The sequence below is a fragment of the Peromyscus leucopus genome, chromosome 4 (genome assembly GCF_004664715.2).
Source record: "Peromyscus leucopus breed LL Stock chromosome 4, UCI_PerLeu_2.1, whole genome shotgun sequence".
In the NCBI taxonomy this organism is placed as follows: Eukaryota; Metazoa; Chordata; class Mammalia; order Rodentia; family Cricetidae; genus Peromyscus; species Peromyscus leucopus.
This window is the reverse complement of record NC_051066.1, coordinates 141,986,452-142,047,399: the sequence shown is the minus strand read 5'-3', so window position 1 is coordinate 142,047,399 and position 60,948 is coordinate 141,986,452. Positions and strand designations below refer to the sequence as shown.

Sequence of the window (60,948 nt, the reverse complement as noted above, 5' to 3'; positions counted from 1 at the left end):
ATTTCATGCTCACTTGGTAGGCAGTTAGTTAGTCAGTGATCTGCCAGTGCCTAGCTAGGATTCAGAAAGCTGCGGCCCTTAGATACCTGTCATTAACCAAGGGATCTGAAGATCACATGGAGTACTCACAATAGTCATGCCCTCAGTTTTGAGAAAACCATGTAGAAGCTTTTGATGGGCTTGGTGAGAGATAGCACCTCAGAACTAGAGGCCTGAGTCCTTCACATACTCACCTTGCAACCTTTGGTAGGAAAAAAAAGTCCCTAACATTTAATTCCTGTGGGTTGAATGGATATGCTTATGAAATGGGTTGCTGTAGTGTTTTTATTGCCCAGAACTGTTGCAAAGCATTAATATGACTAGACAGAATACTTTTAAAAAGCAAAATGTAATTAGAACATGTCTCCATCATCATCACTGGCCACTAATGATGTTGAGAGCATTGAGGTTTCCCCTACCCTTTTCAAGTCAGGAAGGGACATATAGGTAGGAGATGGTCCCAATTCTCTATGCTTCATACCATCTTTTCATGATAAATCGTATGAGCAAGTTGAAAATAAAATTACCCATTTAGGAAAAAAAATGTTTTTGAGAGAAATAGAAATTTCTTAAAGGGCCTCTGCAAAACATGTATGTTACTGGGAGGCAGAGAAAGGCAAAAAAAAAAAAAAAAAAAAAAAAGTAAAAATTTGGGGGGGGGCAATAAACTATGCCCTTCCCACGGCAAACAGTTCAGTGGAAGCATACTGAATTTAGAAAAAAAAGGCTGCATTAAAAAAAAAAGCATTTCACATGCTGAGATGCAGTGCAGTATTCTACCACTTGGCAGCCAAATAAATTATTATACAATTAATTGTGATTCACTATATAAATAAAGTATCACTACAGAGTGATTATATTATGTATAGTGTTTACCTACACAATTGTAATAAAGGCAGGAGATACTAAAAATTTCTCATCCAGTAGCCCCATTGCAACTCAAGGAATAATAACTAAATGAGGTTTTAAAAAGAAAGAAAAAAGGTCTAACCTACAAAATTATTTTAAACTAACAGAAACATGGAAACAGTTTGTGATTAGGTTACATTTTTAAAAAACTCAGCTCTCTAGACATTATAGAATTTTTATTAAATTACTTTTATTTTTCTATCTATCTATCTTTAAAAAATAATTCTAGCAATATGATGTTTGGGCAATAAAAACAAAACATGCACACAGAAAAGCACTTTTTTTTTCTTTTCTTTTTTTTTTAAGCAACAGATGAACCTACGTGTGACAGGTGAAGAGGCATGCTTTAGGATGGTCATTTGATCTGCAGTTTCAGGGGCTGCAAGGCACGGATGCCTTATTTAACACGGTGGAGCTAGAGAGTTAGTAAAAGGTCTTGTAAATGTGAATAAATCCTTCCCTTCTATTTCTCCCCTTCCCCAATCAGTAACAGGGACCAGGATACAATCCCTGTCTTGTCACTTTAGCAAAGTGACACCAGCCTTGAGGGAACGCAGCCTGCTTTGACACATAGAACTGCTGCAGTCTCCCGAAGCAGGGAGCGATGGCCATCTTAGTTCAGACTCAGACGAGGCCTAGGCCAACGCTGAGCAGCCTGGCCAGCTCTGGATGATGTTGCATCCAAAAAGTATATAATGGCTGACACCCACAAAGCGCAGGCAGGGCAGTACCGAGGTACCCCAACAAATGTGCTTCTGTTTGGTTTAATTATCCCCTCTAGAAAAAAAAAAAATCTAGGGGAAGCAAAGGAAGCTTCTACTATTTTGAAAAAACCTAGCCCCAGACATGGGGTTTGGTGCAGAGAACTGCATTAATGGATAGTATAAGCCTCCATCCCTTCTCCCTGCATGGGGTGGGGGCTAGACAGAAGACCCACACCCTGGTGCTGGAGGGCACTTTAATGAACATTTCCTAGAGGAAAGCTTTGTTTCTCAAACGAGGCAACGGAGGCCCCAGGATGTTAAGGCATACTGTATTCAGAAGTGCACAGCCCTCTATCTGCAGACATTTGTGCCCCGGTCCCCCAAATCACAGGTCAGCTTCCTAAAGTATGGAAATGAGCCTTCAATGAGACCAGAACTTTGTCATGTAAGGTACTATACTTTTCATGTAACAGGGACATTTGAAATTGAAACCTACTTCCCCTTTTGTGTGTTGGACTGAATGATACCAGTATTTCCCCGGGTAGGCATAAACAAAATGACCATCCCATCTAAAATCATGATTCGTGGGAGGCATATCACAACATCACAGTCACATCATCAATGTCTTTAATAAACACGGTCACAGATTATCAAATATTTAATAGACAAATGTAGCACAGCCTCAGAAACTGTGATCCTGAGATCCCTTGACAGGTCTTAGAGAATAAAATAAAATAATCATAGAGATTCACTCGTGAAGATTTTATTTAAGCCACAGATCCAGACCATTGTTAATTGCTGTTCTGATTAATCTGGCAAGAAGAATGAATGCCTCAGGTTGGAGATGAGAAGTCTGGAGGGAGGAGGGACTCTGGCTGTGGAATGAGGGGAGGGGTCTTGGCGAGAGGAGGGGACATGGAGAGCTGGGTAGCGAGTTGAACAGATGAGTGGGGGGAGATGAGGGCTTCCAAAGGCACCCATCTGGCTGGCATAACGTTTGTTTAATCTTCATCCTAAAATCTTTATTTTTTTTTTTACCCCAAACTGATTTAGAGAAGATCTTACCTTCCATCCTCTTTCCCTCAGCTAAAGCTGCTTGAAAAAGATTCACATGCGAACATTTACACAGTTCACAAGTAATATTTCCAGGTTCCCATGCATTGTCCACACATTTAGTATGCACTCAAATTATTTATTTTGTTTATTTTAATTGCAATTAAAATACAAAGGCAAGATTGCACTCCCAACACAACTCCCAACCTTTTAAAACCAGGCCCCTCCTACCATAGGCTATAAAAATGTAAGTGATTGGCTTACCTCGGGCTCTTCGCTAAGAAGAAAATTATTTCATATATTTTTTAAACCCAGCCACGCCCACCCCCTTGAAATCAACCCTGTGTGTTTACAATGTGGCCTTGCCAACAGGGCTAAAGTGTCCCCCTCCCTCCTCCTCCCCCCTGTACCTCCCCCCAGGTGGGCCCAGTGTGTGTGTGTGTGTGTGTGTGTACAGAATACAAAATACAGATATTATGAATAACCCCAAAGCCCCAGATACCTGAGTGTCTGGTTTTTCAACCGTTAAGGCGGGAGGGTTTGACGTACGTATTGAGAAGTGAGGAAATGCTTAGCGCAAAGGGAAAAAGAGAGAGAAACATACAGGGGAAAAAGGTTATGGAGGCCCGCGGCTGCGGCCCCACTCCCCCGGGCCAGCGGCCCAGCAGATTACCCAGGATGCCCCACCACCTTTCCCTGCGCGTTTTTCCCTCTGCTAGATGCAGAGAGTCTACGCACAGGTATCACTGAGTGTGCCAACACGGAAAGTTTTGCTCGCGCCATGGCGCAAATCACAAGACAGCCCATTTCAGAGTACAAATACACAATCGGCGGGTACATTGAAGGTGCCAGGGATGGAAACTGGGACACACTGAGCATGTCATGCACAGGCGGACACAGAAAATGGACACCAACACACACTAACAACAAGCTGTCTGAGTCGAAGCAGCCGTGCCAGGCGAGGCGGGGGCGCGCACCCCGATGGCCCTAGCCCACCGCGGTCACGAACAATCGAGCCGGGGGAGCCCCGAAGGGCCCTCCCCAGCAGTTCCTGGCTCACCTCACGCCCCCGCCTGTCCAGCCTACGACCGCTGGCGCTGGCGCTGGCCTCCGGCCGGTAACGACCCTCAGTGTGGCTCGGCACCACTTTTCTCCCTGGAGGGCATATACTTCGGCCACCCGAACCCTCCAAAAATCCCCTCTTCCCCCCCCCCCGGGCAGAGTTGGGGTCCCTCCCTGGAACTTCTAACAGGGTTTCCGGACCCCTCCTCCCATGGTCAAGGCCCAAGCCCCACCGGAAGGCCCTGCCACCCCCTCCCCGGGTGCCCGGGGCGGCCCTACTGCCCAGTGGCAGAAGCTGCCGCATTACCTAGAAGCAGCAGGCGGTGCGTACACATGTAGTCCATCTTCTCCTCCTCCAGTTGCTTGTCGATGGCCTTGCTGCGTTTCTTGTCTGCGCGCATCCGCTCTCGCATCTCAATGGCTTCTTTGCGCATCTGTTTGCGCCTCTCCTCGAAAGGATCCTTGACCTTCCCGGGGCTGAGGGAACGGGATCTCTCGGATAGACCGAAGCAGCTTCCGAAGGTTCGGATGAAGAAGTTGCGGACTGGGTTGCACCCGACCGAGTGGCGCCGGAGCTGGCCGGGGCGGCGGTTTCGCCGCAGAAGCCACTGGAAGCAGCCGTTGGCCCCTTCTTCCGACTCATCACTAGAGGAGTCGATCTCACAGATGACGGACGATGCCTCCTCGTACCTGAAGCCGCTTCGGCCACGCTCATACTTGTCGGGCCAGGCAGCCGCCCTCGGACCAGGCCGCGGAGTAGGCGGGTCAGCCACCTGGATCTCGGGGCTGGGGGGTCTAAGATGGGCTCTGCTTGGGGCAGGAGGGAATCCCCGGATAGACATGGCCCGGGCTTCAGCGATTGAGTGGCCGGCAGCGACTGCCCGGGCAGCGGAGGCTGCCCGGGCGGCGGCAGCTGCGCGGGCAGGGAGGCATGCCCGGGCCGCGGGAGTAGCCGAGAGTGACCTGGCTCCCCAGACCAGAGGACCTGCATAGGCTGCCCTAGCGGCAGCTGCCCTAGCGGAGGCTGACATCGCTGGGGCGCCAGGGACTGCCCCCGCAGCTGGGTGAGCTCTAGCAGTGGGGATTGGCCGGGGAGCGGGCTCCGGAGGGGTAACGGGGGCTGCCCGGGCGGCAGGCTCCGCCGAGGTGGCAGAGACTGCCGCGACCGCGGGCTCCACCTGGGTGTCGGGGGCTGCCCCAGAGGCAGACTCGGCCTTGGCGGCAGGGACTGCCTCGGAGACTGGCTCGCCTGCTGGCTCCACGGCTGGCTCCACGGCTGGCTCCACGGCTGGCTCCACGGCTGGCTCCGCGGCTGGCTCTCCGCCGCCTTCAGACTCGGCAGGGGTGGTTGGGGCGACCGGGGCTGCCCCTCCGTCAGGATCTGCGCGGACTGCAGGGGCTTCTCCGAGTTCTTCAGGATCGGCTTGGAGATCCGCGGGTGTTGCTGTGGCCGGAGGAGATCCGCCGGTGGCTGCGTCAGGTTCGGTGACGACGGCTCGGGCATCAGGTACTGGGCTGGGATCCATGGCTTCTGGCTGGGTGAAGGATCCGTCTCTTCTCTCCGGAGAAGGGACTTTTCCTTCCACCGCAGCTGCGGTGGTAGGGCTTCCTTCCATCTCGGCTGCTTCTCGCTCAACTGGGGGTCTCTCTGCGCGCTTGCTCTTATCTGGGGCTCCGGAGACTTCGATGGGCGGGCCATCACTTGCGATTGGGGGGCCGTCCATATTGACAGTGGTGTCGTCGTCGACCCCAGCGGAGGCTCTGCCAATCTCAAGCAGGGGTCTGGAGATCTCCATCGGGGGGGTGTCGCATGCGAAGTTGGGAGGAGATCTGATAGCCTCGCTGAACGGTCTGTCAATGGCGCTGTGGACCCAGAGGGGAGGCGCGTTCTCGCCGGGAGCGAGGCTGAGCGCACTCGGGACCGCGACTGACGGGAACTCGCCGCCAATGCCGATTTGTCGCATGACTCGGGGGAGCCCTGGGGGTGGGCTATCGCCCCCAAATTCATCTCGATCGAGCCCAAATGGCACGGACTCTTCAGGTGGAGGGCCGTAGTCATCTCGGAAGCCAGCATTTGCAAATCTGAAGTTCCCGGGCTCCGCGGGAAGCGCTCTGAGGACCTCTGCTTCCGGACCTCCTGGAGGAAGGATCGGGACTTGCAAGGGCGACTGGCTACCAACTTCCTGGGCAGGTTCGTTGAACTCAAATGGCATAGATTCTTCTGGTGGGGGGCTGTAGGTTCCCAGGCCTGGGTTCGCACCACTGGGGGTCCCGGGCTCCAAAAGCGCTGGGTTGAAGGTTTTGAGGCCTGCTTGGGTCCCAGATGTTCCAGACTGCTCCAGAACGGGCCAGAAACCTCCGAGGTCGGGCTGTGTGGTCTCAAATGGCATGGCTTCCTCCGGAGGTGGGCTGTAGTCTCCACCCACTCGGACTTCCTCGAAGGCCTGGCGGAGGCCCTGGACATCAGATCTGGAGACTTCAGGGGGTCCACAGACCTCAACCGCAGTCTCGTCGGGGATGGGCTCATTGTCAGTCGGTTCGGTCTCCATTTCTTCGGCTGGGCCAGGCCCAGGACCGGGGGCAGCTGCCCCTGGGGCCTCCAAAGGTTCTTGCTCGGGCTGCTCCCCGACTTCAGCGGGGATATTTGGTTGTCCTGGCATATTGTTGCCGTGGAGGCAGTTGCGCATGCCCATAACACGGTGGCGGTTTTTCAAAATAAATTTGGGGCCCCGTAAGACGGAGCACCCAGCCAAACTAGGGTGAAAAAAAATTTTTTTTTAAAATATGCAAGTATAGGCTGGAAAGTTCTGCAGCCTCAGTTTCCAACCGTTGTAAGGACGAATGCTCAGCGGCTAAAGCGCAAAACCATGGCTGAAGTAACTCATTTCTTGCTGATAAGAGTCTGAAGCCTTCCTAGTCACCCTTACGCATTCAGGCTGTGGTCGGCCAGTCACGCGAAGAACTTTTCTCTTTCTTCTTCGTACTTTTTTATAGTTTAGCCCCGCCTTCTTGGCAATTAGGAGCGTGCCGATTCGTCTCGAAAATCGTAAGCAAAACTGTTTCTCTGCCGCCAGAGGACGCCGGTCTCAGTGCTGAGCCGGCTCCGGGAGCGGGCTCCCCGTGCCGGCCATTCCCGACTTTGGGTAAGGGGGCTGATGAGCGCAGGCCTCGTAGGGACGCTCAGCTCCTTCCTCCTTCCTCTCCTCTCCCGGACTGATTCTGAGTCTCTCTTGCTCGCTTTTCTCTTGGCCAGAGCGAGCGCGCGCGCCCGTGCGCGTTGCTGGGACACGTGACGTAAGACGTGGGCATTGGTCTGTCAGAGTACAGGAGCAGAAACCCTCCCGCCCCATCTGATTCTTCGCGAGGGGAGGAGGGACTGCAGGAGGGCTCCATCACCCCAGATTACCCCAGTATGCGGCAAACTCCTTATTTGAAGACCCCAGACTCGGGCAATTACCCATATTCAGTTCCAAGTCAGGAAAAGGAGCCTTTAAGATACATGTGAAGGGGTAGAGGCGCGTGCATACAAATGCGACAGGTGGTCGTGAGCCCACCGGAAGGGCGGCGAGGTGGCGAAGGATGAGAGGCTCCCAAATGCGAACAAAAAAAATGTTTTTAAATGCTCCGGGGCAGTTTTATTCATTTATTTATTTATTTATTTATTTTGTTTGCTGTTTGTGGAGGATAGCTCTGGTAAATCCCTTCAACGTCCCCCTTCCCCATTACACTTCGGGACGGGGGTTCTCAGTAGTGATTTAATAAGACGCAGTCAAGGCTCGTTTTGTTTATGTGGATGGTGACGCAGTAGAAATAAGGGTCTCGGCGGTGCACTGCGGAAAAAATCAAGCGAAGACCCCTACGCGGTACTGTGGATGCCGCTGCAGCGGCCGCGCAGATAGGGGAGGGGGTGTAGGGCTTACCGGAAGACCCCCTACCTAGAGCAGGCCTCGGACTTCTGCCTTCTGGGGAAGGGTAAAAGGCGATTTGGGATGTGGTTCATGGCTGATTTAGAGTGGTCTTAAAGACTAGACAATCCGATTCGCACTGACCCACCAGCCAACCGTGCCGCGGCAGTAACAGCCACCGAGACTCGCGGCTTCCGGCCGCCGGAACCTGCTGCCGATTCAGTGTTCAGTTCATCTAGCCCCTCTCCAACTCCTTGTCAGCCCCCCTGCCAGTCTCTCCCCTTCTGGTGTGAGCACCGTACAGCAGATGATGCCCTTTGAATTGCAACAGTCCACCCAAGCGGCATTAAGCACAGGCTGCACGCCCCTTGCGGTGCCGTGGTGGGCTCAGAGCCGCAAGAGGTAAACAGCCGCATTGCCCGGTGGACTCAGTGAATTAAACATAAAATGCCATAGGGATGGGGTCTACAAAAGAATTCAAGGCAGAGGCAGGTTCATTTTGCTGTTGTTGTTTTGGAATTTTTTTTTTTTTTTCCGGCTTAGATCTGAGCCCGTAAACGCGGCACGCGCACCGCGGTCATGGCGCCAGGCATAGTCTTTTGTTGCAGTGCATCTAGGCAGTGGGCAGGTGTTTGTCTGGCCTGCAGGACCCTGGGGGAAGAGACAGCGTGTGGAGTGGTACACGGGGTGGATTACTGCAATCACGCACCATGTAGATGGCTGTATTGCAAGACACACGCGGGTGCACCGCGGCAAGCTCTAATTCTCCGAAGTCTAACATGTCCCTCTTCTCACTGCAGGCTCAGCACACTACAGACTCCTGCCTACATCATCCACGTGGTCGCCCCGAGTATAGGAAAGCAGACAAAGTGGACCCCTAGAAATTCCTGCAACCTCCCGAAGGCGTGTTATCTCAGCTCCACGGTTCGACACGGTTCGACACACTTCATGCCGAACACTTTGAACTTTGGTCCAAAGTTCGGTCAACTACCCCTACGCAAAATGGCGAAACAATTTGAACACACACTGAATGGTCCAACTGGGTCTCAGCCACCAACCCACTCCCCTCCGACCCCAGCGCCAGGTCAGCTATTGGGTTGGGGTCACGCCAATCACGGATTCTTGGCGAATGAGCAGGGGGCTTCGGACCGGAAACCGGATATGGGTGGGAGGTCCAAAAGGGGGCGCCGCGTTGGAACGCCCAAAGAGGTTGTGCTTGCTGGGTTGGTGGGAAGCGGTTGGCGGGCGGGCGTATGGCGGCCAGGCCTAGAAGGCCACGATCGCCGTGAGTGCCTTGAGGGTTAATCTTTTCGATGCCCTCCATCGCCAAGGCCCAGTGGGAAGGTCGGGGTCTCCCATGGACCATCCCTTGGGCTCATGATGGCGGTGGGCTAACACTCTTCACAGAGCACGCTAACGCTGAGGCACCGTGGAGAGGCGTTTCCAGGGCCTGAAGGTGGTGATCCAGGCCCCTGGAGAGAGAGAGACGAGCAGGACAAGATGGACAGAGTTCACTTCCCAAGGATGCTGAACCCTGCACAAGGTGGAAGGTCAGTAGACGCTGGGGTTGGAGACCCAAGGAGACCGCCACGCGGATTTCTTGTGCTCCTAGGCCTCTCACGCCCAACCCCAAAGCACCATTCATCGAAAAATGGGTTCAGGTTCTCTTTGTTCAGACATTCTTAGGGTCTGTGGGAATCCTTTGTTCCACGTTCTTTCTTATATCATGCTTCTCTGACTGGGAGAAAGATCCAGATCATGCCAATCTCCTTGCGAAGGAGCAAAACGGCATGAAAATGGAAAGAGAAGACCTCCAGTAGGAGGGGGTGGGAAGACCGAATGGAGAAAATGGCGCCTCGAATGGTTCTCCATAGAAAGATGTCTTGACTATGAACAGTAGGGGCGGGGCGGGGCGGGCACACCTTCACCTATCTGGAACAAAGAGTCCAACAAAAGGAAATGTGGGGCCTAGTTGCGTAAACGATCGGATACCTTTGCTCCTGTAGAAGCAGTGAGAAAAAGGGGGGGGGAGTGGATGGGCTTTCTTTGGAGTCCATGGAGCATCCGGGCTATTTTGGCAGGAAGTGAAGAGGAGGAAATGGATTAGATGGTAAAAGGTGTGTTTTCCGCCCCGATGCAGATGAGGATTTGAGTCAAGTATTGGGAAAGGCAGAATCAACATGGAGGCTGGTTCCGATGAAGGGAACAAAGGAGGGGGGGTGCACAAAGGGCTGCAACTGCGGAAGTCCCTTAAGGAGAGACTCAGACACAATGACAAAGAGAGGCAGGAGGGGTTCCCGGGTCCTCCTGGAAGCTCCTGTGTCAGATGGGTCACAAAAGGCGGAAGAGTCAAAGACTAGGACCTTGTTGTGGACACTGGGAACTGCACAGGGAGTCAGGGAGGAGCTGGTGTGGAGGCTGTCTGTTTGATTTCAATATGGCAGATGTGAACGGAAGATGGACGGTTTGAGGGAGATTTTTACAACCTATTTCTGGGAAGGAAAGGTTTAGGAGAAGGGTAGCAAGTATAAATTCAAATTGGCAATCAACCTTTACTAGGATTTGAGATCATCGTCGAATCAGATAAAAATTCTCCAGGGAAGGGATATGTTTGATGTGAGAAGAACAGTTGGAGAGAGCAGGGGGCAGAGGCTCCAGGGGGCAAACTGGGGAGCAGCTCCTGCCAGCACCCTGGCTCCCCAGCCTCTGCACTAGAGACGTGGGTTGGGGTAATTCTCTGCTATGGTGAATGCTCTATGCGTGGCAGGATATTAAATGACTTCCGTAGTCTGTTCCTACTAGATAGCACTAGCATCTCCTTAGTAGCCATAATAAAAATGTCCTCGTATTTTGTCCAAATATCTTCTGGGGTGCAAAATCACCCCTAGTTGAAAAAAAAAAACTGAGAAAGAATCCTTACACTTGATTAAAAACCACTTTAATTTAAAGGTAAATTTATACTAGGAAAAACAGCTCAGTGCTTAATTCTAATCGCCCCCCACCCTGCTCTCATTTTCCTGTAGTGACTGAGCAGTGCGAGTCAGTTGGATCAATGGAACTAAGGGCTATGGCTCTGTTGTATCCGTGGCTCAAGAAGGCCCTGCGGGGGAGCCGGGCATTTGAGACGCTGAGCAGCACAAAAGATAACTGGATGGTCTGGCCAAAGGACTTGGGGAACCCAGAGTGGTAAGAGCTGGAGGTGATCAGCATGCAGGTTGACTGGGGGTCACCTCGCTGGGCTGGGCTGTGTCGTGAGCCCTTGAGGGCTGGGGATTGTGCTGGCTTGATACAGAAATGTGCGCCTGACGCGGGTGGAAAGAAGAGACTTCGGTTGTTGGTGACCACCTGACCAGGGCCTCACCCCTACTAGGAATGAGGCTTTTTTAATGGTCTCCCATTATAACTGTATGCTAGCAAGAGATCGTTTTTCTTCCCTTTTGTATATGTACACGCTTTTGTGCGCGCCCGCGCATGTGCTCGGCAGGGCCTGGTTCTGTCCACCACGTGGGTTCCGTGAATCAAGCACCTTTGTCTGCTTAACCATATCACCAGCTCCCTAGCAAAGGATGTTCAGATACCTTCCCTGTTCCAGTTGACTTTGTAATAGGGGAGGAGGTAAATGTTTAGAGGGGTGAGTAAAAACAAGGAGTGCAAACTGCGCCAGTCATGAAGCAGTGGAAGAGGAAGTCAAGCGCGTGAGTGCCCGAAGAAGGGTAAATAGGTGCGAAGGACAAAAGCCAAGCTCAGGGTCTTGACCTCGTTCACACGAGGAATGTGCCAGAGTGGAAGGCTATAGGGAGAGAGTGGTCAGCTGGGGAACAGCGTTGGCTCTATTAGAAAAGAACGGTAAGTATTGCTCATGCATTGCTCATGCTTCCGTTAGGCTCGAGGAAAGTCGGCCTGCTCGGTGCGCTGGCCCAGACGCTCCAGTGAGAATCGGATGTCCTGGTGAATATTGCCAACTGAAAGCTCCCTCAGCTTCATTAACACCTGAAAACATGTGGTCCCCCTTCTCCATGACACCCCAGGCTTTTAAAACTTAGGCTCCTGGTGTTTGTTTGTGATCAGCAAGTATGTTTATACTTACATTTTAGGATTTTTTTTTTTAAACTGCCAAAAGCCCAAGGCCCATCCAGATATCAAGTAGCTACTTCCGACTTTCTTGATGCTTCCCTGTAGCCACAAAAGAAAGCCAAGTACAAAATGCCCCTTGGGAGGAAGAGAGGGTAGAGTGAACAAGAGGGAAGGGAGCAGAAGCCAGGAAAAGCAAGCCCATTGGCAGTAGGGTTCCTTTGGGTTTGTGGCTTTGGGGAAGGCGCAGCATGGAGGTAGCCTTCTCTGCATAGCTCATGTTTGTGCCGCTGGTTTTCAGGTAAAGGACTGACACACAAAGGGGGAAATAAAAAAAAATTCAGGTGACCACTTTTTTTCTAAGCTTCCCAGTGACAAAGGTTTTCTGAGTGCTTCTCTGAGTAGCAATAAGACTTAGAAGCTGTTCAATTAATTACTGTCCAATTAAGACCGCTGCAGTCCCCCTTCCTCTGCCAGCACCTCCACCAGCATTGGCCGGCCCACGGAGGCAGCAGCAAGCAGCTGACTGCTGTCTGCAGAAAGGGCTGTGTGGCTGGACTGTTTCAGGCAAATGCTAATTAAAGGAAAGATGCCTTTAACAGATAGGGCAAGATATTGGACTAGGGACTGATGTAGGGTGGATGTTAGGGGGATGAGATGATATTTATTAATACAGCCCATCAGCTCTGGATGAAAAGCCCTCATAAGAATTCAGGCCCTCGCTCAGGGTTGTTAGCGATGGTTCAGTCACAGCAGCCTTCTTTGTGGAAGGGTCACCAAATTGTGCCTTAGCCTGTCATGCTCCTGCTACTTGCGTCCGCACAGGGTGTCCACATGGCGCTATGGTTTCTTTGTGCAAAACAGCTGAGGATGTTACAGAGGCCATTAAGGGAGAAGTGCCTATGCCGAATGAGAGAAGGTGCCAGGGGAAGGCTGCTAGCAGGGGGGATGGGGGTGGGGTGGAAGGAGTCAGGGGTGGGATCCCGGAAGGTGGGTTTAGTGGAAAGGCTATTTAAGATTTCTGTAACTCTTGGTGGAAATTCCAGGCACCCTGAGGGCTTCTGGGGCCTGAATGCTACTTGAATTTAAGGGGAATGGTGTATTTCACCTTCACACACAACCTCAATTACCCAAAGCAGATTTTCCTAACAAAGTCTAATTGGAGCAGCAACATAAGCCAGGACACTCAGTCAGCTCTGGCCTGGGGGAAGGGAAACCTGCCAGCCTCGGCAGACCATCGGTCTTTGGGTCTGCACTCACAAGTCTGAGTGGGAGCCTCAGAAGCTGGTCTTCCTAGAGTCAAACCCAATGCTTAGGTTTTAAATTGTTAAACAAGATCACTGGCTTTTAAGTTTTTCTGGTTGATGAATTTGAGGCATTTGTATGAAAACTCCATTTTGTAGATGAAGCTGAAATTCCTATGCTAGGTCTGTGAGACTGTCAGGGGACAGTGACTTCAGGGTGACTGACTGTCTGAAACCCTCATTGGTGGCCATTTGGGGCTATTAGGGGTGACACCTGCTCCTTGTTGCACCTGGTTTTAACCCCGTCAGTTGCCAGAGACTTGCAGTCAGCCATATCTGATCGTCTTCAACCTTGTTCTTCCTTACCTTTTCAAAATACTGTTGCATAGCCATAAATGTCCTGGCTTGTAATCTCCTCCTTTTCTACACCTCTTCTGGAGCTCCGCCTGGGTGCCTCCGAGCTGGGCTTTACTCCCCGTAATCTCACCACACTTTTTGTCATCCTCAAATTTGCCCCAAGTTACTGCCTCCAGCTACCCTGTGTTATAGCTTGAATTAACCCTGGGGCAGCTGCATCCCCTGGCCAGTGTGTCATGTGCTCACCCAAAAATAGGTCCGTAGGAAAAAACATACAGGCTGTGCCCACACTTGGAGCAGGGCAGACAGCCTCCTGGCTCCACGCAGAATCATTTGCAGTAGAGGTGCCAAGCTGCCAGCCCCCTGGGGTGTCCTGCTTGTGCTGGCTGAGCACTGTGGGGCTCCACAAGGCGCTCTTGGGCTTGGGGGATCCAAGTCACTGGGTCATTTACTCTGGCAACCGGGCCGTGTGAACTGTCCTGCCTCCTAGTTGTGGGGGAGGGGCTCCTTATCAAGGAGATTTTGAGAAAAACACTAGTAAAATTTGACCAATTTTTTAAAAATGTCTGAAAAGGGACCAAAACATAAAATAAACGGTGACAGTATAGTAAGCCAGTCACTTCATTTGCATTTTGGGGAGAAGTGTTTGCTTTGTTTGCCCCCCGGCAATAGAGCCAAATGTGCCATGTGTGTGCAGGAGTGTTTGTGTGTGTCTGTGTGTATTTGTCTTCGTGGTGTGTGTGTGTGTGTGTGTGTGTGTGAACATAGCTATTACCAGACCTTGCAACATATAAAAGATGACGTAGTGCTGAAATTTTGTGGAGGCAGGAACCACTAAAGAAATGGCTGGAGAAAAGCCCTTGGGAGGGAGATAATGAACAGTAAGTGAAAGACTTGGCCCGTCCCTAACGAGAGCCTCTGGGCTGTTGTAGTTTAAACTACACTTGTCTGTCACTGTCTCCCATACTTTATAGCTAGCATCCCCCTATGGGTTTGTGCTGTACCGGGTTCTGGGAGGTTCCTTCCAGGCACTAAACACAAGGAGAGAATGCACCACTCCCAACACTAATGGGTGCTCTTAAGAATGCACCCCCCCCCCAGAACACAATCCTAAATTCACTACCTGCCCTCTTAAATATTTTTGCCATGAACTGAAAAGCATATTTAATAAAACTAATTTATTAGATCAACACAAAACAGACTTCTTCACAGCTGGTGTTTTTTAGTTAATCAACATTTGAGACTTGGGACTTCATTAGGGCTGAAGTCACTGGTTTACGTTCCTCTAGCCATAGGGTCATTTTGTTCAGCTAGTGCATTTTAGAAGAAACTGAAGCCGAGGACATTAGGGAAGACTGAAGCCAGTTAACAGGGTGGGATAGCGGCAGTCTGGGCTAGCCCAGTGTCTTCTGCCTTTGTGCTGCTGTGCGGTCTGGGTTTGGGATCCAAGGCTGATGAATGCCACAGCAGGACATTCCATTCCTCACGGCGGTAGGATTAAAGGTGTAACTTGAGTTTCCCATCTTGTTTCTGGGCATTATTTTAGAGGGGAGAAATATTTGAGTTGACATATGACATCACTGGTCTCTGGCCCTGCTGGATTTGATTGTTATGATTCGTGTTTGTGATAGGTTGCCACTCTGCATGCCTCATGCCATGGTCCATACCTTTTTTTTTTTTTTTAAGGACTTTATTCTTAACCAGTACTGATGTTTCAAATTTCTTGTTAATTGAGTACGGCTGCTAAAATGAAGGCTGGAGAGTCGGAGGTTGCAAACAGTTCCAATACAGAAGCAGCCTCGGCTTCGGGTGCGTTAAAATGGAACGACAGAAAACCTTAGAGGTTTGGTCCAGAGTTCCATCCCGCATCTCAGTTTCCAATTCTCATAAATAGAGCTATAAGTTTTATTGGTAAACTAAAAAAAATACTTCATCTGGGTTTTGCCATCACATGGTCTTTGAACTCTGCCACATAAAAGAAATTAACTTAAATTCAGTGATCAGTGCACCCTCCCCCTCACACAAGCAAAGTTTTTCCTTTAAGCAAATGATTAATGAAAAATCTTAAATGTTATGGCACATAGTTTTAACTAGCTTTACTGCCGATGCGCTCCCCACACACACACCCATGGCAGGGGTCTGCGGGGGGGGGGGGGGGGGGGATTCTGGTTTTCCCAGGGCTTGTCTCCCTCAGCCACTCTACCTCTGTTTAAGGGAAAGCCAGCCCATTCAAATGCTAACCTCAGCTTAACAGTGTGAGACAAAGGGCCATTTGGGAGGCTAGGGAGTTAGAAATGTTTAGGAACCTACTAGAAAAATCCCTGGAAAAGGAAAGAAAGTAGCTGAACCCCAGTGAGTGTTTGGAATCTCTGTCTCACAGAAAGAGGCTTGGAATGTGTGTTTAGCAAGTGTGCTACACTCCTGTGTGCCTCCTGGGCTTTTTCTCATGAAGTCAGAGAAACACTAGGGAGGGGATTGGCTGTGCTGGTCGGCAGCAGTCTGGGCTGCAAACGTGTCTGCTGTGGAAGATTACTGAGAGAGAGCAAAATGCACGTTCCTATTTGGGTGCCCCCTGTGAGAGCCTGGCATACTAATCAGACTTCATTGTTGTTTTGTTTTTTGTTTTGCTTTGTGTGTGTGTGTGTGTGTGTGTGTGTGTGTGTGTGTGTGTGTGTGTGTAAAGACAGGGTTTCTCTGTTTTAACAGCCCTGTCGGTCCTAGAACTCGAGACCTGGCTGGTCTGGAAGGCAGAGTTCCGGCTGCCTCTCCACACCCCTCCCCCACCCAGTGATTAAAAGGCATGCGCCACCAAGCCTGGCTCTGGGCTTCTTTTTAAAGGAGCAACGTAGGTGAGGTGGGGGCACTGGGGACTGAAGACCCTTTTAAATTTGTATTCATCCAGCAATCAAGGCAGTATTCTAATTTAGCTAATGAAGAACCTAACTGATGAAAACACTTCCCGATGGAGAAAACACGCTTAAAAGCGCGTCATCTCCACCTGTTAACTAGAAACCTGTTGCTTGGTAAACTCAGACTACTAATACATCATAGATAAAATGGCACCTAACGTCAAGAAAACGTCACCATCATCGTTTCATGTTGTCGAGAATTTTAACTTCGGAAAGATGTATTTTACTTAGGCCACTTAACGCTTTCAAACCAAAAGCCCCCACTTCCTTTCCGCAGGCTACCCGCGCATCCTCTACCCACTGCTAACAAACTGCTCCCCTATGTGGACCAAAGACGCAATTAGCCGCAGTGCGCACAGCCCACCCTCACTTAAGTTCTGGGAACTGCGACGCCATCCCAGGGAAGAGGGTAGGTCCTGGAAGGAGACTATGTAATGCATTCCTTCTAGCACCATTCTCCTCTTAGCGCAGGAGCCCAGCCGCCTTTGATTTCAAGCCTTGAAAACGCGTTCCTTAACCAGATTTTCCTAATCATCCCATCAAATTAACTCAAGCCGCCGCATGACCAGACGCGCGCACTTAAAAAAAAAAAAAAAAAAAAAATTCCAAATGGGTGAAATGTAGTAGTTGAGTTTTACTTTTATCGGCATTTCCGCCTAAGGTTGGAAAGGAAAGGATTCCAAGGTGTGTTACATGCTTGCGGCCGTTTGGGGATTATCACCGGCGATCTCCCCTCAGGTTACGGATTCCAAATACAGCCCCACCCGAGCTGAAGATGGCCAAAATGGCTGTAGCGTGTCCTCCCTGCCCCCTCTCTGTCCTAAGCGCAGGATCCGACATCTTCCCAGCTCGGGAAGTGCCACGATCTTTGGGGACGCTTTGGAAGGTGTCCAGGTGCTATCCACGCCCCCCTTACTCAGCCTATGCCTTGATCCACTTTATCTTTCCGCCCAAGACCACTTGGTATGGCTCTCATGCCTTCTTCCCTGCCTCTAGGGCCTAGGCGCACAGCCCTGTACCTCTCCAGACAAGTCGGATCCGCCCAACCAGCGGCGCCAAAAGGTTAGCTATACCCTGATGTGATCCTGCCTGTGCTGCCAACTCGGCTAGCCCAGAAGGGCACCCGGAAAGATCCCTGTACTTTCACTCTGTGTCCTCCAAGCACCACTCGCTAGCAAAAGGCGCCTATCCGTGCGGGAAGGTTGGCTAGGGCGCACGGGAGAGGTGCGCGCGCTCCTTTTCACGATCTCTGGCCTCCACAAACCTCCAGAGGTGAGCGGTGTTGGCCAAGACTGCTTGCGCGGCGTGGGAGGCACTGGCTCCAGGGTCCCGCAGCCCCCAAATTGGCCATGCCGGGACCCGATTTCCAGGCCCTGCGCCGGCTGAGCGCACGTGCGACTTTGCTCGGGAGCTGTAGGCTCCAGAGTTCTCACGGAATCCCAGCGCGGTTAGTTACTTTCCGCGCATTGCAACAGTGTAGCTACGGTGCCCCAGCTCTCAGATTGCCCAAGTTGGCGCGCGCACCTCCGCACCGAGCCCGGTGGGCTCTAGCCAAAGCCAACTCCAGCGCTGAAGACTAATCTTTCTAGGAGGGGGGTGGGGGGGAAACGTAGAAAACAAATGACTTACTTACCTTTGCCGTTTAGGTATGCGGCTCCAAACCTGGGGCGCGCTCAGAATTCAGTGTCGTGCACCGGATGCCAGCCCGGGGACCTCAGGTTGTCTCCAGCAAGGCGCCAGGAAAGCCTCGCCGTCCAACAAACCTTTGGCCTCCCGAGCGCCCCTGGGTGCCCTGGAGAAATTTGAGGAGCCCTCTCTCCTTTCCTGGGGTGTGTTTTAGGCTGATTAGTGGACAGCGCTCCCTTCCCACCTTGCCCCCCACCTATCCTAATTCCTCCCACCTCACTGTCTCGGGGTCCCCAGTTTTGTCAGTACAACTAACCTTTATCCATGAAAACCAGGAGAATCTGGACGGAGTCACCCATTAGTGACGCCGGATGGGGATGGGCCCCTTTCTGGGAGGGGATTCCGGGGACTGGTCGCGGCGGCGGCGGGCGGGCCTCCTGGTCTTGCAGCGGCGGGGCTGTCTGTCCTCCTCCTCCTCTGATTCCTCGGGGTCTAAGGGCTCGCGCTGGGGCTCCTCCCCCTCGCTTGCGCTCTCGAGCTCCTGAGTGGTGGGCTGCGCACGACTCGGGGAGGCGTGGGCGCTCTGCAACTTCAGAGCGTGCAGACGCTGGGTGAGAGACTGGTTGAAGGTGGCACCTCGGGGGCCGCGCTCGTCCTCGGGTTCGGTCTCAGGCTCAGTTGCGGGGGCGGTATCAGACTCGCTCTCAAATTCGGTCTCGGACTCGATATCAGACTCGGACTCGGTTGTCTCGGACTCGGTCGTCTCGGACTCGGTCGTCTCGGACTCGGTCGTCTCGGACTCGGTCTCCGACTCGGTCTCGTAGTCAATGTCTTCCAACCCGGGACACTCAGGCTGGCGGGCCAGCTGAGGCTCTGGCTCCTCGTGCTCGTGATCAGACTCAGATTCAGGGGACTCGGGGAGTACCTGCGCAGCGGCGGCGGCGGCAGCGGCGGAGCGGTGGTGGGCGTTAAGGAAGCTCCGACGCTGGGCAGCACGCTGCTGGGCACGGGCGTTGGAAGTGGCTAGGGCGCGGAGCAGAGCAATGGAGCAGGAGAGCCAGAGGAGCGCGGTGGCAGCCCGGCGGCCTATGGGCGGGCACAGGTCGTTGTAATTATGGCGAGCTCGGCGCCACTGCTGAGCCCGGGACCTGCGATCCATTCTCCTAGGCGCTCACCGGGAAGCCGACTCACCCTCTGGCTCTGCAGAGAGTGGCCCCACTGCGCAAGAACTGCTGGGGCCGAAAAGGATGAACCTTATGAGGTGAGAAGCTGGGTCCGGAGACCCCAGTCTCACCTCGGGGCGAAAAGGAGAAATTCACCTACCTTCGGGACCACTGAGAACTTTCTAAAGCTCCGCGCCTCAGCTTGCGTCTGTAAGTAAAAAAGAGGGATGGTAAGGAGAGAGAAGGGCTGTCTCCTCTGGGGCTCCTCTCGCTAAGTCTCAGACTCTGAAGTCTAAGACTCCGAGAGGTGCCTCCACTGGTCCTCTCGTCTGGGAGAGGACAGAGGAGACTGAGGAGGGATGGGGCAGTGAGGCTCTATAAAGTTGCGCGGACTTCTGCCGGGCATGTGCAGTAGGGAGGTGGGGGTGCCTCCCCGCTAGCTGCGCGGTGGCGCATAGCCCATGGTGCAGACCCTAGTGGGCCGGCAGGTGGCAGGCGGGAACCTTGTTTGAGACAATTTGGCCAAAGCGTTGAGGTGGGGGGTGGGAGGTGGGGGGTGGGGGTGGGTGGGAGGATGCTAGCGAGTTCCAGCGAGCGAAGCGGAGCAAGATATCTACAGGTTAGCGGACTCGAGAAGGAAGGTAAGCGGATTTCTCCCGGGGTTTGTCCCATTCCTCAACTTCTCCATGAACATAGCCCTTGAACAATTGAAAACTAGAATGCAAAATTGCAAATATTTAGTGGAATGAGGGCCCGTACATGAGTATTAATGACCCGGCAATAGGCAATCTCTAAGGGCTTGATGGTTTGAGGGATCGGAACCTCAAATAGCGGTTAACTGCGGCAAAGGTGGTTCATTTTGTCAGGGTTTGTTACGGTAACTAATTAGAACAGCTTCCGGAAAAAGTGCACGGGGTCGACAAACAAGCCTTCCCTCAGGAAAGGCCCCCCGGAGCTGTAGAGGTCGGAGTTTGCGAGGTGATGGTTGACAAATGCTGAACTCTGTTCCAGTGAGGTGTGTTGGAAGACCATGGGAAGCTGAGGGCGTCTAGGAAAAGGCCCTAGAGCCGATACTCCGGGTGGGTTTTTGGGGTAGTCACTGAGCACAGATAGATAGATTTCAGCTGAGAGGGAGGGTTCAACCAACACACTTGAGTCCGAACACAGGCGGAGCTCTGTTCTAGGTGCTGAAGACAGCAGTGAGCCCGAGCAGGTCTTGGATTAGAAAAAGAGTATTGAGGGGTCAATGTACCTTAACCAGAGAGAGCTTCAACTCATTCTTCCATCATCGTTACTTCATGCAGCTCAAATTCTACATGAGGAAAGCAGATGCATCAACCAGAACATCATGGTAGGGGGCGGCCAGAGACCACTAGATCGTGGTAAGGACTCGGAAAGCTAAGGACTCAGAGGTAACTAGTCCTGCTCCTGAGCCCTGGAAAACCTGATGAACACGGTAGGTCCGGGAGGGGATAGATCACGGATCCCTGTGGTGGGAAGTTCTCGATCCCACTTGTGTGTGGCCGCTGCTCTGGGGGGGGGGTATGCAAGGCAGTTGGGGGGGTTATCTTGCCTTGTTTGTTAAATGTAGAGTGCCTTCCACCACCACCACCCCACAGAGACAAGCAGAGCTGTGTTCGTGGGATGCAGGAAGTCCCAGCAGGGTTATTTTACACGGAACGCACATGTCACAGGTTGGGCTTTTTTTTTTTTTTCTTGAGTCCATGTGAAGAAACTGGAAGAAGAGGTGCTTCCACTTCTCCAAACTCTCCTACTCCCCTGGGGTTCCTTTCTAGAGATGGGATTCTCAGTCGTGTCCTAAACGGGTGCTGTCCATAGATCACTTACCCTCAGCACCAGGCTGCATTAAAGCTTCCAGATGCAGAGTTAAGGGCTTAGCAAGAGCCCAGCCACTGCTCTGGATGGGTTGAGGATTTTGTTCTGTCTCTTGGCTGTGTCTACACTGCATCTTGTGGTCCAGCAGTTCATGTGTAGCCCTAAGAGGCTGACTGCCCTGCTAGAGCAGGTTTGGTTTAGCAGAGCTCATAAACAAAAAGGGGCTGTATTCCAGCTGTGCCCCTTTCTACCCTGCTTGATGGGGGGTGTCTGAGGGATCTGACCGCTTCCACGCACCTACCTCATTGTTTTCAATTAGCACAGCTCTGCCAGCAGCATATGGTGCACAGAGACATTGGTCAAGCTGATTTTAGGGCACACTGAGGGAGAAATCAGGGTTGTGTGGGTGCTGGTAAATGCCCATTTGATGGAAACTGATGCCAGATGTCAGCAGTAAGGTAGGTTATAGTTCTTCAGTAGATGGAGGAAAGTGCTTCATTTTTCAGGTGGATGCTTTATGCCTGTAACGGAGATGGCAGCCCAGAGCCGATTCACTAATACGAATACACTGAGATTGCCTGCATTATTAAAAAATATGCATTACATAATACATATTTTTTGGACTAGGATTCTGCATTAGCAATGCTCTTTCTTTGCAAGATGCATTTTAATCAGCCAGTGGACATTTAACAAAATGCTGCATTTTCAAGCCCCAGTCATATGTATAGTTACAAATTCCTTTCAGCGTGTGTTCAGCATGGGCTCCAGGAGGAGCGGGACTGCACTGAAAGACAGTTCCATCTTGCACTTAGTGCCGAGGTCGAGCAAATGGATCTGCACAGAAAATGCTCTTTAAAATGCATTATGTGCATGACTTTAAAAAGTGCTTGCTGCAGAGTGAATTTCAAAAGGAACCAAGTGGGTGATGAACGACCTCGGTTGTTACCAGGCTAAGGAACAAGGGGCTCTGTCTGTCTGCTGGTACATAAAGTATGGTCGTACATCACCTTCGGGCTCTGCCAGAGGGGGCTCCTAGACCAGCTGGACAGGAAAGCCATTTCCAGTTCATTACAGTATAATACAGGGGGCTTTATTTGGATGTATTGTGAGGAGGATTGTACTGTGGAAGACGTTTAGAATCACTTCACATAGCTCCAGAGGGCAGAATGAGAACCTATGGGTGGTGTTTACAGATAGGCTTCAGCCCATGGAGGAATATTCTAGCAATCAGGGCTCTGAAGTGGAATGTGCTCTTCCTCAGAAGCTGTGCTAGGTCAAAGGACAAATGACCACATACTGGAGATGTTTCCATGGTGCTCATGAACCTGCTAGAGCTAGCTAGAGATAAAACTGAAGGTCGACAGCAACCTTCTTTAGATGTTGTCCCCTGGGGGAGGGGGGCGGCTATAGGAGAGGGCTTGGGTGCTCAAGCCTTTTACTCTGCTTCTGTTTCAGAAGAATCTGAAGGTGCCTGCAGCTCAATGACAGAAAGGAGTGTTTGAGTGACAGCTTTGAGACAACCCAGGTAACCACAAATGGACCCAGTGGCCTGTCGTGGAGCTCCTGTACGTTGGCAGGGCTCTGAGGTTCTTTGCTCTACAACATTCACATTAGTCAGGTCCATCTATTAATTGCATTGGCCTTCTTTGCCTCCCCTCCTGGAGCTGTCTCGGAAATTACAAATGAAATTGGCTATTTAGCAATCACGAATTGAGTCACTTCTATGACCAAGACGCTATTCCTGGCATTGTGGGGAGATCGAAGTAAATGCAGATGAACAATCCCTGCTACCCAGCAACACGCAGATCAATTTGAGATGCCCCCCATTAGTAACAACAGAATACCAGTGGGCACAGAGCAACAACTTCTACCCTGGCAAATGAGCAGGGGAGGGAGGCTGAGAGCCAGACTTGAAGTCACAGGTAGAGTTCTTCCAGTTTCTGGGGCCAGTGCTGGTTGTTGTTGACCATTTGTCTTTTAAAACCTAATCCAACTTTGAGATTTGGGGGTGTTTTTTTTTGTTTTTTTTTTTTTTCCAAATTCATAAGAAGATTGTTTCCATTCTACCTGCTCCCGTGTCCAAAGCAATGTGCTTGTTGCTCTGGGCAACAGATGAGTCGCATGAGTCTGCAAAAGCTTGCAGCCTATTGTCAGAGGTCCTACAGACACCAGCACATTTTCCAACATGAGACTTAAGATAGAGGCTGGGTTCTGTTCTGCCTAGCAAGCGGGTACAATCGCTCTTGAACATGTTTTTTGGACAATCATTGGAAAGGACTATTTTTGGAGATGGAGAGCTTTTCAAACTTTCATTTGGAGAGAAATGAATTGAGGGACTTTGAAGTGCTCCCCACCCCTCACTGTGGCAATCAGCCAGGAAGGCTCACCCCCACTGGGAATTTGACATGGCCCCTCCCTCCTGTTCTCTAAGGGGACTAGGCACAATTCGGGAACATTTGGTTCATCTCTCCAGGGCGCTATTTTGCTATTACTCTGCCTGCACTGATCTTCATTGGCTCTCACCAGTAGAAATGGTGAAAACTCCGAGATCCTGGTTTTGTGGTTTATGGGGAAAGGCCAGCTAGAGCTAGAAGCAAACAACAGGGTAAATAGCCATCTTTAGGGTCTGTCCTGGCCATCGCTGGGCTCATCTGTACTGCTCTTGTGGGGAAGAAGGTGGGGTCAGCTGAACACACCAGCCCCAGGAGGCTTAAAGTTTCCCCTTCTTGCCCTCTACTCTATACAGATACACAGACACAGACACACACACACCACACACCACACACACACACACACACACCCCGAGTTCCTTCTGTCTTTCCATCTTCCGTGGAATGAGTGATTTCTAAACTCAGAAGCCAGAAAAGTGCCCAGTAGCTCCTTCTCTCACGTACAAGCCCTTCTGAAAAGGAGCCTCCTTGTTTGGATTTTGGCCCTGGAGCTCGTGAGCCCTGTTTCAGTACTGCAAACCCTCTGGCTTCCCAGCCTGGTGTTAGGGTTAGCTAGCCCACTGCTCTCCAGTGCATGAGAAGTCACTATCCCAGATGCCCCGACGCCTCGCGTCTCCTGGGGTGGAAACACTGCTGGTTGCTAGGGACGCAGCCGTCCAGAAGGCCCTTGGCCCCCAGCTATGCCTTTGTCTGACTTTCCTGAGTCTCTCGGTGCCCCGCCCCCACCCCAGCTTCAGCCACCAGCGCGGACAGAGCCTGGGAGTTGTTTTCTTCTTGCCTGAGGTAGTGACTCACCCTTCAGACCTGGGGGAGGGAGCGAGGGAGCGAGGGAGCGAGGGAGCCTCCATCTTAGAGGGGAGAAAGAAAGCCCTTAGTGGTGTCATGGTTCAGGCTCACGCTCGTAGAATCCTTTCAGCTGGAGCTCTTCAAACTATGATTAGACCAATTTTACATGTCTAGTCACTGAGGCTGCAGTAGATTGGGACTCTTTCTATATGTGCAGAGTGAAGTGGAGAATTGAGGCAATTATCTCAGGCAAATGAGTCTGTGCTCGTAATCAGCCTGTCCTGATAACTGGGCAAAATCGGCCTCATGCACAGAGCTTTGCTTTGAGTTAAAGAGGAGTCTGAGATATTTGTTTATTATTTTTCACTTGGCTTTGTTTTTCAAAGGTAGTCTAGTAGACATCCCATCCCGCCCTATGCAGTGGTCGGGCTATACCCTGTGCCCCTGTGGGCTCAGTATACTACTCAGAAGTTCTGGGTTCCCTTTAATCTGCCTTTGTCCTTCCAGTGGACACCTTTTCCTGTACAGCACACTGAGATCTTGAGCCAGGTTACTGATCCTCCATGTTAAGGTGACATCATTCCTAATGGGACCCATGAAGACTTGGCATGGCACACAATGAAGGGGATTAAAGTGTAGATTGTAGGTCCAGAAATGAAGACAGTGCTCCCAGCCCTCACTGTCATGATAAAAAAGTGTTCATTAGTTGTAGGCCTTTCCTCGAGTTGCCCATGGCTTCCCTCCTGGCCCCTCCATCATCTGTGATGAAAGGAAGAAGAGCCAGGGGGCCTGGATGGGTAGGAGCCAGATGAAAACATCTCCCATGGGTTCTCTGAGAGCCACTGTCCCATGGGAAGGCCCCACAGTACCTATTGAGTGCCCACCTGACAGATAGCAGGCTGTAGACGCTCCTGCACAGCCTCCCTCCCTCACACTATATGCATAATTAGAGAACATTGTGGGTTTAATTAGCTGCCTCTGCGTGATTTTAACTGTAAGTGCTCTAGGAATGGAGAGCTTGAGATGGACCTTGGGAAATTGAAAATTAAAAAAGACTGTTTTTCTCCAGAGCCAGGAAGTCTCCATCTTGTCCCTTGGAAATTTTCTGATCTGTTATTAAAAAGAAAGCATGGAAAGGAGAAAGAGCCTTGCCAGGGCTCAGAAGGTTTGGAAAAACAGTTTTGCCCTCTGAGTGTTGATGCATCAGTGATCTGAAGTTTTTTTTTTTTTTTTTTTTTTTTATTGTGATCTGGTTTATTTCTATTGAGTTTGTTAAATTGTATGTCTTCCCAATGCTTCCCTCACTTGGTTTACAGCCCAACCATCGATGTTTTATGCTGAGTTTTAAGACCTGCCAGAGCCCGTACCGTCTTCCCCAATTCTGTTTCCTAGCTCTTTGATAGTTTTACCCGTTTATTTTCCTATACAGATTTAAAAACCATTTTTATTAAGTTCTGTAATGACCTTGGTGATGTTTTGCCTGGAACTGCATTCAGTCTATAAATTAGATGAGGAAGCTCTGTGCTCTTTTTTGTGTTTAGTATTAAGCCTGGAGTCTGGTCTCTTCATCTATTCAACTCTTTCCCACATTAAGGCTTTTATTTCTGTATACAATTTGAATATAAAATGTGGCATTTGATGCTTGAAGAGATGGCATACGTAGATTTCTCAGGCATTTGATACTTATGTTGCTTTGTGAATGGGCTGTCTGTTTTTCATTAGGTTTTCCGGCTGTTTATAATGTGTTTATGGGATGATATTGATTTCTGTACATTTTCCTCATATTCTGCTACTTCAAGTGTCTGGTTGATGAGGTCCCTGGTCGCTCCCTAGTGTGTGCTCAGCCGACTTTTGGAGGCAGCAGTGGAGGACTCAGCTCCACCACAGATCGCCCAGCGCTGGTCTGAGGGGAGTGGGGATGGTACTCTGAGCTCTCATCACCGAAATTGAGTTGGGAAAGGCATTCACCCTGACTGGGCTCCGCAAGCCTCCCACCTTTTGGGATTTTGTTTTTTGGGGTTTTTTTTTGTTTGTTTGTTTTTTGTTTTTTTCCTTTTTAGAAGAATAGAAGATGATTAATAGAAGTTTGAATGGGCTTGTTTGTTTTGCTTTAAGTTTTAAGGTAGTTTAAAAATAAGTAAGAAATGTTTTTTTAAAAATTTTAAACTGAATTTTACCACTCCCCAAATAATTTAAAATAGAGGACACACAGAGAGCCTCAACAAATCTAGGAACTTAGTCGAATTCCTTGCATTGTGTCTGCTGATGTTGTCAAACTACTGATTAGCAGGAGAAACAATAGGACATTCACAAACTCAGGAGACCAAATAGCACACTTCTGGGTGATGAGACAGGCGAATGAAGGACTAAAGAGGAAATCCAGAAACTCCTAGAAGCAAGTGGAAATGCAGACACAGCAAACCCAACCACTGGCATGCAGTGAAGCAGTTTTAAGAGAGAATTTGCAGCTCGGCATTTCCTTAAGAAAGAGCAGAGCCAGAAGGGGGCTTTTCAATCCCAGGACCCACGTGGTCAAGTTGTCCTCTGACCTCTGTATATAGATATGTGTGCGTGTGTGCATGTATGCATGCATGCATGCACCCCCCCCAATAAATAAATAAATGCATGAATGAATGTTTAAAAAGAACCCTTGAAATACTAAATGAGCAGCTCTGTGATGCATATCAGGGCCTTAGACAAACATGAACAGTAAAAACCAGAATGAGTAGCCAAGAGACAGTTACATTGGAGCAGAAGCCAGCTAAACAGAAATGTTGAAAATACAAAGAATCAATGAAACAAAGAGCTGGATTTTTGAAAAGATGAGTAAGATTGACAAGCCTTTAACCAAACTAACCAAAAGAAAGGGACAGAAGACCCAATTAATAAAATTAAACCTGAAATTGGAGACATGACAGCAGAAGTGAGGAACTAGCAGGTCACATGTGCACACTACCTTCAGTACATATTCCACTAAACTAGACAATCTAAAGAAATGGATTTTGAATTTTTTTTAATTCAAAAAGAAATTTTGATTTCTAATTCATGTGGCTGACTAATGTTAACCCCAGATGAGATATAATTTAAACAAATCCATAGCAAGTAGTGATGCTGCTGCAGTAACCGAGACGGTCTCCTGACGGCGTGAGCCCTGTATTAAGCAAGAGAAATGGGGAATACAGCTGGTATGTGATATAGTACCCCAAGTCCCCCATGCTGAACACCCTTCTGCATTAGCCTGTGGGTTTAGAAGTACTCTTGGGCCCCACAGGAAAAGGTATCAGATGATGCAAAGATGTCTGAACCTGGCCCTCAATGAAGACACTTGGATGGAAGTAGAAGAAATGTATTGTCAAGGAGGCCACCTCAAGGGATACTTCACATTACATCCAGCTTGTTGGACTTGCACAGAAGTTCTAGAGCTGGACGGGACCAGAGATCAAGTCTTAGTCCCCCTCAGTTTGCAAGTAAGGGCACAAGCTGGGAGAGGGAGAATGGGGCCTGCAAGTCTGGTAAAACCAGCTTGTAGGCTCTCTTCCTAGTCTGAGCTCTGTCTCAGGTTTTCATGCATCAAGTGAAGAGTCTTGGAGTGGAGACAGAAGGTGAGCCCAGGGCTCAGATGCCAACCCTCTTGATAGCAGATCTATTTTTTGTCCACAACCAAATGGACAGTTCAGAGTTTCACATTCCTCTCTTGATCACTTTAGAACTGACATTCCACTGGCTCCTTACTGAAGAAAGCAGGAGCTAGAAGTGCCTTGGAGGCTAGAAATAGAACCATACTGTGCCCCGGATAGTCAGGCCTAGCCAAGTCCACACGATAGCCGGAAGGACATGGCCAAGGTGAAAGCCAATGTAGTTTAGTGACATTTTTTCTACTGGCTGTTCAAAATCTCTATCTAGCTCTAAAAGCATCAGTTATTACTTAAACTGGGCCCCAAACTGTGGAGTTGAGGTGCAAGAAAGGTGAGCACCTGCTTTTTCTCAAGATGTCTGCCCTGTGAACCCATGGCAGGCCAGCAGCTCCAGCAGACACATGCAGTTGTCTAAATGATATGTACTATCTAATAACTCCACAATACCATGCAGAGCTAAGGCTTAAGTCACTTTGTGCCCAGTGTCTGTGCGTGGGAGAGGACTGGGATTGTTTTCTTTGCCTGTGGGGCTGGGGTGTGACCTTGGTTTAATCAGTCTTTAGCCATAGAGAACCGTTGAAAGTACCAACCTGTGTTTCAAAGCTTTGCTGTGAAGGAAAAGGGAGAGAGGACCTAAGGGCAGGGGAGGGGGAGTGGTGGCTGTATTCTGAGGAAGGAGGGGTGAGTGGTCATTTTCTTTCCTCTAGTCTTGGTGGCTGTTTGCAAGCCTTGGTGGTGACCCCTGGAGTACCCTTAATAGCACTCAGAACAAGCATGCACCCCTCATCCTGTGACACTACTGAAGCCCAGAGGAGACCTCCCTTGCTAATCCTGGATCTAGACATTTGAAGCTGGGGATGGCCACAATTGAAAGAATGCTTTCCAGTTTAGACAACAAGGTGCTTGTCCCCAGTCCCACCCGCTGCCTCTCCCCAGACATTTTTGAGTTAGTCACAGTATAAGTAGGGCTACCTTATAAATGCCATGTGACTCTCTAAGACACACATGAGTGTAGAGTGTGTGGTGGTAATTATAGCAAATAATGCTGTCTTGTTACTTTTGATGCACTGAACAGAGAGTAACTTCCCTCGCCCACAGCTCCTTTACTTTTAGCCTTTGACTTTTCCTTTTTTAGCATTCCTTTGTGTATGCTGGTGCGCACATGTACAGAGGTCGGAGGACAGAGAGTTTGTGGATTCTGGGATTGGAGCTCAGGTCGTGAAGCTTGGCAGTAATCACCCATACTGGCTGGGCCATCTCACCAGCCTTCTTCCAGCCTTCAGACTGGACTCGGGTGCGTGATCAGGTAGTCTGCCCTGGGGAGTGTGTGTGTGTGTGTGTGTGTGTGTGTGTGTGTGTGTGTGGCGTGGAACGGGGGCTCCAGTTCCAATAAGGTGAATTGCAACCAGGATAAATGACTTGGACCTATTTTCCTTCCTTGACATTTGCCTCCCAATAATACACAGACAGAAGTCATCGTCTTGCGGGACTTGGATGTGACATTTGCTGTCACCGTGCATGTTTACATTGCAGACAAAGCAGCCTTATCATAAAGAGCTTGCCCTTGCCCTCGGCCTCTAGTGAGCTGCTTCCCAGAGTGCCATGTGCCAGGGCCAGCTCTGCGGCTGGTCAGTCTAGTCAGCCACATAGGATGACATCTGTCCTCAAGGACCTTTGGGTTCTCAGGGATTTAGGTGGAAGAAGGTAGTCTTTCGCTTTATGTCATCTGTCTGAGGTGCCAAGAAGATCTTTGCCTAAAAATACTGATTGGTCTTGTAGTCTAGGCTTTCTTTCATAGAGAGAGAGCTTATCATGCATGCATGATGGACCAGAACTAGTCACAGCAAGCGTGACATACACCTGACCGGACCTAGTCCCCAGGTGACAGGGGCTCGTGATAGTATTTTAAATATTAGATTGTATTTCTTTTTCTTGTTTGCCTCTGGTGCCAGAGCTAGGATCCAGGGACTCAGGCCTACAAGGCAAATGCTCTGCTATTGAGCCGGCACTCTGAGCCCCCAATGCTAAAATTTAAAAGCATGCATTCAGCCTGTCTCCACAGGTCTGGAATAGTTAGAGCCATCTTGGGTTCTCTGGGGAATAACACCACCCCCATGCTCCAGGTGGGTAGGTAAGGGCTTCACTCTTTTCTTCTTTCCATAAGTCAGGAGGTTCCCAGGAAAGGACTCTGTACACAGGTCTCTCTTAGTATTTCTAGAATCCTGCTTTCATGTGCACATTCTTAAGCTTGTTAAGGAAGTTTTTAAATACACCCAAGTAGAGGTGAGGCCAACAAGCTCCGAGTATGGCTGTGGTAGCCACTTGTTATCTGCCTTTCTGCTCCCTGCTGCCTGGCACCCTTTTCTCCCTGGAGCCAGCCCTTCCTCTAGGGTGGGTCCGGAGAGCACACAGCTCTCTTGGCAGTCTTGGGCAACAGTGGCTTTCCCTGTTCTCAGCTTGTAGTTGTTGCCCCTCGATTCTCTGTGTAAGTTGAAGCCACCTTCTCTGCCTTGCAGGGAGCTGGTAGGGAGCATTCAAGCAGCTTCCCCAGCTCTTGGTGGCGTGTGCCATTCAACTTGGATGGACACGACCTTGGATCCTCAGGCAGTTGTAAACCCCAGGAGTTCCCTACAGCTACCTCTTGCATTTGGAGCCCCTTGAAAGACCTCCAAATTGGTCTTCGGCAATGTCTGTTTTTGTCGGGACCAGGTCAACACATCTTCAGTAGCAGGCACCCAGACAGATTCAGCTGTGCCTTTTTTGGAAGAATGTATGGTGGGGACATTTGGAGTCCATATTATGACAGTTGTCACTGCCTGTGGAAAGATTTTGTCCCAGCCAGCTGCTAGGCCTCTTTGTATTATATTAATAGCAGGGCCATGGGGCCCACTGGGGTTGGAAGCCAAGGAGAAGGAGACAGCTGTGGCGGACATCACACCACGCTCTAGGCATGTGCTCCTATGTCACAGGCACACAGATGGCCCACACCTTGTCCTGCCGCTCAAAACAACCCCAGTCCCCTGCCTGACTTCTCCTTATAGGGGCAGGAATGGGCTTGTGTGGACCATCCATGGGAGGAAGGAGCCAAATTAAGGCAGCCTGACTGGAAGAGGGTTGAATGGCCTGAGCTGTAGGTCAGCAAGCAAGTGAGCTGGGAGCCAGGCATGTGAGGCCAAGTAAGGCAGCAGTATCCCGACAACTGGGAGTATTTGGTCCTGCGTGGCAAGGGCAGGCAGGTGGTTTTAAATGTCATAGGCAAATGGCAGCTTGGTTGGCAGCAGGGTGGAGAGATGGGGTTTGGAGGACACTTTTGCTATGCCTAGATATGGTCAGAAGAGCGGGCAGGATCAGGGACTGGGCAATGCCTAGCCCAGGAAGAGGGGCCATGTGAGTAATGAGTAAGCCGGAGGTGCCAGGGACAGGTGAGGACTGTTGAGGCAGTGCTGGGGCCGGAGGCAAACAGAGCGGCTGAAGCGGAGCGTGTAGAGCTCATGGGGATAGTGTGGGGTGAAAAGCCTATGGATCGGGCCCTGTTCTGGTGTCAAGGAGAATCTGAGTGGGTCCAGAGGGAGAGAGACCAAGTCCTGGCCCTCTGAAAGGACTATGAAACAATATCCCTGGTGATAAGTAGTAAATATGAACACCCACCATTGTAAGGTAGAGTTAGAGACTGCCTCCCAATACTAGTCTCATCTAGATACATGATACTTTAGCCACACATAATTTTCTTCCTTTCTTTCTTTGTCTGAATAACAATAGCTCATTCACTAGTGTTTAGATACTAGGTTTTACCAAAATCCTCAGATATTTAGCTTAAGATATAGAGGAACTGCTAGTCTTCTGGATCTGCTATCCGCCTGTCCACGGGGGGCCATGGGTGAGGGGCGACTGCCCCCTGTTGGTCTTCTCAGATGCCTGCTGTCACCCAACCCTGTCACTCATTTTGAGAGGGAGCCTTTGCCTTTTCTGAAGTGCAGTGCAGCTGTTCTTGTCCCAGGAATAGGGGGCCCTCAGGGCTAGGCGGGGGGCCCAGCAGCTGACTTGTTGGCAGGGACCAAGCAGCTGACTTGTTGGCCGGGCCCTCCTTGACTTTGCTATGACATTGGTCTAGAAGGCATAGGCTTGTTCATTAACACAGGCTGGGTCTGCAAGAGGGAAGACCAGGGAAATGGAGAGTGAGCGTCCATGGGGGCCTGGGATAGGCTTAATAAGCCAACAGGGCCACCCAATTCCCTCTTTGTGGCTCCTTAGTAACCTGGCCTGTACCAGAGTTAGGTAGTTACCATGGCAACATAACATCTGTGCTGTCTGCCCCTGGGCCTCCCTCCACCCCAGCTGGGTAGGGCCTGGCCAGGCACAGAAAGCACAGAAGTCCTCAGGAAGGTCCTGGACTCTGGGGATTGCCTCTAAGCACATAAGCAGACAAGAAGGGATTGAGACTGGGGAAGACTCTTGGGTGGGGATCAAGCAGTCCCTAAGTTCATCTATTCTCATCCCTGCTGGGGCTTCCTCCATTTCCTTGGCTGTACAGATTTCTTCCCAGCTCACTCTTGCTTCTTGGCAGAAATTATAGTGTAAAAAAGAATATAGCACGGATGGTCCCTATCTCCTGAAGCGTGTGGCACGGTGTCACCTGCTTACTGCTCTGTGCTCAGTCTTGGTGATTCAGAGGCTCCTCATTCTTATTGACCTGTTTATAGTGTCTGCAGTGTGGAGTCCTAGGCCTCAAGGGACTATATATTCATTTAATTCACTTAATTTTCATGGCACCTTAAAGAGAAAGCTTAACTACAAGAGAGGTCCTGATTTGCCCAGGGCCACACAGCTGGGAAGTGGGATAGCCTAGCTTCTAACTTAGGAAGTCGGTTGACTTCCAGAGCCAATTTTCCAAACACTACCATATGGTACTAGTTGGAAACTGAGGGGCCTTTGAGGAAGGTCCAAGATGATACTTGGACTAAGGTGATATTTAGAGTGGGTTTGTTACCCATAATGGTAGTTGAGATCAAGGATGGACCTCATTGGTTCCTCTGTTTCAGTCCCTTGTCCTTGCTCTGCTGGATCAGCTGGAGCACCATGGCTCTGTCCTCTTTCTCCAAGGGTTGCAGAAAAGGAAGGCTTGATCTTTCTTTTCTGACTTGAGAAATCCAATCTCTAGACTTGAGTTCCTGTCCTCTGTGCTTGCCTGGGTGAGGGCCCAGAAGAAGTGGGCTCTGGAGAGGTGACTTGTCTAGGGTCGTGAACAAAGGTCTTAGAAGATGACTTCCAAGCCTATTTCATTAATGACCTGCATTCCCTCATTAGAAAAGGACCCGTATTTTCAAACCATGGCTCTTATGTCTCACATGGTCAGACAGTAACCCAAAGATCGCCCATGAATATGTCTTCTGATGGCTGTTTGGCCGTTAGGTCAGAGACATTAAGTTCCTTAGGAGGTTGTGTGTATCTGTTTGTTTACGTTGTGGACATTCCCACCCCATTTTTCTCTCCATGCCAAGCTTTCCTCCTAAGCATCGCTGGAGCCTTCAGCAGCACGGTGCTGCCTTTGGATCCTTGCCATTGCTGTGTGTGACGTGGAACCTCACACATGTCCCGTCCTGACTGGAAACCTGCTCTGCTTCAGCCCCCTACGTGGAGCACAACCTCCAGTCCTGAAGGGGAAGGTTTGCTAAGCAGGAGAGCTGGGGGAGCTCTGTCTCCGAAGGTAGGAACTGGTTTTCACCTTACACAGACCCAATACGTTGAATAGAGAGACGAGTCTTGCTGGAACATAGACCCAGCCAGGTGGCTCCTTCTTAGAGCCATGGAATCTACACGGCTTTTGGAAATGGTTTGATTAATTCATAATAGCAATGCTACCGCTAAAAAACCACCTAGAACAAGAGGGTTTATTGTACCAGATACTTGCCACACCGTGGCCCACTTTGTGCTGCTGCATGTAAGTGAGCCCATTAGATACAGTGGCCATAGGCTCATCTGGCCACAGGACAAGTGGTCTCTCCTGCCCCTTTCCCAGCAGCACTTGGAGAGTGGCCTTCAGAGCACCAGCTAGCTCATTCCCAGTTCACTGTCTCCAGGCTGCTCCCTGTGCACCACAGCCAGCTGAGATAGGCGGGGAAGTTCCTGCTGTGCTTGAAGGAGATACTGACACACTGGGACACCGCAGAAAAGGCCCGGGCCTTTGGCAGAGGAGGGCTGTTCTTCCCTTGGGTTCTGTGACTGGGAGGAACTAGCCTTCTCTCTGCTTAGGAGTGGGCCAACAGCTTCCTTTGTCCACGGTCAGCCTGGACTCCGGCAAAATGTTCCTGGTTGATGCACAGAACTCATCCTCAAAGTTCCCCTTCCCTGTCAAGGTAGCTGGGAGAGATAGAAAGTGCCAGAGACAACTGTATCTGGAGGCCACGGAGAATGGGGAGGGTCTTGTCACAGTGCTTGGAGCCTGCTGCTCAGGCCACCATCCTCCCATGTCAAAGTCATGGCTTTTGAGTCCAGACAGCAGGGAGGGGGCTTGGCTAGCTGAGCAGATTATCCAAAGGTTCTGCTGTGTTATAGCCAAGATGCTGGGTTAGTGATCATTTTGAAACCTTGTCCAGAAAGAGACTGCCTAGGGTCGTGGGGTTAGAGAGTCAGAGGCAGAGCTGGGAGGGTCCCAGAGGGGATCTTCATCCTATACAAACAGCACAGTCTCCTGCGGAAGACAACGAGGAAGGAGCTTTCTGGAGGGCCCCCCCTCAATCCTGTTGTGCTCGCTTCAGAGGGTTGGGTGGAGGCTCTCCTGAAGGTGTCTACAGAGCATCACGCCGTAAGTAGACTCTTGTCGTTTTTCTGGGCATTGGCTGCTGTGCTTGGCCTCTGGCAGCCTCTGCTAGGCTATTCCTGCCCCAGTCGGTGCCCATGCTATGGCCGAGGCCAAGGCACCAGAGACCTGGCCCTTCCCTGTCTGCTCTAGGCTGACGGTCTTCTTGCCCTGGGCTTGCACCACCATGTGTAGAGTCTTCTTCCCCCTCCTGCATCCTTTTCACAGAAACCTCCCACCACTCACCCCTCTTGCTTCCTAACACTAGTCCTTCCATGATATGGATGATTTATTTATTTTTCTTTTATGTCCTTTTTTTCCCTTTTCCACAGGACTATGATTGAACCCAGGTCCACATGAATGTTCTACCACTGATCGACATTGAACTCCCTTTTTATTTTATTTTGAGACAAGATCTCACTGAGTTGCCCATACTGGCCTCTCAAACTTGGAACACTCATGCCTTAGACTCCCAAGTAACCAGTATTATAGGCATGAACCACCATGCCCTGTCTGGAGGGTTTCTTGGTTAACCACCTCTGTAAGAATGAGCTTGGGGGGGGGGGGGTAGCAAACCCCCAGCATTATGAATTAATACCCTGCCTCTCCCATATATGGCACAGTATCTGCCTAATAAAGTTGTGTAAAAGAATTGATGGATGTCGTTTTCCTCTGTTCTCTGCGCACTGCCCAATTCTGCTTCCTGGGCTAAAAAACAGACTTTGTGAGATTTTAGTTCTTAATGTCTGTTCCCATTAATTAGATTGTACTCAACTACAACAGGACAGGAGCATCTTTCATTTAGAATACAGTAAACCTTGAAGGGAAGGATGGGTGGATGGATGGGATGAGTGGGTGGCAGCTGAAAGAATGGATGGATATATGGATGGATGGATAAATGAGTACCTAACTGGATGGATGGATGGATGAATGGATGATGGATGGGTGGATGGATGGATGGATGGATGGATGATGGATGGATGATGATGGATGGGTGGATGATGGATGATGGATGGATGGGTGGATGGATGATGGATGGATGATGGATGGATGGATGGGTGGATGGATGGTGGATGATGGATGGATGGATGATGGTGGGTGGGAGGATGGATGAGTGGGTGGGTGGGTGGGTGGATGGATGATGAGAAATTAAAGATTCAAACACAAATAGGGCAGGTTAAGTGTTAAAAAGTGGAATGGCTATGAAGCTCAGCTGGGGGATTATTTATCAACTGTCTTGTGAGCAGAAGCCAGAGTCAGACTCTTAGCACTTAGAGCACATGAGTTGTGTAAAATCTGACTCTCTTCCCTTTGGGAAGCCAACATCTAGGGGAAGGAGGACCCGGCCCTCGGCAGCCACAGGCCTCTTGTCCGCTCTTGCTCCTCCCACACTCCTGTGCAGCTGGCCTCCTTCCTTCCCATTGTCACCTGCTCCTCATCTTCCCACCCTCTTCCTCATCTGTAACCATTGTCCTCACAAAGAGCTGAGGCTCTCTCCTGGGTGTGTCTCTAGTGGGGAGAGGACAGTTCAGGAACTGTGAAAATCTCCCTATGTATCAAGAGAGATGCTCTGGGAGAAAGAAGACATGGGGCAGCTGCCCTCTACTCAAAGACCCCCTGGGGTCCTTACCCCTAGTCATGTGTAGTCTAGGCCTCTCCTCTGGCCACTGCTCATATAAGGCTGGGTTGGGGTCCTGGGGGCCCTCTTGGCTTCTGTTCACTAGATATCAGTAGCCACTCCCACCTGGTCTTGGCAACCAGACACTTTCTAGACCTCGTCCTGTTGAGGAGAAATGACTTCAGAGGGAGAACATGGGATCTATTAGCTGCACTGATTCTCACCTTATTTGCAAATTAATTCAAAGGAAACAAATTGAAATACATCACGCATCTGGCTGTCACTGTCCTTCAACTCCATCTAACTGTCCTGCTGCCTGGGAGTTAGAGTCTAAGGACCTGTGACCTAGCAAGAGTCCTGGGAGTGTGAGGATGCTTTCCTTCGTTGAGAGACAGATGAAGAGAGAATAACTCACTGGGTGTACATTCACTCCTGGAAACAACGAGAGTACCTAGATTTTGGTAAAAATGCCATTTACCAACTAAAGACACCAACCTCCCAGTGAAGAAAATGGGTGGTTCTTGGTAAGACAGACTAGATGAGCCTTGAGTATGTATGTATGTAGATTCAACGTGACCTAGGACTGACCTCACAGCTGGGCCTCAGTAGTCCAAGATTATAACTGTCTTAGGGTTTCTATTGCTGTGAAGAGACATCATGACCATAGCAACTCTTTTGACGGAAAACATTTAATTGGGGTGGCTTACAGTTCAGAGGTTTAGCTCATTATCAGCATGGTGGCACACAGGCAGACATGGTGCTGGAGAAGGAGCTACATCTTGACCCACAGGCAACAGGAAGTGAACTGACACTTGGTGTGGCTTGAGCATATATGAGACCTCAAGGCCCGCCTCCATAGTGACACACTTCCTCCAAACAAATACCCATTGCAACAAGGCCACACCTAATAGTGCCTCTTCCTATGGCTTATGGGGGCCAATTACATTCAAATGTCTGAAAGTTGCTGAGATGGTTCCACTGGTAAACATGACTGTGGGGCAAACCTGCATACTTCCATCCCTAGAACTCATGTAGAAAGAGAACCAACTCCACAAAGTTGTGGTTGACCTCCACATACACATAATAATAATAGTTTTTTAAAAAATTATGTTAAACTGTCCGTGAGCTGTTAAGGCACACAAATCATTGAATAGGTAAATAGGGAGAGAGAGAGGTAACTCTGAATAATTTGTGGTGGTGCCTTTCCATCTAGACAGCAACTAAATATGGGTGGTGACACTTGTGACTGTCTCTGATGAAAGGCTTAAGGGCATTGAACCTCGTGGAGGAGGAGCCCGGAAGGATCCACCTCAGTGTGGCAGTGCAGACTGGCATTCCTGGGGATCCCTTGTGTACAACATATACCCTGGGTCGATTAACCTGAAAAGACACTGCATCACCCCCAATAGGACCAAAAACCAAACATCAGACTACCAAAATTGAAGAGCATCCTACAAAGGACTCAACAGTTAATCCAACTTGAGGGACATCCTACAAAGAACTCAAACAGTCAAGTCACAGAAAGCAGAGTCTGGAGAGGACCAAGTGTCCTTTGGGGTCTGGATGGGACAGGGTGGGGAGTTAAATGAAGTGAGCACTGAACGTGCGCTGAAACACAGTCCTCCACTGAACACCTAGCAAAATGGGGTGAAACTGCAAGGTCATGGAAGCTCTGGGCCGTCGTTCCAATGTGTCTGTAAATCTAAAAGTTTTACATCAGAATCCTTTACAACATATGTCTCCACAAATGCAAAATTACAGCCCAGCTCTCCAGAGCTGAATAGACAGGCCAGTCAAATGGGTGTCACTCTCCAAATGAGATGGGCACCGCAGAGAATAATAATAAATTGGCCCCATGAGGCCTGTTGCCTGGCCCCCCAGGAGTGAGAACCCTCACGGGCCACAGTGAGAGATGCAGAGATGAAAGCTCCACTGAGCACAGGAGCATTCAGGGTGAAGCAGGGTGAGCAGCTGCGCGGCAGCACGTGCATGCGTACGGCATTTGTACGTGCGGCACCTGCCTGCATCAGTGGTGGCCTCGTCATGTGCACCCACCTATGATGGAGTCCCGGATGGTCTCTTACTAAGCAACTGTGGTTCAAGTAAGAAGGAAGAATCTAATGCCTGGCTGTGGTGCCATGGGGGAGATGGCAGTATGGGGGCTCTGATGGGCCATAAAGGAGACATGTCAGCGTGCAGGAACCATGAGGTCCAGTGGGCAAGTCAGAAGGCTACCTGCTGCATCTGGGCTCTGGGCTCAACCAGGCTGGTAGACAGGGACTAGGAGGCTCCATGCTTACCTATGGGGTGTTTTAGGGAAAGGCTTTGGTTGCCTCTAACAGGAGGACCTATGAGTTCAGAAGCGCCCTCGGTCATCTGGGCCCACCCAGCAGAGCCCATCCCATCTGACGACTATGGTCTGAGTTTGACCCTTGGCAGCGTTTTCCACGAGTTGAGGAAAACCTAGAGTGCTTGGCAGAAGGAACTCAGAGGAGGCCCTGTTTGCCCAAAATACCTCCCTACACTCCCCCGAAATTCTTCACTTTCTTGAAAGGCAGGATGTTCTTGTAATTTGAGGTGATTCTGGGCTGATGCCACCCTCTGAGAGAGCAAATGTGCCCGAGTAGCAGACATTGGCACCCGCCTGTGAATGGAGCCATCTGTGCCCTGTGCCTTCACACCTAGGGTACATCTGTGCCCACAGGTCAGCCAAAAGGGAGGAGGCCCTCAGCCTGTCACCAAGGCCCAGAGGGTTCAAGGAAGGGAGAGGATAGAGTGAGGTAACTTCTCCCTCCTCGGCTTCGCGAGGGCAAGCTCCCTCAGGACAGGGTCCTAGGAAGGCTGGAGGAAGCAGAGAGAAGTCAGGGCCACAGTGTCATCCCTATTCCCATGTGACGAGTCACTTATTCTCTACTCCACTGGGGGCAAACAGCCCACAAGACATATGTCAGCCATTGCTGGTCCTATTCTGGGCCTCCAAAGGTACAGCAAGGACCGGTAGACGTGGCCTGTTGTGGCGTTTATATCCTGAGAGTCCTGCAGAGTGAGTAGAAGGGACTTCTTAAAGCAAGTGCCATAGGGGAGAGAAGTAGACCGTGGAAGACCCTGACCTCCCCACAGAGCCATCTTTGTCCTGAGCTTGAATTTTTACCAGGGATGGGGGTGAGATCATGGCATGCTTCTCAAGTGTCAGGGGGCATGACTCAGTCTGCAATCTGGAAATTTCTTTGTAGACTGCTAATTGAAGCCAAAGTAGAAGCCAGGAGACTCAGCAGGGGCTGGTGGAATTGTCCTGGAAAGGTGTCAATACTTCAACCACGGAGGAGGTGACAGAGAGTAGAATGAGCCCCACAGCTGAGGAAGCTGAGCCCTGGTGGCTGAGGGCTGTAGAAGGCACAGAGAGAGAGCAGGCATTGTGTTCTGTGTGATGTGTGGTCCACTTGCTAAGTGGTCTCCAAGATAGAAAGCCCTCCAAGGTAACACGAATGATGTCCTGATGTCCTAAGGCCACCAAGAAGGGGTCAGGGCCCCAGCACTCTCCCGTAGCCTCTCTTGTATCACTCCTACCCTGGAATTCTGCCATGCTCAGCTGTCCCCCACTCACAGCAGTCTAATGCCCTTTCTGCATGGGTGGCTCACTAGAACGAATGCTCTTTTGATTTTTACTATAAATTGCATCTCACATAATTTCTCCATTATGGCCGAGGATGTTCCCTGCGAAGGGCTGGAGCAGGTGCCATAGCCACTGGAGCGGGGTGCTGATTCATGGCTTCTCTCCCACACTGGCTGGCGGGTGGAGGAGGAGCCACTGGAGTGGGGTGCTAATTCATGGCTTCTCTCCCACACTGGACTGGCTGGGTGGAGGAGGAGCCACTGGAGCGGGGTGCTGATTCATGGCTTCTCTCCCACACTGGATGGCTGGCGGCGGAGGAGCCACTGGGCCACCAGGCAGGTGGTTTAACGGATGAATCTCCCAAACCTACTAATGGAACATGTTCCTCTCAGTCCCTAAATGAAGGAAAAGTTGTGCATGCTCCAAGTGAGTGTGAAGTTGTGCATGTTCCAGATGAGTGTGGAGTTATGTGTGCTCCAGGTGAGTATGAAAGACCATGATGCTGAAAATTTAAAAAATAAATCACATCTTTAGCATTGAAAACATGCCCTTCCCTTCAAAAAAATCGACTGAGGATTCTGGGCAGTCATGTAAGATGGCCTCAATACAACTGTGAGCAAATTTAGGGACCCAGTCCTCAGGGTACTGTCAGAGAGTCCCAGAAGGGTAGAGTCAACAAAGGAGACCTGACCATAGCGAAGACACTGAAGAGTCCCAGGCACCTGAGGAGAGAGGGACAGTGAGGGGTAGGGGTAGGAGACAGGCCTTTCAGGCTTGCTGGCCCCTGGGGAGCATGGTACCAGGGGGATGCTGACGTCATTATGCTATGGCCAAGGAAACAGAGGTCAGTGAGAGCAGTGGCCTGCTGAGGTCATTCTCCAGGTTTGCCCTCGGGGACCAGGGAAGGAATGGTTTCTTTCCATGGGAACCTGACACAAAAAACGGTATTGGGTCAGAAGGCCTCCCAGAGCCACCCAAGGGTGCAATGGAGTCTGTGTGGGAATAGAGGCAGGCTGGGACAGGGTCCAGAAAGACAGCTTCCAGAGCCCCTTCTCCCCCCACCCCACCCCTCCCCGCAGTAGCTGAAACCACTGGTTACTTTGTGAAAACCAACAAAGACAGGCTATGACTCATTCACCCTCCCCCCATCCCCCGGCTCGGCTCTGCTCAGATCTCAACAGCTCTGCTCACCTCCCCATCCCCCGGCTCTGCTCAGATCTCAACAGCTCTGCTCAGATCTCAACAGGTCCCGAAAATCTGTCTCCCCCCCCCCTTCTTCCTGTTTTAAAATACCTGAAGCTCAAAAGACAACAAAGTTTACATGGAAAAAAAAGGAAAAGAGAAAACTCAACCCCCCACCCCCACCCACTCTACTCTCACCCCCACACTGAATCTTAGCCTCCTGGGTTGAGGCAGATTTCATTCTGTTTTCAAAAGAATTCAATTAAAACCAAACCTCAACCTCAAGACTCCTCATCCACCTGCCTGGGATAAGGGGCTGCAACAGATTCCCTGAGGTTTCTGCTCCCTCCCTTCCCGCCCCCACTGCCCCACGAAGCTAGGTATCCAAGGGATCTACCAGATGCAAAATTTTCCCAAAGGACCCCCACCCCCACCCCCACCCCTCATCCCATCCCCAGCATCCTGGGACACTGCTCAGCCATCTATTGGACAGGCATTGGCCTATCACCTTTCCATTTTGTAGGGCTTAAAACTGAGGCTCAGGGAAAACAATTTACATAAAGCTCTTGGCCTCCTAATCTCCCATATTGAAACCCAAAGGGTAGCTGGGGCATGGTGGCCTGTGCACACACATCCTTAAACCCAATTCTTGGGAGACAGAGGCAGACAGCATTCTATGGGTTCCAGGCCAGCCTAGTCTATTTAGTGAGATCTGTCTAAAAGAATTTAAAACAAAACAAAACAAACAAAAAACAAAACAAAACAACAACAACAACAAAAAAAAAAACCCTTGGAATTTAGAATCTTGTGGCTCTGGGGTAATTGGCAATATCTAGAGACAATTTTTGGTTGTCACAGTTGAGGCTAGGTATATTTCTGGTTTCCTGAGCAGAGGTTAAGGAAACTGTTCAATAGCTTACAATGGGCAAGACCCCAAAGAACCAACCAGCCTGAAACATCAATGTTGCTGAGAATGAAGTCCCCCCCACCCCACCCCAGCCAACCCTGTATTTCAGGAGAATATACAGACCTATGCCACAGAAAGACCTAGAAAGATAAGCACCAAGATGTCTACATTTGTTTCTCCTGCTGTCAGAACTGGGGTGATTTTTTTATGTCTCATTCTCATGTTTTCCTGTACAGTTAGAATTTTTTAAGAGAGAATGTGCATGTATCATTTTTATAATCAGGAAGAAAGAGCTGTTTTCATTTTGTAAAAATAAAAAAAAAGGGCGGGGGGCTTCAGGACATATCGATTCTGACCCAGCCCCCTCACTAACTAGCTTTTGGGAACAGCTGTCTAGAAAATATGGGCATCTGGAAGGCAAAAGGATCAGTCCTTCTCAGGTTATATTATAGGGATATAAAGTAACATTGTCCTGGGGAAGCTCTCTGAGCTCAGAGAGGAAAATTGTTAAAAATCCTGAAATATTGTCCTCTCTCTCCCTCACTCTCCCTCTCTTTCCCTCTCTCTCTCTCTCTCATTTCCCCTCTGAGGTTGTGCGTATGCTTTTGTAGCATAGAAATCAAGGAGACTCAGTAAGGGCCCATCTGTACTGGCTATCTGGCCAGCGACAGACCCAGGACAGACACAACACCCTCCTACCCTCGGGATGTGTGGAGTAGATATTCCCATCGCACCAAGGCAGCTATCAGTTCCTGCATAATTTTGATTTTTATCTCAAAGCTGAGCTAGGGCAGATTTCTATACCAGAGAGCCTTTGACCATTTGGGTGAGATCATTCTTAGCTGTACAGACCATTCCTGGGCCCTGTAAGATGCTTAGCAGCATCCGTGGCCTCTTCCCATTAGATGCTAATAGCACTCTCCAACCCCCACTCCAGCAAGTCGTGACAAACCTAAAATGTCTCCAGATAAGGGCAAATGTCCTGTGGGGGCGCCCAAGGTCACAGCTGGTACAGACCCCTCGGCTCCAGCCTGCCTGGTGTTTTAGAAAAAAAAGGCTTCATAACGCTGACAGTCCCCCACCTCAGGATCCTGCTCACTGCATTTCTGAGTCACTGCCCATGTTTTTCTGTCTTTAAAAAATCTTCCATTTGTGTCTGCGCCCTCTGAGACAGCCCTGAACCTAAATGGGAGCCCCTCGGTGGTCCTGGAATTTCTGGGTCTGGGTCTCTGTTTTTTTCCTACAAACAATGCCAGGACCAACAGGAACCACAGAAAGGGGCCCCTGAACACAGAAAAATAAATCCCTTGTTTCCTGGGATTGCAAACACCTACCACACCGACTAATTGGGAGAAGAGCAGAGGAGATGCTGTTCGGCCACTTTTCACGCCAGAGCCTAAATCAGAACAAGAAGATGAACTTTAAATCGAGTAAGATAAAACCAGTTTGGGAAATTCAATATCTCACCTCCCTTCCTGTCTTTTTAAAAATCCATAATTCATACAGAACCCAGTCAGGGGGTGTGCAGCTCAGATTGAATTATCTTTCCCCCCTTCTACAGACTGAGACCAGGAGAAACATTTTCTTGACGTGGAGAAAATAAAAAGCAAATTTTCTGAGCCTTTATTTCCTTGTCTCAAAGTCCTCACCACAGCTCCTGCAGCCGTAGGGATGGGGGCATTATAAACCAGTACTAAACGACCCTCTAAAGCATATGCTAATTACAGTGCTGGGATTCACCCTGCTGCTGTCCACAGAAGCTCAGGTGATGAATACCCAGGTTTATTCATCACAGAGTCGCTGGTAAGAGCAACAGCCTTGAAACAAGGAGGGTGCCCATCACCGAGGGCTCAATAACCCTCTCTACTCCTCCCCCATGCAATGGAGTCACAATGCAGGCCTGAAAAAAAAAAAATAGAATTTAAAACTCATCGGATAATGACAGCAGCCCTGTTACTGCATTGTGGAAGCAAGGAACAGAACAGCGTTCATGGTTCCTGGCATGCGACAAGAGAGGAGGAAGTCACACATATGCAGTGGCTATCTGTGCTTTATATGGCTCCAAGCAGAGGGCCAGTGAAAGACACTGCAAGGGCACCTCCATGGCTGCCCTTTGGTGTGTTGATTTGTGTGTGTGTGTGTGTGTGTGTGTGTTGTGTGTGTGTGTGTAGGGGTGTGGTGTACATGTGCACATGTGTGTGCATGTACGTAGAGGCTGGTGATCAATGTCTGTGTTTTCCTCAATTGTTCTCCATCTTAGTTTTTGAGAAAGGACCTTTCATTTTACCCAAAGATTTCACTGATTTCAGACAGAATGACCAGCTAGTAAGCTTCAAGAGATCCACCTGTCCCCCCTTCAAGGTGCAGGGATTACACAGCACATCCCTCCTTGTATCTAGATTTTTTTCCTAATGTAGCTGTTGAGTGGGAGTGGTCCTGAAGTCAGATCCTCATGCTTGCATAGTAAGCCCTGAACTGACTGAATCTTCTCCCCTGTCCCTCATGTGTTGTTTTGAACCAGAAATAAAATCCTCAAAAAAAAAAAAATCAAAATTATAAAATTTAATTTCTTACCAAACAAAACAAGATAGCTGAAACCACCCAGTGCTGATTTGTTATGAAAACTACGTCATAGCAGAGGCATGATGGATTCCTGAGACACAAACTCAAGCATCCTTGTCTCCTGGGAAACCTGGGCCTGGCGTCAGCTCCCAGCTTGTCAGTTTCTGCTCTTGTTTTGCTAATGCTCTGTGATGCCTTGGGGGTCTTCCAGAGACTGAGGTGTCAATACCTCTAGTTACGGACCAAAACATATTCCAAAGCTCCTGTTCCCTCAACCCTCTGCTTTCTAATGAGAAACAAAGGAGGCTTGGGTGACTGGAGGGTTATTATGCTAATAAGCACATTATGGACTATTACTATGGAGAATTCCCTATTTGTAGCAAGTGACTCAGATTTTTCCACTCACAATGGTGGTGTCAAATTTCCTTTTCAAATCATGTATTTAAATAAAGAGAGAACAAAAGAAGAGGAAGGAAATATTAACTAGGTCTGCAATGGCTGAAATTCAGGGATGTACGGTTCTGTACTCATCACCCCATTTTTCCCAGTAAATGTACATTACTTCCAATGTCCCATCCTTTCGGACTCTCGGAATCAACTATCAACGGAAAAGAGAAAAATAATGTGCATTTTCGGTAAGCTTTCAGTGACTCGAGAGCAACAGATCAGATGTGGGGAAACAGCCTCCCCAAAGTACGAGATGTCCACCTCTGAACAGCGAGACTGACCTTCACTTGCTATTCCATTTTAAAGTGTATTTTGTGTTCTGTTCTAGAATGTATTGTCCATTCTGTCATGCCAATTACGCCTTAAGTGCTGTGTATCCGAAACTGAGAGGGGAGGCCTTGATGAGCTCTGGGGCTGGGCTAGATCCACACTTGCCTGAAATCCTTTCTCAGGGATGTCAGAGAGACCATCAGAGATAGGTTAGGGGACAAAGTCCTCTACCCAAAGATCCGTGGTCTAAGAACCAGTTAACACATGAGAGGGTGGCTTTGTGGGTCGCTTTGTGAGTCCCTCAATGCAAATGGACTCCAAAACACCCTGCACTTCTGTACATAAGAGGTTTCCCACAGAGCAGGCACAATGGCTTCTCCTAACTGGGGCAAAGAGAACTCCAGCTGAGTATTTGCAGAGTCACTGTCACCCAGGAGAGCATCCTCCAGTCACACCTTTTACCTAACTCATCCTCTTACGTGATCCTTATGGTATGGTCTCCTTGTGAGACCTTTTTTGGTGGGCATCTATCTGCTTGTTCATTTTCCTCTACTGATTCTTCTCTCCAATAAGAATCTTAGTTGTGGACCATAAATTAGGAAAGCCAGCTCTGGAGAGCCACAGTTCTTGACTGGTCCATGATCCTTCTAGGACAGAAATGGTACATCCTTTTGAGATTTGAAGATAATCTTGACAATTGTGCTGATAGATGCAAGTAGACTTGGGTTCAGAGAGCCTTCTACACCTGCCCATTGGGTAATAATGCGACCCCAAACCATTTGCTATTTTCTGTATGAAGGATGTAGCCATCTAACTGGGATTTAGAGGGTGTGCTGGTGTTGCCCCTACCATTTTTAGAAGGCTCTCCTTCTTAGAGCCATGGTCACAAAGACATGGACCAATGGGGACAGGTCTCCAATCCAGATCTGATTCTACAAGTAGGATCACCTTTAAGGCATGATGGGAAAGGTAAAACAACTTCAGCTGCCTCTGGCTGCAGATGCAGCAAGCTGGAAGCCACGAAGAGTTCAAAACACATTGTACAAATTCTAGTTCTGAATGCATGTTCCTTAGAGAAAGGCCAGGGCATATCCAAACGGCAGCACATTTTAGCACCTCAGCTCCAAGTTGGAGAGGACAGACCTGCAAAAGAAGCTTAGAAGAGGCCCATGGTAGTGAATCTTTGTCTTTGTGGTCCAGGCACCTACTTTTGGCCCAAGCTTACATGTAGGGAGTGGCTTTGTCTCTACTTTCAGGGACATCATAGACCCTGTCTCCTGGGTTTAGATGGGTACCCCTCCACCCCAAGAAGGTATTGACAAATTCCACTTCTCCATCTCCATGAGTAGCTGTGGTTTATTGTCTATCATTACCTACAATGCATCAAGTTGAACCAAGAGATAGTTCAGCTCTTGTTGGTTAAAGACAGTCACATATTACCCATGTCCTGTTTGCTACATGATGGACTCTACCAGGATGGAGTTTTTCTCTGAGTCCCCGCTGAACTTCTACTAACTACACCAGTGCCTGCCACCAAGTAGGCATTCAATACAGGGTATTGAGTGAGTGGACAAAAGCAGCTTTGGGGAGGGCATGCTGATCCCCTGGGCCATCAGTGCCAGAGACCAGGGTTACCATCAGGACCAGCTCTGGCATCAGGCCTGAAGATGCTCTTACCCAGCTGCCCTCCCCGCATAAGAGAACAATTGTCAACTCAGATCACTGGCCTGCTTGGGGCGGGGGTGGGGGGAGACAGGGACTCGACACTAAGGGGGAGTGGTCTGCAGAGGGTACAAAGCCATTCCCCCACTCCAAGTCACTTCCCTTCAGCACTCAGTGGGGACAAGGAACTGTTGTCAGCTGTCCCCATGGAGGAAGCAGGCGGCGTGGGTGGAGGGCTGGGAGGAGGGTTCAGCCCAGTTGGCTGTGTATGCAGAGAGATGACCATTTTATACACCAGTGTCTAATGAAGGTTGCAGGTGAATGTGAATGGAACTGATGAGAACATAATTACCCAAGCCCGGGCCTTGGAAGCTGCACTGTTTGTGCTAATGGAAATGAGCCTGAGGGAGGGTGGCCAGAAGGAGGGCTGCTTCTATTTGCCTGAATTTAAAGTTTCTGGGCTCAGAAAGAGTGGGGGTGGGGCAGAGATTAGCTGAGGAGCCATCTCAGCCTGTTTCACAAATCAGCTCTTTTCTTCTTTATAGAGTGAAGATGTGAACCCAGTCCCAAATGCTGGAGCCTCCTGAAACCAGGGGATATGGATAAAGGTAGGCAGGTCCAGAGCACCTCTTTTCTCCACTCAAGTACTACTCTCTCAGCTTAAAAAGGAAGCTTGGTGAAGGAGGTAGCCCAGGAGGGGACAGGCAAAAGATGGCTGAAGCCAATGCTGTGGAGGGCATGTCCAGGCTCTTCTTCCAAAGCCTGCTGTTGGGCAGGGACATTCCACCAACTAGACATCTGTGCCCAGAGCTTTCAATAACTTCAGCCTTCTTGGATGTGTTCACCTTCTGCTTCTGTCCACCTGCTTTTTCCATTGTGGTAAAGCTGCAGAGGGGATAAAGCCATGAGCCTGGAGTCTGGGAAATTCTATTCATCTAGTCCTTGGCTTTCTCTCCATTTTCTGGAAGCTGGAACAACTGGAAAAGAAGGCCTCTGCCCAGGGTACACAGCCATATACCTAGGGACTCCCAGAACAAGATGGTAAACCCAGGACCTCTCTGCAGAGCCCACGCACAGGCTGAAGTCTACATTGCAGCAGAGCCTGAGATATGGGAGAGAAAAGTCCACAATCTGTGGCTCGCTTCCTTCCAGACATTGGATTCAGCCTTGAATCTACAAATCACCACTGTAACTGTTCATGTATTAACTACGGTGGTTTAACATATCAGCTAGATGGATTTTGAAAATACAGGTTCCCAGGCCTTACCCCAGACCTGCTAGAGTTAATTCTCCTAGAGGGGGGGCTGGCATCTGTGTTCTTATTAAAGCACCCCTTCCCCAAACCAGCCTACAGAGACTGGCCTGAGGATAATTCCAAAATGGAATCTTCACTCAGGAGTCAGATGAGAATTGCAGCGGATGGTGAGGACCGGGCTTGATTTGCATGAGGGTAGGGGCCCCGAAGTTTTCCTCCACCCTGAGACTTGCTCTCCAAACAACTTGAGGCTGTAATTATACATGCAAAGTGAAAGAGGAGTACCTGGAGACTTCAAGTCAGAAGAAGCACGTTCCTCTGAAATACCTAGATAATGAAAGAAAAAAAATACGTTCATTGCACAGAGTGCTCATTAATTCTCTCCTCTGGGGGGGCACACGGCTTAAAAGCAGGCACTTTGATTAATCCAAGCCATATTAATTCCACAGTGCTTTTTTCCCCCTCCCTCTGCCTAGATCTTCATATTTCTTTCCTTAAAAAAAATCATAAATAAACTTGTCCTTTTGCAAAAACGCATTTCCAATCTGGCTGGGCAGAATGGCCCTGGCGTTGGTAGAATCAATCTGGGCGCCCCTTTTCTTTTTCTAAGTACGCATTTTGAAATCAGATGCATTCTTTCCAGTTCACTGGAAATGCTAATTTTTTTCCTCCATCACATTTCAAAGTTACATTCTGTGTGGCTAAGGAGTCCCCCCCTGCACAATAGCACTTCAGAAGGACCAGGTGGGGCTTGATCCTAATCAGAAGGCAAGCTGGGGAAATGGTTAATTTCAAAGATGGACATCTGATTGGGAGAAAAGCATCTATAGAATTATTTATGTCCCCCTAAAAAAGAAACCCCACCTAATCCTAAGAATTCAAAACCCACTTGAAAAGAACAAGAGTCTAATCCTGACAGGTTGATTTTTCAAGACCCTCTAATGAAGTCTCATCCTGTCTGTCCCTCACTCATCCCTGGCAGGAACTACATAGTGGATCCTAGGTCTGTCTTCCTTTCTTTCCCCCCGCCCCCTGGATGTTCTATGTTGACATATTGTATGTTGTCCATGGCTTTTCTGCCTTGGTTTCTCTATTCTCCAAACCCCGGGGCTAGCTTTCTGAGAGCAGCTATCCTAAACCTTTAGTTAGCTCTCTCAGAGGCAGCTGGTACCCCATAGAAGACTTCTACAGGTTTTAGTAAAGCCTTCCACCAAATTGTGGATCTAGCCTTATCATAAAAGAGCATTTTTGTGGCCTATTGGCTAGACATAAGAGTGTGCTCACAGTCTTCATGGGATCAGCATTACACACTCTGTCATGCCTTGTTTTATGGATCTCATGGAGGAGCTTGCAGTTAAAAGGGGTGAGGGGTCACCGTGAACTATTTGGGAGTGTTGCTTGGGGGCATTCTTCTCCATTCAAATTACACACTATAATCTTATTCTGATGATATTAAAGGAACAGCTTGCTAGATTTGGAATTATTGAGAATGACACACAAAATAAAAATAATGAATAGGGAACGATGCTACTTGTTAATTTTAAAACATCAAAAAGAAACTACCTTCTCAGATTAAATCTCATAAATGATGATAATTTGAATTCCCCAAGAGCAATGTGGCAACAATGACCAAATTTCAGTACTGCTGGAGTGACAGTGTGCACCCTTTCTAGTCCAGCAGCATCTTAAGACTTGGGTGGTACAATGGTTAATCTTGGTTGTCAATTTGACACACCTAGGAAAAAGATAACCTCATCAGATTGTCCTGTGGACCTATTGGTGGGGACATTTTCTTGACTACTAATTGCTACAGGAGGGCCCAGCCTACTGTGGGTGGTACCATCCCTAGGCAGATTGATTCTGCATTGTATAAGAAAGGTAGCTGAACACGAGCCTGGAGCAAACCAGTAAATATTGTTTCTCCATGGCCTCTGCTCCAGTTCCTATCTCCAGGATCTTCCCTTGGCTTCCCTCGATGATGGACTGTAACCTGTAAACTAAGCTAACCCTCTCCTCTCCCAAGTTGTTTTTGGTTCATGTTTTGTCACACAGCAACAGAAGCAAACTAGGACAGATGGGTATGAGCAAGGTCCTCCTCCAGTCACAGCCTTGACTCTGGGTCCATCAACCTGTGAAAGGCTGGCTCTTTGTCTTTTCTTGCATCCTTTTCATGGGTATCTAGGACCAGGACTATCAGGGCCAATGCGTACTCAACCTGGAGTGATGGGGTGTCATATGATGCTAATAGTGCTTTGTCAGCAAAGGGGAAATCACCACATATCATTTAGACCTGCTGGGACCATACTACACATCCAGTGTGGCTTCCACCATGAAGACTGAAGTGACCCATTTGAGCAGGAAACCAGGAGCAAGTCAGTAAATGGCTCAGGGGTGAATCCATGGAAGACAAAAAAGGCCGACCTATTTCATATCCAAAAGCTGTGACTGGAGGAGGACCTTGCTCATACCCATACCTTCCAGGAACCCCAGACTCCAGTTATCTGCTGGTGTCAGTGGGACTTGGCTTCAGTTCATCAGTTGCCAGTCCTTTGTGCCCACCAGAATGAAGCCCAGGCTACACCCTTCTGCTACATGGAGGTTTTCAGCCAGTGTGGACAATGGGATAGGTGGTATGACCAAGAAGCTGAAGACTGCCAAGGACAACACTAAGAGAGTACCCATCTGTAAATTCCAGCACTCAGGAGGCAGAAAAAAAGAGGATCTTCAAGCTCAAGGACACCTGTGGTGGTTTGAATTAAAATGGGCCCCATAAACCCGTAGGGAGTGGCACTATTAGGAGGTGTGGCCTTGTTGGAGGAAGTGTGTCACTAGGGATAGGCTTTGAGGTTTCAGAGGTTCAAGCCAGGCCCAGTGTCGCTCTCTGTTCCTGCTGCCTGCCAGTCCAGATGTAGAACTCTTGGCTCCTCCAGCACCATGTCAGCCTGCATGCTGCTGTGCTTCCTGCCATGAGGACAATCCACTAAACCACTGAACCTGTAAGCAAGCCCCAACTAAACGTTTTCCTTTATAAGAGTTGTTGTGGTCATGACGTCTCTTTACAGCAACAGAACACTGACTAAGACACTAGCCTAGGTAGATAGGAAGTTTTATATCAACTTGAGGTGCAGAACAAGACCATGTTTCAAAAACAGCCGCAGCAAGAACAAGAGGTTGAGAGTTGACTTGTGAATTACTCATAGGCAAGCATCTGTCTGTAGGTGGAGTTTTCCCATCCTGGCAGCCATTTCCCAAAAAAACCACAAGAGAGTCTTATTATCAATGATACATGCTTGGCTGATAGCTCCAGCTTGTTACTAGCTAACTCTGATATTTAAATTCACCCATATTTCTTATCTATACTTTGCCATATGGCTCGGTACCTTTTCTCAGTACAGCATGTCCATCTTGCATCTCCCTGATTCTGCTCAAAACTCTCTGACTCTGCCCTTCTTCTTCCCATTATTTTCAGTTTGGCTCTCCCACCCAAATTACCTGTTCAGCTATTGGCCAGTCAGCTTCTTTATTAAACCAATCACAGTGACAAATCTTCACAGTGTACAAAAGGATTATTCCACAGCATCTGTCTGCCCTTGTCTTGGGGAGAATTGGATCCCAGCCTTGTGCTTGCCCTGACAGGGGACAGCAGACCTCTTTCTTCCTCTAGTTTCCTGAAGAGAGATGGCATTCATGAAAAGGTATCTCACGGGAGGCTCCTAGGATATAGTAGCATATGGTGGGTAGTGCTGAGAGTGACGGAGAATCTGGTGGTGAGAATGTTAGGTTCCAGGGTCTGCACACTGTGGCCCATGGGCCACATCCCATCTTTTGGAAAAGAATGATTTTTATATTTTTTTCAATGGTTGTAAAGAAAATATTAAAAGGAAAATATTTTTTTCTTGATACATGGGAATCAGCCCCTCCCTCTCTTTCTCTCTCTCTTTCTCTCTCTACCATCTGTAGAGCTGTATGTAAAATATTTGCTGGCAAGGCCTTAGAGAAAGTCTAATGCGTCCTGGATGGACATTAAGAGATTTTGTGACATAGGTAGGTTTAGGGTCTTTCCATATTTTCCCTCAATACAGGAATCAGAACAGACACCTGCAAATACAAGACATTAAAGATCTGTCATCTATCTGAAGATCCAGCGTCACTAGACAGCTTACACTTTACCATCTGATTAGAATGGTACAAAGGGCTCGGTCCCTAAGTGTTCCCTTCTCATGGTTCTGCTTTTGGTCATTAACTGAACTCCCTCCTGGACTGAGAATCTACCTGCTCTGTATTAGTCAGGGTTCTCTAGAGAACTTATAGGATGAATCTCTCTATATACTTATGTGATTTATTAGAATGACTTTCAGGCTGTGGCCCAGCTAATCCAACAATGGTTGGCTGTGAACAGAAAGTCCAAGAACCCAGTAGTTACTCAGTCTATGAGGCTGGATGTCTCAGCTGGTCTTCAGTACACACTGAAATGCCAAAGAAGAAGGCTGTACTGGCAGCGAAGGGATGGACTGGCTAGCGAGTCAATGGCAAGCAGACAGAGCAAAAGCTTCCTTCTACCATCTCCTTACATAGGCTTCCAGAGAAGGTAAGGTCCCGATTAGAGGTGTATTCAAGATCTGGATTAAATGTGTATCTTCCCACTCAAGATCTAGATTAAAGAGGTGTCTTCCTACCTCAAAGATTCAGATTAGAAGTGGATCTTCTACTTCAAATTAAGCAAATATCCCTCATAAAAATGTGCCCTCGGTTTTGGGGGTTTAGTTCCAGATGTAGTCAAGTTGATAACCAAGAACAGCCATCACAGGCGCATTTCTGTTTCCTGATGTGCCGCCCCACTGACATGTCTTAGACCACTGATGGCTGAGCAAGGAGTATGAATACACATATTTCTTCTAAGCTTCTTCTTCTGTATTTTAAGGTACAATGTCTTCTCTGATTGCAACAGAAATCATGGTGAAATGGGGACTGAATGAAAAGTGTGTGGGTCATCAATGGGCAGCTAGCCCCCCTCTTTCCCCGGAACCTAGAACAATCCACTAAGACTCACCTGCCCACTCATGTTTTGCCACATCAGCATAGAAGAGACACCTTCTCCACTGCCAGATGGAAGTAATTAAGAAGAAGTATTTATGATGGCTCATGTCTGAGCGTACAATCTGCCACAGTGGAAAATCCATGACAGAAGAGCTTGAGGCAGCTGGTCAAATTGTGTCCACAGCAAGGAAGCAAAGAGAGATGAATGCTGACACTTAGATCTTTTTTTTTTTCTTTTTTTCATTTTCATTCAGTTCACAACTCCAGCTCATGGGATCTGTCCACATTCAGGGTGGGTCTGGAAATGCCTTTACAGAAACAGTCAGGGATCTTGTCCTCTAGGTCCTCTGAGTCATTTCAAAGTCACAATCAATATTTACATGTACTAATCCATCCCTTGTCAACTTGACACACAATCATGTCACCTTTAAATCAGAACATTTGTTCCTGGTCCCTTAAGTCTCAAGTACATCCCATAATGCAAAAAAAAAAAAAAAAAAAAAAAAAAAATTAGAAATGCATTTAATCCAACTCCAAAAGTCCCCAAATCTTAACAGTTCCCAAATTGTTAAAAATAAAGTGTAGACTTTTCTATGAGCTAGGAAATCTCCTATATTATGAGCCCCTGAAAGTCACAAAAGGAACATACATGCGTTTCTTCTAAGCTTATTTTTATGTATTTATGGCATGGTCTCTTCTTTGGGTGCAATAGAAGTCATGGGGAAATGGATACTAAATGAAGGCGGTGTGGGTTATTAATGGGCAGCTAGCCATCCCTGATTCCCATCTTACATATTCTAATACACATGACATAGAGGAAATACCACCATTCTGCAAGGGAGGAGAGGGGACATGGCAGGAAAGGATTGAGTTAAATTGAGGCTGGGACCCAGCTAGACAAACAACAAACCCTGCGGCTCCATGCCCTGCATTTAGGATTCCTAGTGGCATCATTTGGGCCCCAATAGCTTTAATATCCCCATCCCTCCAATTATGATTCCTGTAGAACCAACAGCATCTCTCTTGGGCCAGTTCCACTCCATGCTTGAAGGTTTCCTTGCCTCATAACCCTGGCATCTCCATCATTCTGGGTTCTCTACTGTAGTGTAGCTTCACTCTCATAGTTTCAAGAAATGGTTTTTCAGGGTTTAAGCAGTTTGGAACTCTGGTGCATGCCTGCACGACCCGTAACTCTTGCATTTTGGCATGCCTGTGACACGAGCATCAGGTGGAAGTCCCAGCTGAGTCCTGTTCCTCTCTGAAACCTCATGAGCTGGGCATCTACTGCCAGGCTCAGTAGCCAGCTCGGATGTGGTCTGGCCTCTTCTGCTGCAGCCATGGTGGCCTCTGTGTGCCTTAGAACCTAAACCTGAGGAAACACTTCCCAGCCAGTTGTTTTTGAGCAGGGAGCCTCTTCCACAGCATTTCCAGTTCAGGTTCTCCTCTTTCCAATGAATCTGAGTTTTTGTAAGTTGGAATGTCAGAGGAGAAGTCTTGCTCTCAGGTTATCTGCTGTGTTTCCCAGTGCTGAGCCCCAGCTTTCCTTCCACAGTCCAGCTTCCTCCATCCCACCGTGTATGGGGCATTAAACCCACACTCTTTTGCTTGTCAAACAGCACAATTTCCAACCTTTCCGATCCACTTGCTTTCTCCACTGTAAACCTGCATAAGGACAGTGAGCAATAACCATGCCACAACCTGAATGCTGTCCTGCCTTGAAATTTTCTTCATCAGACAAATTCATCCATCACTTTTGAGTTCAGCTTCGCTCAAGTCCTCAGGACAGGGCCAGCTGCTTTGCCAGACTTTAACACGAATGGCCTCTAGACCTGGTACCAGTGGAGTCCTCATTTCTCTCTGAAACCTCCTGTACTGGGCCTTCCGTGTCTGTGTGTATCCCTGTATGCTTGTCTTCTAGACACTCACCAGGAAGTCCCAGTAGGCTCTGTCTGCAGCATATCAGGACTTCTGTAGCTGCAGCTCTTAACTTCTTCCACAGACCAGTCCTAAAGGCTGACCACGTGGGCTTATCAGCCGCAGGCCCCACTCCTTGGTACCAGTTTTCTGTATTAGTTATTGAATTAGTCAGGGTCTCTAGAGGAACAGAAACAATAGGATGAGTGTGGAGAGAGAGAGGTTAATTTATGAAGTCAGCTTCTGCTGAAAAAGTAACCACAGCTGTCTCATCCCTGAGGCTGACAGGCTAAGCCCCCTGGAGGTTATCTGGCCCACGGCTGGCTGGGTGCTCTAGCAGTCCCGATCTAGCACCAAACCCCTGGAGAACTGCTGGTATTTACCCAAGGATGAAAGCTTAGAAATGCTGGTTCTGACATCAGTGGCGGGATCAGCAGGAGCAACAACAAGGCGAATAAACTCAGTAGAAAGAGGGAAAAAAGTAAAAGACACACACTTTTCCTTCCGCCATGCCGTTCTCAGCGTGGGCTGCTACCCAAAGGTGCTGGCCACATTTGAGCAGGTCTTCCCACGTCAATCAAGGCAGTTAAGAGAATTCTTCAGGTGAGGCTTCCTTCTCAGGTGGTGCTCCTTTGTGGCAAGTCAGTATTAAAATCAATTGCCATAGCTACATTGCTTTGGCAGGGTGCCTGACAAAAGCCACCAAGGGAAGGCTTATTGTTTGAAGGGTCACAGTCATCGTGGAAGAAGGGATGGAGCAGGAGTGTGAGGCGGCTGTTTACAGTGCACTCACAGGGAACCAGAGACATGGCATCCTCCTCATTCTCTCCTTTTTCTTCAATCTGGCACCCTGTACAATGGAATGATGGCACTCACATCCAGAGTGGGTCTTCCCTTAGTTAATCCTCTCTGGAAGACACACCCAAAGGATTTTATCTCCTAGGTGATCCTAATCCTTATCAAACTGATGACCAAGATTAGTTAGTGTGTGCAATATATATTCTCTAAACACTGGGTTCAGAGGTCATACCCAAGAGTCTTAGCAGGTCCCTGGCCCACTGCGGCATTCAGGGAGAGGGCTGCGGTGGGAACGTGTGGAGACGGTACCAACAACAGACTGAGACTGTCCTGGGCTAGAGGAGTAGCAGTCAGATTGGTTAAATGCAGAGCTTCAAGCCCAAGAAATGTCAGCTGTCATCTACCATGGGCTTCATAGGCACCAGGGAACCCGAGAACTGCCGAGTGAACCCGAGAACTGCCGAGTGACTTGATTTAGTCATGATTTCCCTCTGGGCTGCCTGGCTGGCACCTGCCAGAGGCCTCGTGTTTACAGATGTATGAAGTGTTGATCCTGAGTCTTTCGGGAGTCCTCTCCAGATTCCAAAATGTCCTGCCCTTTTATCAGATGAGGGCGGGGAAGGGAGAGGCTGTTAGGACTCTGTTGGCTGGTATTTTTTCATTCCTGCTTTTCCTGGGGTCACATGAGCCACCAAGGCTGCTGTCACCAACTTGCACTCTTGCGTTGAGGAGTGTAGAGGTTCAGCAAGGATCCTGTCCTGAGAGTCGCTGCCTTACTTTAGGCTTGGAAGTCAATAGTCTTAGTGACTCTTCTGGAGGCTTGGCAGGTACCAAGAGGTCTCTGGTGGGAAATAACTGTGGGCTACCTGATGGACCAGGCACATCCAAGGAGTCTGGGAAGACCTGGGGCTTGCAAGGTGGTGTCAGGCTTTTAGGAGACAACCAGATAGCTGTGGGGCAGTGATTGATGAACTTTCCATAGCACAGCAGCAATAAAGAACCATAGTGATTTATTGATAAAACCCTTCTGCACAGTGACCAAGATAGGATCTATTTGCTTAGGATTTGGTGTTATTGGATGGAGGGTATAGAACTCTGTGCTCAGACCACTGAAAGAAACCCAAACTTGGGCCCCACATCCTGCTCACAGCAATGCAATGTGCCTTGGGACTGTGTCTCTGCAGGCTGCTGTCAAAACTGATTTATCTCCTGGGATCTAAGATCAAGGTTGGGGGCTTGGCCTGGCAGGGCTTTGGATTATGAGGGTGGGTGTTACCTTCCCACTGGCAATTTCTTCTTCTGTGACTTCAGGGTTTTCTTGGGCTAGGCTCCTGGTGGGCACGAAGTTGGCTCCAAACACTGAAGCCTTCAGCTAGCCACCTTTTCAGAAGATCTACTTCTTCCCGGATCCCATGCCTCCCAACATTTCACCAGACAGAGGTTCTCCCAGCCCCTACTACACACACCCAGTTGGGCCCCAAAACAGAGCTCAAAGCAGCCACAGTAGCTAGCAGAGGTGTCTAAGAAGCTGCCTATGACCATGGAGGGCACATTCTTCATCCCATCACTTAGGACCTGCCCTGTCAAGGCACACGTGGCTTCTTGGTATCAAAACATGGCCAGTTCACTATGGTATGAACACAATTGCCTTCACTGCGACTTAAGATGAAAACACTTGGTTGAGTTGCTGGAAACTTTAGAGCTTGGTTATTGCGTTGAGAGTGGTGTGGCATGAAGAGCAAGAGTATGGTATGAAGGGTGAAGCTGGGACACCTGGAGAACTAGATCTGTACCATGCGCTCCAAGATTGTTTATGAAATCTGAGTACAGCTTGGCTATATTTCTATCAAAATCTAGCGTTGGAAACTGTACATGGTGGTGCATGCATGTAACCTCAGTACTTAGGAGGCAGAGACAGGACCAGGAAGTTAGCATGATTCTGTGTTAGAGGGTGAGTGAGTCCAAGTCAGCTTCGGTGAAGTGAGACTTCGTCTCTTGAAACAAAACAAAACAACAACAACAGCAAAGTACCTGAAAATTGAGATACATTAAATAAAAATACTTGTTTGGTTTTTTTTTTTTATTTAACATGCTATTGGGAAGAAACATATGAAGTGTTACACTAATGTTTATTCGGCTACCATGTTAAGTGATGCTTCAGAGGCTGTAGTAGTTTTTGGTTCTGCCCACAGAGCAGCGAGCTGAGATTTGGGGCAAGAGATTCTTGCTCCAGGGCCTGGAGATCTGCAGGTGGCGTTTGCTGGGATGACTACCTTCAATTTGCAACATTACACTTTTCAGTCTCTTCCTCCATGGAGAGTTTCTTTGCAGCAGAGGCTCTCCTCAGTGGAACTCTGCTGAGGCCAGTGCCTTCATTCAATGTTTTACCCCCAGAAACAGCCAGAGAGGAGTGCTTTCCAGAGCCACCAAGGAGGCGTGAAGACATCAAGCTGTGGTTTGTGCCATAGGCTCCCAGGGAGAAAACCCAAGGAGCAGGTGCTCACCAGGGACTATGTGGCCTTGGGGATGATCTTTTAAAGAGTCTAATAGTGACTGGCGAGATGGCTTAATCTGCGACATGCTTGCTGGGATCTTAGTCTCTTTTTTTGTGGCTGTGATAAAATACTCTGACAAATGCAACTTCAGGGAGAAAGGGCTTGTTCTGACATCCTGGTGCTGGGGAGGAAGAGAGGGGTATGTGTGGAGTCTCCATTAGCCTGGCCTAGACTAATCAGTGGGCCCAGACACCACTGAGAAACCCTTTCTCAAAAAAGAAAAATGTAGATAGAGCCTAAGCTGATATCTGACTCACACGCACACATACCCATAACTTCCCACCCCCAAAGAGCTTAATAGTCCTAGCAAAGGCAGTGAGAAGTCCATTTACTGGGGGTCCCTCCACATCAGTACAATTTCAGTGGCTTGCTTCTTCCTCAGGCAGGAATTTCACCATTCATATCCTGGCAATGTGAGTGATAACACTGGGATTGGAACCCAAGCATCGGAACACCAAAGCTCCTCCTTTAATGGCTCACACTGCTGTCTCTTTAGCAAAGCGTGGGTATGACCCTTGCCACGAAAGTATTTCCAGAGTTGAGTTCAAATAAACCACCAGAAAAATCCCAAGCCTCCAAACCAAGAAGACTCCAGGAGACAGCGTACCCATGGAGCAGCATTGTGTGGCTAGAGTATTCCTGACACCTTGGAAGCACTCAATAAGAGCCTGCTTAATGAATAAGGCTGGCCCTGGGGAGCTGAGCAAGGAGCTTGCCTTCCATCTCAGGGCCAAGTCTGGCGCCCACACATCATTCATCACTTCCCTTACCCGGCGTGCGCTGGAATAAAGAAGCGGTTGGGGTGGGGAGGGCTCATAGATGTGCCCTGGGGACTAGTTGGCAAGGACTGCTCATCCACAGATTGGGAGGGGGCAGTGAGGAGGTAGAGTTCCCAGAAGCAAATAACTTGTCCAAGGTCACAAACCCAGCTCCCCTGAGTCCTGATGAGAAGCTGTCCATCTTGGAAAAAAATGGTCTGTATGAATAATTACCCAAACCCCTGGCTCCAGGGTGATTATACACCTGATCACCTTGTCGGGACAGAGCCTATTCTTCATCCTGCATCTGCCTCCGTACATCTCCCTGTGACAACAGTGGTACCCAAGCCAGGGAGACTTGCGACAATTTGTAATACATGGAAAAGGAAGCCTTCAGACAGACAGCTCTGCTCCTCCAAGTGTGAGCAGGCTGCAGATGTGGTCACCTGGGACACAGCTCCCCTTTATTTCTGAACTTCGGGGTGCATGTGCCTACTTCTGTTCATATGCTCAGCGTGGAGGGTGTGTGGTGCCTCCATGGCTTTCCAGCTGCCCCTGTGTACATGGAGAGGCTGGGATCATCAAAAGCATTTCTGTTGCCCAGATGCTCACCCCATAGTGCCTATCATGTTGCTCTGGACACGAGAAATTTTATGGATGGTTTGCTAATAGCTCTTTCTGTTCTGAATTTCACAACTAGCTATAGGAGAAAAGACAGAGATGTGTCATTAATAGACCATCAATGACCTCAACTCATTTATTTAACCATTGAACCAGACTGACCTAACATGACATACACCCATCTCATCATGGCATGCCCAGGATGGAAACTTCAAAAGTAGAATCCTCTAGGTTAGTTAAACAAACAAACAACAAACCCAAGACCTTGGCTGGAAAGATGACTCATGGGTGAGGTGTTGAACTGTGATCATGAGGACCCTCAGAACCCTGGTAAAAAGCTGGGCATAGCAATGTACACCTGCTGGTCCAGCTGTGAGGAGATGAAGGCAGGAGGACCTGTAGGGCTTGCTGAGTAACCAGCCTAGCAAAACACATGAGTGCTGGGTTCAGTGAGAGACCCTGTCTCAAAAAATGAGGTTTAGAGCAACAGAAGAGGACACCTGGCTTCAACCCCTGGTCTCCACAGACACGCAGGTTCACACACATACACTCCACACATGAACACCCCCCAATCATACCTATTTGCCTGTGTCTTGAGGTAGTCTTCCAAATGTTTCTTGTCTACAGAGAAGCTGTCTTCATGTTCAGATATGTCCAAGTAGGACCAAGAACACTAGGTCCTACCTTTCCTGATGGCTATGGAGCAGCGTGGCTCTTTCCATAATTCGCCCAAATAAGAACCTTATTGCATGCTATTCCAATAAGCTGGGACCTGTGCTTTCCTGTCCTGCTGGTCTAGGAGCCTCCCCCAGCAGAGCCCCCTAGGTGATATATGACCACACTTTATTTACCGGCAGACAGACAGAGCCCCTTGTTCCTTAGCCTGGTAACAACCTGAGGTCATTCATCACTGGCTTGCTCCTTTTTGAAATTCACCGAGCAGCAGGCATCTCTTTAAACTCACGCACGTAATGCATTTTAAAGAGCGTTTTCTGCACAGATCCATTTGCACGACCTCGGCTTGGAGCATAAGATGGAATGATGTTTTAGCAAGCACTTCCCTCAGCCCATTTGGAATGCATACCCTGACATGTAAATGCAGCTGTGCCCCACCACTTGGGAAGGGGGACTGTTATTCAACAAGGGCACTGGGTGACAACTCAGAGCAAGACCTCAGGTGTGGGTCTGGGGAGAGCCCCGACAC

At 49.1% G+C, this 60,948-nt stretch overlaps 2 protein-coding genes and 2 long non-coding RNA genes across 10 annotated transcripts; 2 read left to right on the top strand and 2 right to left on the bottom strand.

Annotated features, from left to right (window-relative positions):
* Window positions 1-1,192: 1,192 nt before the first annotated feature.
* LOC114682028 (guanine nucleotide-binding protein G(s) subunit alpha isoforms XLas-like) lies at window positions 1,193-8,446 on the bottom strand. The gene is made up of 2 exons (XM_028855791.2): window positions 4,075-8,446; window positions 1,193-3,860 (listed from the first exon to the last, which is right to left on the bottom strand). The coding sequence occupies exons 1-2, from the start codon at window positions 6,458-6,460 to the stop codon at window positions 3,586-3,588; spliced, it is 2,661 nt and encodes an 886-aa protein (XP_028711624.1). The 5' UTR covers window positions 6,461-8,446; the 3' UTR covers window positions 1,193-3,585.
* A 218-nt stretch (window positions 8,447-8,664) lies between these two features.
* Window positions 8,665-19,196, top strand: LOC114682017. 2 transcript variants are annotated; one of them, XR_005091450.1, is made up of 4 exons: window positions 8,665-8,756; window positions 9,080-9,222; window positions 10,696-10,858; window positions 19,047-19,196. It is a non-coding gene; the product is annotated as an uncharacterized LOC114682017 (long non-coding RNA). The 2 variants fall into 2 exon arrangements; XR_005091449.1 differs by lacking the exon at window positions 8,665-8,756 and having other exon boundaries at window positions 8,979-9,222.
* Window positions 18,218-19,400, bottom strand: LOC114682025 (neuroendocrine secretory protein 55-like). Of its 2 annotated transcripts, none has more exons than XM_028855789.2 (2): window positions 19,203-19,400; window positions 18,218-19,111 (listed from the first exon to the last, which is right to left on the bottom strand). In XM_028855789.2, exon 2 carries the CDS (start codon window positions 19,036-19,038, stop codon window positions 18,238-18,240), a length of 801 nt encoding a protein of 266 aa, XP_028711622.1. In that variant the 5' UTR covers window positions 19,039-19,111; window positions 19,203-19,400; the 3' UTR covers window positions 18,218-18,237. The 2 variants fall into 2 exon arrangements, with proteins under 2 accessions (XP_028711622.1, XP_028711623.1); XM_028855790.2 differs by having other exon boundaries at window positions 18,218-19,108.
* Window positions 19,198-35,197, top strand: LOC114682027. Of its 5 annotated transcripts, XR_005091446.1 has the most exons (6): window positions 19,198-19,252; window positions 20,347-20,736; window positions 22,334-22,403; window positions 28,885-29,055; window positions 33,248-33,453; window positions 34,878-35,197. It is a non-coding gene; the product is annotated as an uncharacterized LOC114682027 (long non-coding RNA). The 5 variants fall into 5 exon arrangements; XR_005091448.1 differs by lacking the exon at window positions 28,885-29,055 and having other exon boundaries at window positions 20,347-20,454; XR_005091445.1 differs by lacking the exon at window positions 28,885-29,055 and having other exon boundaries at window positions 20,347-20,498.
* The last annotated feature ends 25,751 nt before the right edge of the window (window positions 35,198-60,948 follow it).

Excerpts from the sequence above, each read along its gene's own strand:
- LOC114682025 (XM_028855789.2), bottom strand. The coding sequence starts at position 19,038 with ATGGATCGCAGGTCCCGGGCTCAGCAGTGGCGCCGAGCTCGCCATAAT.
- LOC114682028 (XM_028855791.2), bottom strand. The coding sequence starts at position 6,460 with ATGGGCATGCGCAACTGCCTCCACGGCAACAATATGCCAGGACAACCA. Across the intron at positions 3,861-4,074 it reads GCACCGCCTGCTGCTTCTAG|GGAGAAAAGTGGTGCCGAGC; the intron begins GTAATGCGGCAG and ends TATGCCCTCCAG.